Source organism: Aphis gossypii, chromosome 3, assembly GCF_020184175.1.
Source record: "Aphis gossypii isolate Hap1 chromosome 3, ASM2018417v2, whole genome shotgun sequence".
NCBI lineage: Eukaryota > Metazoa > Arthropoda > Insecta > Hemiptera > Aphididae > Aphis > Aphis gossypii.
In genome coordinates, this window is record NC_065532.1 from 37,688,604 (window position 1) to 37,740,206 (window position 51,603).

The 51,603-nt window shown below is 32.9% G+C and overlaps 1 protein-coding gene across 1 annotated transcript; it reads right to left on the reverse strand.

Annotated features, from left to right (window-relative positions):
* Window positions 1-209: 209 nt before the first annotated feature.
* LOC114132403 (zinc finger protein ZIC 4-like) lies at window positions 210-40,191 on the reverse strand. Its single transcript, XM_050203183.1, has 4 exons — window positions 38,757-40,191; window positions 2,924-3,093; window positions 2,549-2,757; window positions 210-1,521 (listed from the first exon to the last, which is right to left on the reverse strand). The coding sequence occupies exons 1-4, from the start codon at window positions 39,583-39,585 to the stop codon at window positions 1,362-1,364; spliced, it is 1,368 nt and encodes a 455-aa protein (XP_050059140.1). The 5' UTR covers window positions 39,586-40,191; the 3' UTR covers window positions 210-1,361.
* Window positions 40,192-51,603: the final 11,412 nt, after the last annotated feature.

Consider the following 51,603-nt stretch of genomic DNA (forward strand, 5'->3'; position numbering starts at 1 on the left):
CAGTTACCTACTAAACATTTTACAAGACTAAGGAATTAATAATATATTATTATTACCTCACGCGGATGTGCGTTTGATTCAAAAGGAACATTATTGTACGTGCCATAGGTAGAATGACTGGAGGTAGAATGCAGCTGACGTGAGTAAAGCAGAACATTGTACATAATAATATACACTGCACAAATGATTGTTAAACAATAAACGGTCGATTTTTAAAACACAAATAAAATTTATTTTCATATCACTTACAATTTTTATTTGTATAATATATACGTATATATAATATGTATAAATATTTTTTTTTACAATATAGGCCTTCGATACACTAATATAATACAATTTACTACATTAAACCGAAAACGTATGTTGGCCTAACATACTCTTCGGGAGTTAAATTCTTTAGTTATACAAGATTGTACAAATATAGTGTACCTGTAAATGAATGGAAGTTTATTCTTTTTGATTGAATAGATACAATTTAATATTACACATACATTTTATGCAATAACACCATATTATACACGTTTTAGTGTTGGTATTTAAAAATAATTAATTTTTTAAATTTTTTTACTTTTAAAAATTCATAATTTTTATGTATTCGATTTAAAGGCACAGTAACAGAGGGGTTCAGTTGTACCTATACGATACTTAAATGAAATTAAATAAAAAAAAAAAAAACATCAGATCTGTATAGTATCGGTAACATTATCATCAATACACATGAATCTTTGAATTGAAAATAATAATAATAATAATAATAAAATAACCCGTCGATAATAATTAAGCTAAATAATTAAAACACAATTAATATTAGAATCACATGTGGCCCCCACTTCATATTATCGTAATGGAAAACGATAGAGAGATGTTAAAATCAGTAACGATACATTACATATTATTATTGTTATTAACATAATATAATAATATAATAAAAAACGATAATATTATACGCCCACACGAGCTGCGCGTAATGATTGAATGGCGTTATCAAAATATTATCACGATGACCGGTAGTCGGACAGATACACAAAAAAAAAAAAAAAAACCGAAACGCTCATTTTTCCGCGAACATAGTATCATAATAATAATATCGCTGTTATTATTATCATTTCACTATATTTTTTATACATTATATATTATTTATATAGGTTATGCCATGTCGCCGAGGCGAGATGAATGTACTCGGGCGAGTGTGCACTAGCCGTTGCCGATCTCCGCCCGTTATCATCGTCATCGTCACAATCGTCGTCGTCATCGTCGTCGGTATCGATGACGACGGAAGCGGCGTGCTACCTCCATTCCGGTGTAGCGGCGGTGGCAGCAGCGGCGGCGGTGTCGTAATACGAAGCGGGGGATTTGTTTCAATAAGCCGCGGTGCCGTGATGGTGATGAGCCATCAGTGACGTGTGATGGTGCGGGTGATGGTGATGGTGATGATGATTTAGGTCGGTCAGATAATGGTGACCGTGGTCGACGGACGACGGTTGAATGGACGGCGCTCCAGGTCCGGTGTTCATGTACCTGAGGATTAAAAGATCACTGTGTTAGACAATCGATTTATTATAATAATATGCAACTCTCGATCCCTCCCGAGTGATAAGAAATCGATAAAGAATGATCATTTCATTTTAATAAAAAATAAAAACTATTATTATTTTTGACTTATGAAAACCTTAGGCTATGTCGATATACGGTCACAAGTTTAGTCTCAAACTCGCCGAGTGAATAAATCAATAAACAGAGAGAGAAAAAAAAAATATTAGTTTTTGTAAAATTTTCCACTAAATATAACCTTTTGTTGTTTTGAACGTAGGTAGACAATGTATCGTATAAAATCGCTTTAGCAGTACGAAATGTAGTCATTTCAATGATCGACTAGATTTCATTATATCATGAGGTTTATGACGTTTATATTATGATGTTTATCATATATTTATCGTTTTAATATCTATCGCGTTTTCACATCGGCGTCTCAATTTTGAATACATATCGATATTATTAATAATCAAATATATTTCAATTATATGAATACGTGGAAATGAATAATAATTGTTATTATAATATAGACGGCTGAAATAACGTGCTACATTATAACACATAATACACCTTCTTATTTTTCACGCCACGAATTATTTTCAGACCATCGACTTTCGTGCAATCGCTTACGTTTTTATGGTCGATTAATACTTATATTGTTGTTATGCCTTTTACAATGTACCTACATATATTTTACAGTAGAATGTACAAAAATACAAAATATATTGTGTTTCATTTCATGTTGTCACATTTTGTGTACTGGCCATTGGGACATGTAAGCGATGTACGGATTTTATTATATTACGACAAGGTATAATAAATTCTACTATAAATTATAAGTGATAAAATATTTTGAACATAGCTTAGGCTTCCTATCTATTAATTCTTATTTATTTATCGATTTGGTAAATATTAAGTTGGATATTTGCTAATGTGATCTGATGGGTAGTACCAATAATTTCCAAATTTCGTTCATATTATATATTAATGTAAACGTTCAAGACGTGCTTACCAATCGGACGTGGGCGGTGTGGGCAGTGGCAGTGCCGTCGGGTGTAGGACGGACGGAGTCTGTGCTCCGTGATGATGATCCACGGGCGACACGATGCTGGGCGTCGCAGTCGTGCAACTATCGGTCACCCTGATCGAACCGCCGGACGAACAGTTGGAGTCTTCCGAGTCGTAGTTACCATCGCTGTCCATTTTGCCGTTACCGTGCACCTATAAACCGTAAGATGATAATTAAAGTCTAATCAAATGAATTTATAATGCTAAATCAATAAGCTTTTAGACATTGTCATAATGAGTATGTTATTTGACGAGTTTGTCCCTGTAGACTGTAAAAGACATATAATATAATATTATGTACGTAAAATCGAATGCTTACCTTCATGTGCTTCCTGAGGGAACTGGGATGAGTGTACGACTTGTCGCAGCCAGATATCCTACAGTTGTACGGCTTGTCCGAAGTGTGTACGTGCGAGTGCTTTTTCCTGTCTGAACTGTTGGCGAACCTTCGATCGCATCCTTCGTATTCGCATTTGAATGGCTTCTCGCCTGTAAAAACACAAATAATGTTATTATTATTATTGTTATTATTATCATCATCATCATCGTTATTATTACAACGATCGGTATTCGTGCATCACGTGGCCCATAAACAAAATCACAAAATAATACAAGCGTTTCCAGTGTTACTGCGCAGGAGGTTAGGAAACTGTCAAATGCACACAATATGCCCTAACAATAATTTACAGCAAAAATTCGATGATGTTCATTTTATCGTTTTCGTTTCGATAGTTGTAGTATATTGTGTAATGGAATTTTTCGGAACAAAGACACCCAGTAAATTACTTATTCAATACCTATATTATATTGAATATGTAGAGAAAAAAAAAAAGGTCTTTTAAAAACCTTGAAGATTTTAGGTCCGAGACCCTTTTTTTTGTTGTGCGTGGTGTGGTCAATATCGTTACTTCTGGACTTAAGGTTTACTTGTGTTACTCGGATGCTCATAAATCCTGATCTAAGTGGGATGGGAGTATACAAAAGGCCTTTATACGTAACCCGTGTCGAATCGTCGATTTCTCCAAAAAAAAAAAAAAAAGAAAGAAAGACTGTTCTGTTTTTATTGTGAGACCAAATTTTGTGTAACATTGACACTAAGATTGACGAATATGTCCTTGGTCATGATAGCGTATTATCTTTTAGCGTGTAAATTGAGTTTGCATCCGTTGCATTGGTATGGTATTTATTTAGAGATAAAATTTCCATTCAAAAGATATTTGATGGTGGGTACTAGGGTACTTACATTTTATTCTTGTTCAAAGTGTATACAAAAAATAATAACACGTTTAGTATTACGCGTTCTAAACATATTGACTACAGGAGGTGAACCATAATGTTTTCCATCCCACCTATTATCTTCACAGTATCTATTTTGACGGATGTAATTTATTCCGATATTTTTATTAACGTGCAATTACACGATTCAGACACGATTGGAGTTTATGCGGTTGGTCACACGGTAGGTTAGATGCCTATGACCTCTTTTACGATAACTCGCGTAGACCGATATTGTTATTCATTGCAAATATTTTTCATTTTCCCTCCCGTCATCTACCGACTCGCAGTAAGGTCAGACAGTTGAAAAGGAGTTGAAAGCTTGTTATCGACAATCTGATTATGGCAATCAACAAGGTAACGTTCTAGACGGATTCACACCTCCATATGTGAACCGGACTACCGGTCGTGATGACGTATTCATTGTTTTATTCTTCTTGTATAATAATATAATATGAAAGGCCCCACACAATACACGTCTTTGATATGGAGTCGTTAAAAAAGTATACCGTAGAAAAATACTTTTTAAGGGTAGGACTAGGGCGATAATAAAGTACTATAGGTACGCGACGGTCATCATTTAACAATCTATTAAAAAGTATACGGGGAAAAAAAATGTGTAATATTTTCGGACACGAAGTAATAATAATATATCAAACGATAAAACAAAAATAATATGACCAGATTATATTATTATATTATATAGTGGGAGACGACGTATTGCGTTCCTACATATAATTTAACCGCCAACGCACGACGGCTAAAAAAAAATATATTACTATCGAACGGTCTCAATATCAATATACGACGTGGTCAGTGGAAGCGAATATTCCCCCGGCGCCTAAGTCGCGGGTCAGTTTCTTATCGGTAATAAACGATTAGCGACACGTAACGGCGATGTTTTCGTTTTTTAACGACCCCGGAACGCCTGCATAAAGGTATACCTTATACAAACGAGCTGAAGATGAGTGTTTTAACGATTTACATATGTTATGGTATACAATGGACTGGAATGCAATAAAAATACATATACATATATGTGTATGCGTGTACACATATATGCTTACATCGTCAAAAGATAAGTGTAATAAAAAAATCTTCGTTTCCACGTCCCCCCGCTCCTACATATCCTATTCTTCTTTCATAAATTGGGTGGCATTTCCAAGGACTCTTAATTTTTAATGAGTTATTTAAAAAAAGTACAACTAAACGGGTTTATGACTTATGGGTTTGAGATGCGTATAATGAAAACAACGTGGAAGTATTATATTTCGTCGTAGATGATATATACTCGTCTCCAGAATATTGTGCCCACTCACCGCTGGTATATACAGCTGCAGATAATATGTTGTCTACTCTACCGGAGATTTCAATCGCAAATGGTTTGAAAAAAAAATGTTTTTTATTTTACACATCGGAAAACGGTCTAGCGTAGGAATAGGGAAATATAGCTGTACTTATTAAATACAAAAACAAAAACAATAAAAAATTCCAACGCGAAAAGGTAACATATTATGTGTAATTGACGTGTGTTTCTATACAGTAATAATATATTATTATAAATCTATGAACAAATATTTGACTCCCACAAGTGATGATTCTCAGATTAAACTTTTTTCCCCGATAAGCCTTATGAAATATTCGTGTGTAACACATTGTGTAAAGGGAAAATGAATAATATTATACATGTAAAGTGGAGAAGTATATTACGCAATGTCAATCGATGTCGATTGTTCGTCACGAGTTTATTTTATTGAATATTAATGTACCTGAAGTAGTAGTATACGTTTACTATATATATATAATTTATGTACACAAATCGAAACCAATATACTATCGTAGATCTAAAACGATTATTTATTTATTTTATTATTGTATTTTTATTTTTTTATTTTGTTCAACTCTCTATTGTCATCTTTTACACGTATCGTCCATGTCGTATCTAACATACACCGGACGCGATTTATTTCACTTAGAACGCATTAACTTGTAAACCCCGTGACGGCTCAAGAACTTAGTTGTTCAGTGCACTAGAAAATTCGAGGGTTACATCGAAAGGGAACAATAGAGTTTAGATGTAGATATCTTAGATTTGTGTTCTGAAATATGAATTCGGCGTGTATGCCGACGGCCATCGACCTTACAAATAGTCCTATTGTTTTATCATGTCAGAATTAGCGACGAGTGAGCGCGATGAAAATCGACTAGTCGCAGTTTTAACAATATTATTATTGAAGTTCCAGTTTCCACCACCGTTCATCGCCGTGACCACCAAATATAAACACGTCTTTAAATAATATTGAAAACGAATAAAATATCATCGGCAAAGTCAATCCATATCTGTCAGATCTATATATATATATATATATATATTTATCGTGGGTGCACATAACGTACGGGTGTGCGTGCGTGGGTCCACCACGAGCAGCTGGACAATGGGGTACACATCTGCCGGACGGAAGCGTCGATGACCAATGACTCCAGAGAAGAGGACCATTACAAAAGATCGCTACTTAATAAAATCTCTATTGAATATCTATACGGTATATATGGGTCTCGAAAGGACTTTAAGGTGCTGAACGAATCGACAGAAAAGAAATACCCACCCGGTGTTAAATTGTAACGGGGGCCAGCACCTTCGCGACGGGACGTCCATTGTGACCCAACGCGCGTGTATGTACGTCTGATCATAAATATTGCACGCAGGACACATTTTTCGCCTTCTTTTCTTCTTCAATTTTCGGGTTTCTAGAATAAACTTTTTCTAAAATGCTAGCGCTTACGTATACATACACCAGTTGCGTCATTTTTCCTTTTAGAAAACATGGACATTTAGACCACACGCAACAGACACGAAATGTACTTATACATAGATAGAGAAGATAATACTATATTATAATACGTAGTCGACCATTAAATACGATATTGAATAACTCCTACCGTTACAGTTGCTACTATACCTACGTCGTCATAAATTATTATTAGTACATACACTATACCCGCCTCTTTACACAATATACTACTGTTATATTTTGATAAAACTAAAATCGATGAATTAGAATAAAAACTGCCCCACATAAAAGGGTTATGCGTAAATCTATCTCACGCACTGGTTTCGATTCTCAATACAACGACTTCTTATACCGCTCACATGTTATACAATACATATAAGTACCTAAATTTATAATGCGACCGCGTTGTCAGCCAGTCGGAATGCGTACGCGCAACACCTCTATTGTTTTGGATGCGTACGAATAAACGCAAATCATTTCGTCGGTTCGAGTATCGTCTACCGTACGGAGTATCAATAATAATAATAACAACAACAATAAAAAATAAAAACAATAATAACAATAATTACTGATTGATGACTCGATTCTGTTTAAACAATGTTATATGCCTTAAATATTATTATTACGCCGAGTTTTCTCTATTGTTTTGGTTTCGAAGTGTAGCCGCGGGCGACCCCGAGCGCTCGACTTCGGCAACATCACAACAGCACGCGTGTTAATGAACAACGAAATTAAATAATTTTCCAACGTCTCGGCGGCACGTGTAGCACGTATTGTTAATAATATCGTATTAAAACATTATATATAGTAATACTACCTTATAATTATAATACATTATTGTATAATATATAATACGCGAGTAGTATACGACATTTAAAGCACGCAACAATCATTGGGTATCATCGTATACCTTATGTGCGAATATGGTCATAATATTATATGGTCACCTAATCACGCGATGATAAAATAACCGTAAAGTATATAATAATAAACCTATACGAGGCTACAATATGCGACGATTATAATGGTATACGCGCGTGTAATGTGAATAAAGAAAACAAATGAAATAAATATAAACACTGGATCACTTTTTTTTTCCTCCCGTCAACCACTTTATATATAATACGTCCACGTGTATTACAGTGATATTGTATAAATAGTATAAGTTGACACAGGACTATATATGTATATAATATATAATATTATGCGTATAATACATACATAATAATTTATAGCCATCTCGATTCCGGTGGTCCGGCAACAAACGACACTACAAATCAAATTACAAGTCCACTTGCAGTTTTAATTATACGCGGACAATTAAAAGATCGTACAACTGCCGTAATGAATTTACAATATAAAATGGCTTATTATATATATATGAATTAAACAACGTCTGGTCGTTTTTTACTCGTATGAATATAATGAGTGGGTAACTCCTGAGAACCGTCTTCGGTTTATTATTATTATTATTTATTTATTTTTTCATATGCATCTTTTATTTTTCAATCATCCAGCAGCAGCAGCACTTATCTCAGGATATCATTATCATATTATATATATTATACGAGTTGGTATATACTATATAATACCTATATATGCTTGTGATTCGTAAACGCGAGGGGCGGGAGATAGAACATGACAGGCGCAAGAACGTAATATAAAGAGACGTAATAATAATAAGGGTTATAAACACAGAATTTGTCAGCTTCACAAAAGGGTTGTACAACATAAAGGAAATCATAACAGCCTTGAGGAACGTTACCGGTTTACATGTATTTTCGTAAGGATTTATGGTTTTGTTCTACACAGGACATTATTTTATTGTTTCGCGCGTTCGGCCAGCACATTTTATTATATTATACCATTGTAATTATTCAGAAACGTAATATGCGAATATCGTATTATTTAACCACAACTATAATATCCGATGTACATGTGATTGCAATGTTTTATTTATATATATTTTTTTTATGGCACACTAAACTTGTTTTCACCAACATTAAATCAGACGAAGTTCATTAACAATAGTGACGATTTAAATGTGCATAGTAGTCACTATTATAGTCAGTAGATTCTTATTTTTTAAAAAATCGTTTAAGAACCTGTTTTATTACGTTTGATACAGTTTTTTATGCCTCGGTGAATTTTTCTTAGTAACTATAGGTTTGTACAATTGTATACACGCGTTTCTCTCGAAATTCAGATTTTGCGAATCTAACACTATTATAGTCGATCAATTTGACTCCAATTGGTCGAACAGTTTTGATAATAGATAATTGTAAATATTTAAATAAAAAAATATCACAATATTATACACATTATTATATTCTCAGTATAACTGTGCGTTGGCTTAGGGGAATATGTTTTAGGGACCATTTGTCTTGTATTGTGGCGGCCAATTCTGCAGCTGCTCTCTTCGTGGAAAAATGGATATCGTCCATGCACACACATACACACACACATTTACACATAAATACATACATATAAGAACCGATGACAATTTATCACATTGGGCGTGATAAAAACTTAGAATGCATACTCGAAAATCCCCTAAACGGTTAGGGGCGCTGCAGCAAACAATACTGCAAAAGTGATTCAAATACGTATATCGTATATATATTTAATGCGGTGTCCAAACATTTGCATACGAAATAGATTGGACAAATAATTCGTTTCACTTAGGGGCTAAGGGGATTATGTTGTTTTTACGGATGTCTAGGAAGTCGTACGAACTGTACGAGTATACGAATCATGTTTTATTACCTTTATAATTGCATTAGCACACGCGGACGCGGTATAATAGGTATGATATTGCACCTGCAGTCTTATTATGATACGGCAAAAGTGACTAGATAAAATAAATATTGGTTTATGGTGAACCAATTAACTGTATAGGTATATCGTATATGTACGTGCTATAAACTTTGCGTATTTTTTTTGTAACCTATCAGTTTAAAAAAAAAATACCTAAATCGATTTATCGTTGAAAAATACCCTGAATCACTTTGCGTTCATCCATTATACACACCTTTTGTCGGTGTATAATCCCCCCAAATCTTGATATGTCATTAATATTTTTTTCTATCCCGCAGTATCGTTATACGAAAATCCCCTTAGCATCGAAAAACCAAAACGATCACGCATATAATACGCATTCGAAACAATATAATATTATTATATTCTAAAACCGAATATATATATATATATATATACCATGTGGCAATCGACGTTTAACATTTTATCATATTAGTTATGCAAATTTGATCACTCATTACATCGACTCTGGCATTAGTTGATATATATGTATACATATAATATATATGCATATAATATAGTGTAATATATTATATATATTTGATATTTAAACCTCCCAAAAGTTAATCGGACAGACCATCCGGACAACATTGATTGATGATGTTGTTATTACTGTCATAACACGATAGGGATATCGATTTAAGCCGATGATAATATGTCATGTTAATTAAACGGTTGACGTCCCGTCTGTCTGTCTGTCGGATTATTTTTAATAACAATATGTTACACGTATGGGAGCGATATCGAGAGCTGTAAAGCGCGTGTGCTTCGAAATTTATTCGGCGACGTACGCGAGGCCTGGGAGAGACTTTAACGAACGTACAAGAAGCTATACTCTCCGGCCGTTTTTTTTATACTTTTTATTACATTACATATACAAAAGGACATAAGCGTTTGTGATTGACTCATACGCTCGTATTATGTGTGAGCTGTATTGAGAGAATTTGAAAATGAAAAAAAAAAAAGTTTTTTTTCTTCTGTCCACACACACACACACACATACACACGAATTTATATATAACATAAAGACGTTCGGGCAGAAAAACGACAAATATTGCGGATCGATAAACATCTCGGCGTTCAACAATGGATCCTTGGTATCAATAATCATAATCTGATTGTACCGTGTTTCCCCTCGTATATAATATTATATTTTTACACCGAAAAAATAAATGATTATCATACAACAAACACAATAATGCTATATATATTGCAGTGAAATCTAGCTAACATTCCAGGATTCATTACACCCTTGTCATACTGACAGCGAATCTGATCGAAAAATCCGGTCAATTATCCCCGTGATCGTTTTCAGTACCTTTTGACCACCGAGATCGTCAATCACCTCGTGACAACGGCAAAAGGCAAGATTGCGTTTCTTCGTATTGTTACTATTACTCGAATACCAGTTGACGATCGTCGAGTATATAATAATAATATTATATTATATTGCATTGTATAGTGGTATTATACCATTATGTATACGTACCCGTAATGCGTAAAAACTTGTACAATACGAATGATATGTCGTTTGCGTTTTTGTCAAATTATGATACAAGAGGAGCGGCGATGGCGGGTAAGATCGAACCGAATCAAGTGTGGTCGGAAATAAACGTCGACAAGAAAAAAAATAGCTATACCACATCTGATTGACAGAACAATGACGGTGTTTCGGTTTCTTACTATATACCTATTTCATCATTTTTATTTCTCATAATAAATAACTGGTGTTAATAATAATCGTTGAAATGTATATATATTATATTATACAAAGGTAAGTGCAGATTCGCGTGTCCATTCCGTAGTGAAAGGATTGAAAGATTAATATATATATGCACACAGGGCTATATTAAATAAGGGCTGAAGAGGAAAACTGTTCACGAATAAAATATTAAATTATATAATAAATGTAAAATGTTACCATTTTATCTGTATAAAATATACATTTATATTAATAATAACTTGTTTGAACTAAAATAATATATTTTATTAGCAATACTAAACGTTTTGGAACCACTAATATACTATGATAATAATAATTATTAAACATGTTATTATAGAATATATAGAATATTATATTATAATTATTTTGAAATAAAATTTCAGGTCTTTTATGTATAATATACAATATTCATGGTACATGGATTTGTGTAAGTATAATAATAACACGATATTGGCAAGACGTTCTATGGAGACGCGATATTATGTTAACATTATACATACCTATAAATATATCTAGACAATTAATACTGTGGAACTATATTACGTGTATGCATTTTACAACCGAAATGGAAAGATCCGTGGGAAAAATGACGGTATTAGTAGTAGGTATTATAATATATTAGACCACGACAGGTTTTGATTCATTTTTTTTTTTTTCATAACCACGTCGTTTATCCGAAATAAATAATATATTAGTCGATCCGCAAAACTCGTTTAAACGCGTGTGTTGTAGTCGCAGTATAATTCAAATTTTACGATGTTCTATAATAACGTTTATATTAGATTATTATTATTATCGAACACGTAGAATTTGTCGAGGGGACACGTTCCGCGCAATCGGTGTCGGTAATCCGATACGCGAATTAGACGTAGGTTTCGCACGCCTGTATTTTCCGCGGGCGGTGCGCCGACGTTTTCCCTCTCGTTTAAATCATATAATAACATCTACGCCGCTTGCAGAATCTCGCCATTCATGGGTAAAATGCACTACTGTGATTATTATATATTTACATAAAAATATATCATTCACTCAATGCTACAATATCTCGGGCTCTGGCGGTTCATGAATAATTGCGTACAACTCTATGTAGGTACCTAGGTATTTTCATAATATAAATAATATTACACGGCACGCGCGCTTGTACACACCGCGTATTATTGGTATGTAAACAACTAAACGATTGAATAATAAAACGTGAAGCACTCTTGACAACGCATATAATATGTCATATGTGTATAGACGCATACTCGTGCAGTAGGTGGCAGCGCTACCGACGAAGAATATTATTATAATAATATCGATGTATATACGGGGTTCTCGCGTCATTCGCCGGTTTTGATGTATGTAATATAATAATTATATCCGATGGACGAACGGCAATCATCGCTGCGGAAAAACTACCGCCCACCCTTCCATCAGTTACCCACCCGGAACTGCACACACGCACAAACACACACACACACACACACACATAACGCGTGTGTTTATCCCGCACGATTAGAGTTTGGTTTTTAATTATGTGTGTGTGTACATAATAATATACTGTAGGGCCTTTGAAAGGGCTCGGCTCGATCGCGGTACACACACACAACGGCTCCGCCGTCGGATGCGAATATTGTTATTATTACATGTGACAAGAACAGACGACGTGCGTCCCGCGAAAATACTTTTTTCTTCGGAATAACGTTCGCGTGGCGATGACGTCATAAAGGTTGTTGGGAAAGAAAAAAAATAACGAAACAATATAAAATAATAATAATAATAATAATAAAAAGATAATCGGAAAAAAAATAATACAAATGTATATTATAATATTATATGTTTAATATTTTCAGAAACTGAATGGATATTGCACGCGCGCTCGAGTAAATAAATACTACACATATACGTATGATATTTATGTATACTGCGTACTGCCGGGCATATCCATATAGACTCGCGTAGGCGTTCGTACGACGGATGTTGTTAACGACGATATTCGCCAACACGACGTGTCCGTGTTAGTGTGCGTTCTGGTCTCGTAAAATAAATAAAACACGGTCAGGAGAACCTGTGTGCGAGGAGGACGCGCAAACTGAAAAAAAAAATGCGCTTCAGGTGAAAACGAGCGCTCGCACGCACGCTCACATACACACAGACGAGGGGTTATTTACGACTGGTCCATTGTGCGAATCCTCCGGCGGCGGAGTGGGCACGATAAAATTGTCAATGTCTACCGGGCAGATAGCTACTATACTATAATATATAATATACTGTATTATATACCTACTACTACTATACTACTACTATACACATAATATTATTATACTTCAACTATACCTACTAATATACTTCTGCTACACTACACGGTCGGTATTTATAGGTACATATTATATACCTATGTGTATATATATTATACAACAGTTACAGTATAAATATAATATTATATTTTATATACACGAAGCATGTGTATTGAAAATTTCGAAACGCCCATAAATTACCACGCCTGTTGCCTCACAGTGTAAATATTATAATCGTAAAAAAAAGAATGAAAAGTCTCGCAGATTCTCATATCCGCTATTATATATTATGGTAAACGATAGGGTTAAGGGCCCTATTTCCTTCCCCCCCCCAAAATGTCTTCGTCACAAAATAATTTTATTTACTATAATATTAAATGCATACAGAAGATTATTTATTATCAATCATTTTTAATAGGCACTGTATAAAATAAATTATAAAATCGAGAATCTTTGTTTCAGTTTTTTTGGCCGATAAAAGAAAACATTCGTATGAGATAATTGATTTATTAATTATTTCCACGCATTTTACTATTTGAAGAGAATTTACTAAGTAGTAAGTCCGAGTATAGTATATAATAACAAAAAAAAAAAAAAAATACTTACAATTTACAGATAAATTATAAGACCTATGCCAATTTCTTTTTATTCTATTTGGTTTTATTGTATATTTTATGATAATTTCGTTGTAATATAAAAAGCTCATTTACGGTAAAATTAAGTATTAATCAATAATAATCGTTATTATTTATTAAATATAATCAATTGGCGGTGGCTGTATTATTACGTATGATGAGCGGGTGAAAGCCGCTTATCTAAGTACTGAAATTTGCAATGGTTACTGAACATCATTAATAACTGTCTGCAATATTATTTTTGCTGTCCAAAGTCCATACGTTTTATTTGTAATAGGTAATTACAAAAAGGATTGATAATCATTAAATAGTATATAAGTTAATATCTTTATATTGTTAATTTATGATGATTACTTATATATAATAAAAAAAAAAAATTAGGGCTCAGATTTTAAAGAATATGCTTCCTTTTTATATATACATGTATGAGATAGAAATATTTATTTTTATATGTTTATTATGCTACTATAGTAATTATAAAAAATTGAATTAATAAGAAACGTAAAAACCCAGAATGTGGATTATTCGATTATTATTGTTTTCGTTATCAGCTTGATTATTAAATATATAGATTTACATAATATAGACATCAGTACCTAAACGGTCAGTGTACCTACAACATCGACATCGACCATTTCAAAATTTAAGATTTAGTATTGTAATTTGAAACCTTCTGTATGAAGTATGCACCGATCATTTCAGTGGATGTAGAGTGTTCGTTTTCTATGTTAAATTTTAAATATTCTATATCGGACAATAGAGTCAGTTTGAGTACTTCAAATCAAGAGAAATACAAGTTAGTTAACTTTTTTTATTCATTTATATAACTATAGTTCCTGTAATTTTTGGTCATGCTTTTTTTGCTTTTTTAAAACAATCGTGTGCTATTTTTAGTTGTTTATTATGCTTTAAAATCCGAGCCTTAGTAATAATTAATAAAATTATACTACCTAATATAATACACTATTAGTATACAGTTATTAATATTATTTTTTTCATGTGCAGTTTTTAATATATCATTGGTGTCTGATATTATAATCGTTTGTAAAACAATAGTATATTTTCTAGAAGATTTAAGGATTATTATGAACTTAATGTGACTTAACAATTAAATATAATAGAATAGGTATATAACAATAAAATAATTTGTATACATTTTACCGGGTTTTGATTTTTATAAAACCCATAAACAAATTAAGTCATCTTAAGTATTATATTAATATACAACGTCAAAATTCGGCCAGCATTACGCCAAAGCTAGGTATATATATTTATTTCCAAACCTTTCTTTCGCCATATCCTTTGGTTTGTGTTCCGGACCCGTAGTCCCTACACACCTATATTATATTTAGTCCAGGGTTTTTGTTGTACATTAATAAGGTGCAAAATATTCCTGCGGTCTAGTCATTGTTCGTCACTACCGCTCCCCTTCCAATCGCCAACCACCCTATCTATGTAATATACGGACACGCCTAATTGTTCATAATTATACACAACAACGATGTATATAATATAATATTATTATTTATGTTTTAGCGGACAGCCTTTTCGGCCGAATGTTATTTTTCTGTTCAGTCATGGTACTTCCTTTTTGGAATGCTAATTAACTTAAAACGCAACCCCCGTGCTTTCCCGCTGTACAACTATTGTTTTCAGCATGGCCACATAGTGACTCCGGAAACTTTTAACCCACCGTGTTCAACACCGTTTCATATAATTGTGCCGCATAATTAACTTATAAAATACCATAATATTTGCAATTAAATAAATCCGAGAAAAAGTAATTTAATATATAATAACGGTGCTAATAGTTTTACGCAGATACTATAAGATATTAAATCAAGTTTTAATTAAGAAAAAAATTATTTTAAATTAATAAAATATAATAATAATAATAATAAAAAAAAATTATTCATATTTGTTTTTAATGAGGCAGTCGAAATTATGTTAGTATTTAGTTTCGGAAATAGCAACGTAATAACTAGGTAATGTAAAAAGAATTACTATTTTGAAGAGTACAATAATATTATGTTCTATCTATGTATCCTGTTTATATAAAAATAATTTTGTTTTTAGGTAAAGAGTTCATCAATTTATATATTGTAAAATATTATAGCTTTGAAAATTAAAATAAATATTTTTGTTTAGAGAGTAGGTATAATATATTATGTTAAAAAATTGCATATTTTCTTATCCACATCCATATAGTTCAATAACACGGCTTGGCCGCTTTTTACGTCAGGTACAGTCGCTCAATAGTTAAGAACAATTCCGTCACGCAACACTGGGTATACCGCGAATCTAGGGAATGCGCGTTTTGGAAAGAAATACTCGAAACGATGACGCGTCTTAAATGAATTTATTATATTAATATGAACTCATAATAATATTATATAAAAATTATATCGAATAGTCAAATTTCACTTATGATCAAATGTCTATTATTTTTTTTTTGTAACCGTATAATCTTATTCTACCATGTATTATATTATTTAAAAATTGTAGACCTCAAATTCAAACTGTAGTAGAAAAAAATCAACGCTAGTATAAACCACAAACTATGATATACTGCGTCACTATTACTTTCGATTTTAAAAATATGCACTGGTACTTTAAGATGTACACGGGTTATATTTTTCACACGATAATAATTTATATCAGAATCAATTTGTATACATGATATAGTAATTACTTATACACTATACATTATACATGCATATGTTTCAGTTAGATATAGAAATTCACCGTAATGATTACTATATAATATTGAATACATTTAACATTATATTATTTAGGTACAACGACAGTGATGAAGCGTGATCGATGGATAGAATGTAAGTACCTACAGCACATATTTTATTATATAACGTAATATTATTTATTATTTATACATACGTATACCACTATGTTCCTATAAAACGTATTATTATTAATATTTTTTTTTTTTTTTTGAACTCGTCCACTATATCATAGTAATAATAATTTAATAACGTAACATGTGTGACGATTTTAATATACAAAATATATCATAATATATAGGTTTCGGTATACACGAGGACCGTTTATAAGTATTTAAATTAATGCAGTTTAATCGAAACAAAATGTGATATGCTGTCATTCGTTTGATCAAAAACTGGGTGACGGGCGCATTAAATACGGTACGTAAAACTATTTCTATTAATTTGGTAATGTTTTTCTGACACAGTTTTACTTTGAAGAGACGAGGGAAAAAATCATTGCCGTTTAATTTATTTTAAACCAAACCGGTCTCCCGACGAATATGCGCCGGCTACGATGTATTTTTTTCTTACATAGAAATTATAAATAATTTTTTTCATCACTCAACATTTATTTAATATTATTACTTTTTTTACCTAATGAAATATTCCGGGCAATCGAAACTCGTAATTCGAAAGAAAAAAAAAATGAAAATATTACATACATATTTTATAAAATGTGTACTGAGCAGTTGTTGTATTGTTGTTATTATTTTTTATATAATATTATTATATACTGCAGATACGAGCTTTATTTTAAACCTTCTCGCAGCGCTACTCGTATATGCGGACCGATGCAGCAGAACACGCATTACGCTTTCGGAATGAGTTTCAGCCACCGCTCGCGTACACGATATCATACCGTCAGAGACGTGAGTTACTGGCATCGGACGACTTAAATAAATATGGCCGACCGAGGACGGGGAAAAACTGTTCGAAAAGACGACGACGATAATAATAATAATAATAGTAATAATAATAGCAATAAAAACTGAATAAAACGCGACACGCAACGACAATAATGTCCGGCCATTACGTTGTCACCATTGAACCGTAACAACAAGTGCAGCGCCGTGTAAAATTATATAATATGGAAAACTCTTCGTCGTGTACACATATATAATAATAATATACATTATATTATTATATACGTACCACGCCAATGCTGCAGTTGGTATATCATTTTCGAGATCTCGTTTTGGCTCCTGTTACACCGTGAAATATGTTAATGCGCTGCCGGTTGACACGCGCATAATTAATATCCACTATACGTACACGCCGGACGACGACGAATGCGACAACGACGACGGCAGAGAGAAGAAAATGGTATTATTTTCCAAACGAATAGTAGGTAGGTATTATCATTAATAATATCGTTATTATAATATTGTGTTTTATGGGGACAACACGCATCGCCGAAGCGTTCGTGAGGAATTTCATGACCGGAACCAGCTGGGACCGCGCTACCGAAGCGCCGACGTTCCATCGCTTATTTTCTTTACATTATTTAATCGCCCGGACAATAGTAATTTTTACTATCAGCAATATCTTTATCATCGTCCTAAATTTCAAAATGTCAAATAATATACAAAATCAGACGCGTTTTCATTTAGTTAACGCTGATTTTTAAACGTTTGGTCGAGGACGAGAGACTATATTATTATACTGAATGAAATTGAAAATAGAATATATATGTTATATGCTCAACATACTTTTACGATAGTAGGCATGTATTAATATCATAATTTATTATACGTCTGGAGACTTCGGGTTCACAGGTCAGCTCGCATACGCGGTGATGACATTTCTTGGACTGCGGTGAATGAAAATCGTTTCACACGCTTGTGTCGTCGTTGCGGTAAGCGAAGGCATGCGTCGTATAATAGTAATCCTAGCAATATCATTCTGTTTATATTTTATAGGTACTGTTATTTTATATTTTTACATGATTATGCCATACCTGGTATCGCGCAGACGGTTCACATTTTACGTTTTTTACTTTAAATTTCAATAACTCAATGTACATTTACCGAACGGCACCAGTACACGACCTATCGAAAATATTATTATTGTCCCGCAATTAAAATTTACGTTTTCATATAAAGCGATACGCTATGTTATCAAAAAAAAATAGTGCCAACGACCTCGCGCGATTACGACGGAAGGTTGTTCGGATATTGACGCGGAAATCGCTATCCAGGTGACGTATATTAGTAGACGGTCGAAAATATCGCAACGAACTCGATATTATTATAATGTAATCATATGTATACGAAAACAAAGGGCAATAAAAACTAGTAACGTTTATATTTCATATACAATCCACAGAATCGTCTGCGCTCGCTTGCGTATGTGTGTGTGTGTGTGTGTGTGAGCACATACCGTAAAGTCATGATCGGTCGTATATATATACTTACATACAGTTTTATTTTCGTTTTTATTTTTTTCCTCCGATAATTAATTACGTATAGCCATCCCCCCACGCCCCACCCGCGTCAAAATTCTATCGCTCGTACTTATATATATATATATGTGCACATAATATACATATATATACACGTGTGTATTATTATTATTATTATTGTATGCGCGAGCGGTGTCCGCGTATAAATCATCGTCGTGAACAGAGCCGGACTCGATATAGTGGTGAACTGCTGCAGCAGCCCGTGTATCTGCCCATATATACACGAAACACGCACGCGGTGTACACATAATATTATATTATTTATTGCGTTCGCGGTCATTTCTCATATATATATCTCACACGTGTACCCCTCGCCTCTCTCCCACCATGCCGTGTACACCGTCGCCTATGTGACTACGCGTATATAATATAATCACGCTATACGATCGTTTCCGTAATAGGATTTCAAATTTTGGAGAAAAAAAAAAATCGAAAATAAATAATTACGACCTGCCCATCGCATTCGGGCATGTGTACGCTCTATTATAATATAAATCGACTAATTTGGATAATCTGAACGCGAAAGAAACATATCAGCTCTTATAGCTGCAGAGAAACCGCGTTGTACAATAATATTCATTAACTCCAATCTTTCGTTGTACCAATGATGGTATGTATTGTTGTATTACTACGCATCACACCGGTACTATCGTTCCTCGACGGAGCTGTTTAACAGAAAAAAAGGCGATTAAGCCGCTCAACTCGAATTTCGTGTTTCTTTGTGCTCAACAATATTTTGCCCGGAAAAAGAATGAGTAGACTGAATAGAGTGGTTTTTCAATGAAATCCTGCAGCGGGAATTCGCGATCCGATCCTCGAGAAAGGATGTGGTGACGAGACGTCTCGCGGGCGTAGCGGTGTCCCCGTCAAGTGTTTTCAAACATAGTTATATATTATACAATACAATAAAAACACAACACCCACTACAACAGTACAAAATTCTTTAGTTGGCCGTATCTATATATGAATTTTTTTCGTTTTTGGAAATACGACCGCTGCCGAATAGTATAATATTCGTATGAATACTGCGATAATAGAAATATACCGTCACCGAAGTTACACCGGACGAACAATATAAATATACGAAATCTCGTGCACGAGTTGCATCCCTACAGTTGCTACTGCTCCGGTCTCTCGGGGCGTTTTTGCGGGTAAATCGTTGGGCGTAGGTAAACGTATATATGTATATATTTAGATGTTTCAATAGCCGCGTGTAACATAAGCTGTATAATCTACATTGTGTGAGCGCGAGTGTATACGTTTACTATATGTGTGTGTATTGATAGAGGGGTATGAAAAAAAAAATGTGTAAAGAATGAGAAAAAATAAGAAAGATTTCGAGCAAAAAAAATAAAGAGTATTTTTTTCGTGAATTACTCCGGTTTGATTTATTTACCTACAGCCATTGTGTTACCCCGCAGCAATGCACTGCAGTTTATACGCGCGTGTATATATATAAATGTACGCTCGTTATTGTACTCTTTGCGCCGCCGACTTCCGTCGTACACAACAGAAACGTTTTCTTCTGTTGCTATTTATTATTTTTTTTTCCACCGCACGAGGGTGAAATCACAAGCCTCCCCACTAGTCATAATATTTCCGTCTGCTGAGATCCGAATCATACGCTAATTTTGCGGTAGAAGCAGAAAAGTCTTCACGAGTGTACCGACCGCGCATTAATTCGCCACGACGTTCAATACTATTACGTAACTTGTATAATAGTTATATTATAATATATTATATTGTTTAGGTCGGGCACAAGTGCGCGAAAATCTGTTTATCCAAGTACACCGGTTTTTTCTTAGTCGTAAATATAATACAAAATACAATAGGTGCAAAATGAAATTAGAAAATTGCTAAAATTATGGCAAATGTTGCATTGTGGGACGGTTTTTTCAAACTATTTAAATATACGAGTTAAATGGTAGGTATTTAGTATTTAGTATATTTAGTACAGGGAGTCGGGTCGGAAGATTTACGACTTCATACCTCTATGTCGTTGTTTATTTAATTCGGTGTAGAATGTTTTATTACCGCTACGTTATCAAATCTAGTTAGTTATCAGATCTTTTCTGTCTTTCTAAGTGTAGTAAGTTTATATGACTACTTTTATTTTATTTTTTAAGTTATTCGCAAAATACCCGTCTAATAAGTGTATTAATAATAATTAAAAACGCGTTTGAAGTTTATTATCGGTGTGGTGTTTAACATTATTGGCAAGGTTTACAGAATTAATTATGTATAAATATAAATATTTATTACGCGGGGAAAGAAATTGAATAAAAGATAATGCTATGAAACGCAACGACTACTGTCTAATATGCATAATCTGATAATGATAATTATCAACTATATTATATTATAAGAAGTTATATAGATAAACAACTTTATTATATGATTAAAATACCTATATTTTAATTTTATAATTAGAAATGACAAACAGGATTGAAAATCTGATTTAAAATGTATGTGTTTTACAAAATAATAATATTTATGGGTTAAGAAATAAAAATCGTTCACCGCGTATGACGACTTACAATATTTTAATTTATTGAGGTGCATTTAGGCACAGATAACGCATATTAAAATAAAAAACAATAATTTATGTATCTTAATTTTTTTTCACGTTTTACCTATATAGTTTTTCTATAAGATCACATTAACCATAATATTAAAAGTTTGTTATATCGTCAAAAAGCATCTGTTTCTAATAAAAGTATTTTAAACTATATAATAAAATATTATCTTTCCCTCGGTAATATAATAATTATATGTTTATTTAAAAAATTAAATAATTCAGTTTTAATGCACAAATAATCTCTACGTAGGAGGGACCCCTTTTTATTTACAAACGAATTCAGGCAGTGCAGTGAAAATTACTGAGAATGACATTACTATTGTAGCCATAAAAACGATTTTATGATGTAATAAATATAAATTTCCAACATTTACCATTAAATGTACGTTTTGTACTTGAAATCGGCAACCCTTATACCCTAGTTGATTAATATATTATATATAATATATATTTAGTTTTAATGTAGTGTTTGAGTGTTATATGTAAACATATTATCACGAATAAAGACATCGGAACAGATTGTTTATTAGAGATTGATCGATTTTGTTTCCCTCGAAAATCCTATAAACGAGCCAATAATAACCGTGTAGACCGTGTTTTCAAACTACGATTTAAATAATATGGTGTTCTGACCCTGTATCGAAGAGTTGATCGATAACAAGGGGACCGCAATGAACCACCCGCGAACTATCGAGTTCGTGTAAAGCCAAACAACAAACATCTGCTGCGACACGTCCAAAAACAGTCAACGGTTTCGAGACGAGACACGAATGTTTGTTTATCTGTGGCTCGTGCCACCTTCAAGAACGGCAAGCTAAAATAACATGTACACGCTATGTTTCGAATTACACAAAGAAAAATATAGGAATAAGTCATTTTGGATGAGTAAACTCTAAATATTTCGATTCAACTCCGTTTTGAAAATTGTTTTTGGTCATCGAGGAGAACAGTGCAATTATTTATAAAAGGAAGTACCTACTGCTTAACGTGTATTTTTAAATTTTTTGTTGAGTAGTTATTGCTATAATAGTAAACCGATTTACATGCATATTATCAATGGAATATTGACGTGTATTAAAACTAATAATGGATCATTTTTAAACTAATTTTCCTATAATACTGCAGGAACGCACATCATAACGTACGGTGTAAGTTTGGCAATAACTGTACGATTCTTACAGAGTTCATAAATAATAATATTGCAATAATAAAAAATTACTACTAATAATAGAAAAATATCTATACATAAAATAATATGTTCGGTAACAGGAGAATGAATGAATGAAAAAAAAAACGCGATAAAAATTTAATTAACACGTACACAAATTTATTAGTCAGATTTACCGCGGTTAAAATCAAACGCCCATCGCCTCGGGTGCATTCGCCAGCACCCAGGGAAGCAGAAAAGTGAAAAAAAAATATTAAAAAATGAAGAAGCCTTATCGGGAGCACATACGTACAGTATAATAAACAAGTGTCGGGTGCTGTTTATAAATACCCTTAGGCCGTTATACGATCATCGCATAACCCCTCCGTGGCCCGTGCACACAACGCGCGTATAATAATATAATATTATACCTACAGTAATATGTATACATTTTTATGTTATGTACGCCTTCTTATTCACGTTTCGTTGTTTTCTCACAAATTAGCCTAATTGCCCTGTGATGTATCGTTTGTTCTGGGCCGCGGCAGTACACTTATTGGCCCCTAAGGGTGGACCGGTGGTGCGTTATACGTACGTTAAGTATATATAGCGAGTCGTGTCGGCGCGCGCGCGCGTACAAATTATATTATTATACGATATACCTATTACCGACGCTGTTGCTGCAGACCTCTAAACGAGAAACGCCTACGGGCGGAGCTGCTGGATGAAGCGGTTTAAAAATCAATTATCACGCGCGGACATTTATAATAATATATATTAAATAACGATAATCATGGTATACGATTCAATTTCGAAACACGCACTTAAAAGACGGAAATCTCTTGCCGCGAACGCATCCGGAAACGCGTATCTCGCCGAAATCAGCGGCGCGAACAATACTCTCACACAGATTCGTCGTAGAACGCGCTGCAGCGTTCACATAATACTATAACAAAGTAAAATCACATACTGCAGAGACGTCGAAGATTATTGAAAATAATGAATAATAAGAAACGGCATGAGAGTGTGACACTGCAGTCTTTCGGCCGTTTGACGATTATATATTATTATATGCATATATGTAGCATAATAACGATTATGATTATATGTCGACAACAATAATATTACAATATAATATTTACTGTATGTTTTTGATGTCCGCACAATGTTTGGTTCCCGGAAAGCGGCAGCGAAAGGGTTTTCGCATGCCGATAAGCCGTCTGAAACGTACACACGCCGCGACTCGATTGTCAACTCTTTCACTAGCGGCGACCGAACGTCTGCCGAGACGAATAACCACCGACCCGCGGGTACCGCCAACTCGGGGCGCGGCTGACGGACGAACCTTTCTTTATATACTGTTGGCATTATATTATTATTATTTTTTTAAACGCACCCGGCTCCGGTCCACGCTGTCCGCGCACCCAAATGCCACAAAGAAGCCGCAGCCGCACAACAATATAATGATAACAATAATACATATTATAGTGATGGTGGTGGAGGCGGAGGCGGTGGCGGCGGTGCTGCTGCTGCTGTATATATTTTGTAATACGCGAATAATATAAATATTCACTGGAATGGAAAGAAATACACTGCGGAATCGGTCACTTGGCACTTCATTGTGACTGTATATATAGGTATTACCTGAGTGCGTGCTCGTGAAGGCTCTCTTGACTGGTCGCGAGTGTGTATTTTCCTCGACAAAAGACGGATTTACCACTACTACCTACTAACACACGCACATGTAGGTATGTGTTCGCGCATTGGTGTCGGGTGAAACACTCGGGAGCTCTGTAAATATTTACAGGAAACCCCTCGACTCGATTTTTCTCCCTTCGAGGTGGTACGTCACACGGCTAATGACGGTGAATTGGTCCGGAAAGAGGTGTGTGTTTGTGTATATGGTTGGTGGGGGTGACGAAGGGGGAGGGGGGCTTGTCGCATTATATACCTTTGCAGTCGCCGCCTTTCGGTATGATGTTCTGTAGGATGTAGATCCGTTTACAACTTTATAATAATAATATTTATTGTACCCGTTCGGAGTGGGTGCGAAGTTCTGCGGCGCGAGACTCGAGTGTTTTCGTTTTAGTTTTTTGTTTTCCTCCCCCTTTTGCTCTTTTCATTTTATTTATTGTGCTTTTCCGTAATTTCGAGTGCTTTTGAAAAAAAAACAAATAATCTCACAACGGTGGTTTTATTTCAAAGCGCTGGTATTATTAAGATATTAAATTACTATGCTATAGTGTAGTGGAATTATAGTTAGGTACTTGTCGACCAGAACTTCTTCACTAATTTTATTGTTATGTCGTCTTTCACGTAAAAGATCGTCGTTTGAATTTTAATTTACAACAATTATATACATATACCTACATATATATATATATTAAATGTTTGTAGAAATTTATGTCGCATTAATAAAATCTAAAAATCACATGAACGCTTTTACACAACTCGAACGCTACTTAGCTAATTTACGTGTAATAAAAATGGTTTTGTTTTGTGATAACCACGGTTTTCTTCGAGATTTTATAATATCTTGAATATAATAATAGCTCACAACGACATGTTATTTTAGATGTAGAATTTAATAATACATATATATAATATATTGTATTATAATATTATGTATTTCAGCTTACAATTAAATTAATACTCGAATTTCAAGTTAAGAGTTAACAGGGGACTTGTCAATTGAAATTCAGCTCAGAGGTACTATTAATTGAAACGAACAATACAACGCTCTTAATATTTGTTAGACGTTTTCAAAACAGTACTTGAGGACGTAAATATGTGAAATATAAAAGAGAGAATATTATGTATACGTATTAAGTAATATAAAGCAAGTGTTAAGCAAACACTTGCTATTATTTCAATAATATTAATGAAGGAGGAACGTATAATAGTTTATTTCCGCGCACGTGACGAAGTTGTTCATGTTTAGCCTGGAAACACTTTTAAATCAAAATAATAAATATTATCGCTTGGATATTATAACAACGCGGATGAATCATAAGACGTAATCTATGTTATCTTATATTCAAGATACCTAACGTAATAATGCATAAATCGTGAGTCAAACAAAATTCAAAACTTTTGCTTCTTTAAATAGTAAAATAATGTTTCAATAAAAGTTTAATATAGGGGAAAGTTTATATGACTACTTAATTAACTTAAATAGAGATAATAATGAATACTTCACTAGTTTTATAATTTCAACTACTTAGGATTTACGTTCATTCCAAAAAATATTAGTAAATTGTGTTAGAGTTTTTGTATTATAATTATTTATTTTAACGTGATAATAAATTATGAAAATTTAAATTGCACAATTTCCCAAAGACTCTACAGGTGTTGCATTTTTCATTATACACTTATTTTTATTAATTATATCAGATATAATATTGTTAAATTTATTTTCCATTTCATACCTAATTGTATTAATAATACAATTTAAAGAAAATTAACATGATACCTTACAAATATTTTAATTTTTAACATATAACAAAAATACAATGATGTCGATCCTATATGCGAACGAATAACAACAATATTATCTACAATTAAGTACTAAACACCACTAAGCTTATTTACAAACATAACTAATTGTGGTCATAGTTAGACAAGACTAACCTATAGTAGATATTAGATATATCAGTTCGTGGTTCCGTCTATAGCGGCTGTAATACTATCTGGTATAGTTATTAAGATAATAAGATAACATTATGAGAACATTTTCGATAATCAAACCCAAAAAATAATAAACCACGATAAGTACTATAGGTTGATAGCTAACTATTTTTATTTACTAGAAAATAACGTTATATTTTTACTGTAACATAATATATATTATATATGTATAAATATTGGTTCCACGGCGATCTTGCGATTCAGTTTTTGTGAGTCTAACGACCGTAAAATCATGGTTCATTATTATTATCACCGTCGTCACTGCTATGCGTAGGTACATAATATTATATTGTCGTTCCACTGGAAGCCTTGCAGTATTATATTATGTGTTCTGTTGCAGAACACATAATATTATACATAGGATACAGACACAGAGGCAAGAACGGTGGTGTTGTGACGTATGTTTGTGCACGCATGTGTGTATGTGTGTGTGTGTATCTACTTCAGGGTATAAGCCCGATTTAATATTGAAAACTGGGATTTAAAGGCTTTTATACGGGATCAGTGAAGCTGACAAAACGCCAAGGGTGAAAAGAAAATCCATGTTACACGGTGTACCGCGTGTATACAGTAGTACGCCCCCTAATTATCACGCGGATCACGTTGTTATATTATCATCATCTCTACGCTCCGGCGGATTTACCAGCGACCGAAAACATACATTATTATTTATCGTAGTAATTATTATACGTCGATATAATATCGGGGAATCAGAAAAATCGAAATCACCAATATTGATGGAAGACATCGGTACCAGCTATATCCTATACCCATCGCTGTGAGTTATATTGTATTTAACATCCTACAAATTTTCAAATTTGGGTAAATACATTTTCGAAGTAATAATAGTATCGTAAAAAATCGCATAAAGTTCGATGTTTGCAGAGTACCTATATATGTTACACATTATAAGCTCTGAATCGCAGTAAATTATTTAACATAATATTATTATATAAAGCAAAACTTTATATACCTAATGCATCTACGTATTATATTCTGTATCTTTTGAATATTATATTATATACGACGACGTCGAGAGGAGGACCTGATTAAGTTTTAAACTGTCGTCATACGCGTATTCCTAGTATATACATTGTGTGTACTCGAGTGGGGATGTTGTATATATTATGGCTGCAGACGCGTATATACCTATATTCGGATTATCGGAGGGTCCTTTGTCCTATGCGTGTTTTTTCTCTCTCCATACACACACACACACACACACACGAGTATACAATTTTTTCCCTCATCGCGATTATTATTACACAGTCGTCCGTATATATACGTATAGTGTATATATACATACGGAAACGGCGATGAGTTTGTCGTCGGGTGAGCGCGGTAGGGGAAGACACAAAAACACACTCATATATATCCGCATACGAAGAGGGGAACTCGCGAGAAGATCGATAAAGGGGTGGTCGCGGGGAAACAGTTACAGTGTGCAGTACAGCCAATGGATGATCTCTGCGCTAACATGGCTGCTATAATATACCATCTGTCACGGGGAATATATTAGATCAGACAAATTATCGTTGTCTGAATGAAAATACTATTTTTTTTTTTAAACACGAGTACCTCCCACTGGTAAACGCCGCCGCCGCTTAAGGGTGGCACCGCAGCCATAATAATAATATATAACATTGACCCACATTATATCGTATTTTATACTGTTATATATTATATATTATATGTGAAATATGATAATTATTTATACATAGGCCACGAACTCTGTAACTGTACCTATTAGCGAGACGTCCGTTCACTGCAGTATAAGGTATATATTATATAAATAATAAATTAATATTATATTGCGCGATTGTTATTTCGATCAGACCATGTACCGTGTATAGACATACCATTATTATTTGATAAGTAAAATAAAATTAATATGCTTGTTTATGTACGATGATGTAATAGAGTACCCATCGATTACGCAAGCGTATATTTAATAATATTAATAATATTGGATGTGCACGAACGGACTCGCACGGTTAAATCGATCGGAACTAAAGGTTAGGAAGTAAATTCTGTCTAAAATGTATTTCGCGGTCTATTGATTTCACCCGGTCACGTATATATTATTGACGTAAATCTAACGCTAAACTGCGGTTAATATTTTGTGACCACGCGCGTATTTTATCATCGATAATCGTTGAAAATCTATGAAATATGCCGGTTTGCGCTTTTTTGACGCGCCAAATACACAGCATATATCATTATAATACCAAGTGACTATACAGTGGTAGCTGTTGAAAAAAAAATCGAAGGCGCCGTAAACGTATATTATTATTGTTTTTATCTTGTATACATTATATAATAATATAGAGACGGAATGTCGTTCATATTCCGATTTGTCAAATAAAAAAAAAATAAAAATATATACACGTATAGAAGAACACGAGTATCGTTTCAAAACACAATACCTATACGTATAATGCGATGGTGGCTCGTTAAATCTTTTAGATTTCATTTAGATTAGACTTTAAACGTTTCTCGTGACAAATACGCGTGTGTGCGGTCGCACGCGTCCAGTCGGATATAATGTACCTACGCGCGTGTACCTATATCGTTTTTTTAACCACTACGCGCGCAAGTATAACCGCGCATATATTATAAATATATATATATATACAATAAAATGATACGTCTACCTAAAATAATAATATACATACATATACACAAAATATTATTATATACGCGTTATATATACATATATATCCATCGGGTCCATTCGTCCGGCCCAGCCGTCCAGTTTCAGGAGATCAGAAGTCATCAACTGTGGAATGCGGTTTTCGGGGTGGTGGCGGCGGCGGCGGCGGCGGCCGTGGTATATCTCGTTTTTTAATCTACACAACGCACTCGCGGGATTGTCTCGTATGCAAATGACGACGACGACGACGACGATGACGACGATACTCGCGATGTATATATAATATAGGTATATATATATATTATAAACGGTATATGATCTCGACTCACGGGCGTCTCCTGCACGTTATAATATATAGTGTATGTATATAGATATATACATCGTGTTATCCCAGGTCGATACCGGGTATACGGTATTTAATTTACATCGTGTATGGGTACGCGGGCGCGTGCTATATAATAAACCGAGTCTGTCAGATCGTCATGTGCTGCTGCTGCTGCTCCACCGCGTCCGGGCGGCGCGCGGTCCGCTGACGAGCTGTAATCGACGCGATCGCGACAAATTATACACGACGATTAAACCGAGGCCGTTAATCGTTATGTATATTATTATACGCGTACTACACGAGAGCGTATAGAGACCGACACCAGTTTTAAACCCCTTCCGGGCGCCGCTACCGACGGTTATTATTATTATTATTATTATTTTTTTTTTTTGTAATTGAGACGCATCTCGACGGTGGTCGCTGACCGCTGTTTTAATTTTACACGCAATTTCGTGTATGGGTTTTATGCGAGTCTATCAAATCCTATCCATTATCAATTAATTATAAATTTACAGGGATTTGTTTTGCAGTTTCTGTTTAAGAAGTAGTAAAACAAAAGTATATTAACACTAATGTTCTACAGGTATATAAAATATGTACTTATGTTATGTAAATTAAATTATTAATTGCGATTTCCGGTTATCGAGTTGAAAGGATGACAGATACGTATTTAAAATAAGTCGTACAGTTTTATACTTTAATAGGTATACGTAAAGATATATAATATTCTAACTTATACCTACACGCACCAATGATCATAAATTATAAACAATGAATTAGTTTTTCCTTTTTTTTTTAGCTTTTATAGTTTTATCTACCTATATTTTTAGTTAATATAAAAATATAAGATCAATTTCATTTCTTAAGACTTATTATGAAGACAACTCGACATTTGTATAAAACATTTGATTGCTTATAAAATTATAATTGTATTTAATTTGTATGTCTCGGGTCTCGACTTTATTACGTTATAATGGGTTTAACACAGTACATTATAAAATTAACTGTTTCGTGCCGGAGCAATAATTTAAAAAACATAAAATCAAAACCAGTTTCAAATTTGATACGTTTGAGAATAGCATAATTTTACATGATCGAGAATGCGAGCACATATTATATTATATACCCGCGCGTATGGTAGGCATACATATATATTACAATTTAAAAAATGAATAAACATAAGAACATATACAGCTATTAAATTATGATGTTTTATCTGTTATAAATTTGTGTACACCTAAACGTAAATATAAAAAAAATAATAATAATAATAATAATAATAATAAAATCATATTATATTTTGCTGTACAAATAATAATAATAACATAATACCTATATAATATTTCATTAATCGTTATGTACATAGCTTGGGTTAATACATACCACATAGCTCATAAAATGTCTCGACCTAACATTATATATATATATATATATTATACTTATATATTGGTATACCGTATATACGACGCGACACTATTACACATTTATCTTACAGAAATGCTTCGTACGTTTAGGTCCGAGCGGAATATATATTGTCGGTCGTCCCTATTCTCTCTCGCGATAATATTATAATATACACGACCTGCGCTGGACGAAACGGTCCGTATACATGTATAAGCCCATAGACTTATCGTGGGGAAGATATCCTATGTATATTATATATATATATTATACTTATATATTGGTATACCGTATATACGACGCGACACTATTACACATTTATCTTACAGAAATGCTTCGTACGTTTAGGTCCGAGCGGAATATATATTGTCGGTCGTCCCTATTCTCTCTCGCGATAATATTATAATATACACGACCTGCGCTGGACGAAACGGTCCGTATACATGTATAAGCCCATAGACTTATCGTGGGGAAGATATCCTATGTATATATATATATATATGCGTAGTATGCGGTTATCGAAATGTAATAATAATGTTCGACCGTTAATAAACACTGCGACGGTCGAGGTATAGTGAGAGACCGAGTGAGAGAGGGTGCGGAAGAGGGGAGAGAGACCAAAAGTGAACGCATTTATATTATATACATGTATATCAATAGTTGTGTGTGTGTGTGTGTGTGTGTGTCGAAAGGACACAAACGAAAGCGTCGGTGGGCATTTTGCGCCATGGGGTAGTATAAGTACGATATTTGGTAGTATATATAGAGTTTGGTGGGTGCAAGACGTGTATATTATTATTATATTATGAATGCGCGTATAATATAACCTATATATACATGTATAGACGTATACCGAGGGTCCTGCAGGCTTCAGGGGCGTAATTCGCGGTTGTTATACTCTGGTATACGTCGGTTTAAACCGTGCATACCCACTATATGTATTATATACCTATGTATATAATATTATGTAGGACAAACCCTCGGCGTGCAGCCGCCGCCTCGCCGCCGCCGTTTCCGTCTCATTAGTAATTCTTAATGCCCGCGCCGCCGCCGGCCTTTTGCTGCCGCGCGCTCTGGACTTGGCCGTATACATATATATATATATTCACCCCGTCACTATAAACGATATTGTTATGTATGTATATTATACACATTGTCACATGCGCGCACGCATTTAATATAATAATAATAATATATATATTGTCATTGTCTGTTCAACCCGTTCGCGGAACACGTACGCGTTCGTGGATGGGGTGAACCGCGCATAATATTATATAGGATTTATCTGGTCTATGATGTATTATATTGTCGTTGCATTTTTTTAATACGTTCAAAAAATTATCGGCCATGTTTTTTTCAAGGACTTCCCCGGTAGATTATTATTAAAAAAAAAAGTTTGCATCCAATATATACCATCATCATCACGATTGGGTTTCAGCTGTGGTGGGGCGGACGGAACGCACGCTTTGGGGGTGCAAATAAAACCGAAAATATAACAATATGTATTTTGCTGCGCACACTTGGCCTCGACTTTTTTTTCTCATTCGTTTTTATATACCTAATCGCAACCGCAACGGTTAACAATAAAATATGTAATGCGCCGACCACAACACTGTACATATATTAAATATATTAATATATATATATATATGAGTACCTATCTATATTATAATAGTACCTGAGTATCTAAGGTCGAGTAACGTGTGTTATAGCCTATGAAGATTATATAGAGTGGCTTACGTCAAAACCGCAGTACGCAAACCATACATACAAATGTAACTTGACGAATATTATAACCGTATATTTTAATTGAGCCGTGCTCCTTCGTAATAAAATCACCGTAAGCGCCATATATATTGGCGTATGTATTTAATATTTATACTTACTGTTGCAGGGTCGTCTAAATTTTGATACGCAGATATTTTATTCCACACTGTACTTTTTAAAGCAATAAAGTCTAACGTCCTTTCAACGTTTTCTATACAAACACATCACGCTAATAATGTAAGTACGATACTATAGTAGATATCGGGTACGGGTATTTATAATATAACGTCTGAACTTTGTCATCATATCCTTAAAAGGGCCGCAATGAATGAAACGCGATGACGTTTTATATTTGCCGAGTACTCCATAATGCCGTTACTTATACATTATATACACGCATTAAACGGATGAAATGGTCGTTTATATATTAGTATATAAAATTGAAATATATTTTCCGAAGGAGAAAAAATTTAATGTACAACATACTTAAACGTTTACAAGTACGACGGACGGCGGTGACTATACTACATTATTATAATATAATAATGTATATATTAAAAAATAATAACGATATAAACTGTTTTTTACAACCACAAAAATGTCAAATGATAATATTTCCAACACGCCACAAAAAATAATCATATTTACGTATACACGCGCGTAAATCTCGTATGCACACCATCTACATATTAATATTTTATTATATTTATATATACCGTCGATGTACATAATATATCATACGACTGTATCGGACATTTAAAATGTAAAAACATTTTCAACGCTTAACAGGTAAATGCCTACGTGCGTATTATTCGTATTTGTTCGTGAATATTATATAGGTACACCCCGCGAAACATAGAACTCGAATTTTGATAAGATCTCATGTATGGTATATTATTTACAAAAATAAAAATCGTTCAGTGCTCATAGTTATACTTGTGTACAAACAGGCTATACTTGTTCCAAGCACTTGCGAGCATATTATGTTTTGGTTTTATTTATTTTTTATCCGGACACGCCACGACGACGACGACACTATTACGTGTGATATGACGTCTGTATTGCACTTTTTCTTATAAATTTTTAGAATTATTATCGAACTCGGGAATGTTTTTATTAATTAGTCAAGTCTGCACACCGTAATAATATATATATATATGACGGCTAAAAAGAACGTCGCCCTACGTGTGGACGTCTTGATCGTCGGACATCATCATTTAGTATGATTATTATTATTATCATCATCGTCGTCGTATACACATAGGTACCTATATATAATATAATGATTGAGTGTATTAATATATATATATAGTGTTGCGGTTGTATGTGTTAAAACGGGCTGGAAACTTTCTGAGGCACATAAAAACACGAAATTTATGGCTACACAGTACGGGTTATTATAATATCGGGCCATTATAATATTTTTCTACCAATCTCGGAGTAGGAGAACGGTTTTCGAAATTTATGCTTGGCGAGAACCAGTTTTTTTCCATCTCTTTTTTTTCCGTACCATTCATAATGCGCGAACGTGTAATTTATTTTGTTTATAGAACAACCTAAAAAAATAAAAAAAAAAAAACCTGTTCCAGATGTCCTCGTTCGATAAAATATTAAAATAATGACATCCCTCCCCGACACCCCCTCACCGTTTGTTTATACATTTCCTATCTGTGCGCACGTAATAACAACAATTAAGCACGCCTATGTAAATATATATATATAGGTACCTACTCGCCGAAGACGCGAATCCTGCCCCGAAATATTTATTGCCGCCCCGAAATCAAAATCATAATATTGTATAATCTCGTCCAGTCATCCAGATCTCTGCGTTTGAATTCAATTATATATCATTTTAATGTGTTTGAGATGGGATTTACAGTTCAGCTACTAAGCTCACATTATTATACTTCATTATGGGTAATACGATACGTACAATGTTGCAAATATTAATATAATGCCCCCGCGTGTTTATTTTATGGCTGCAATTCCGTCGTTGTGTTGTTTGCGAGTTTATATATTATTCTTATTTTATTTTTTTTTTGTTTATGACGACCGATGAACGATGACGGTTCTGTGCGTACGTTTTATTTTTGAACATACATGTGTGATATAATAGATATTACAACTATAAATAATATAATGTTTATGCTTAAAACATTCAAACAACCTCCCTTTCCAAATCTCCATCAAATAATTTATTTTAGATAATATTCTCATTAAAACGACATTAAGTCCAGCACACTCGAACACTATATAAATGTTATTATGATTGAAATATACGTTTTAGTGTTGATATACTTTACGAACAATCTTTTTATTATAGTTCAAATATCATACTCATTTATTTTTCTTTAGAAACGGAAAACACATTTATAATAAATATTATACAATAAGATTTAGTAATGCCGATGCTTTTTTAATTATATATATATATGCATTTCTCATTGCAGTAGATTAATAAAATGATTTTTGGCGTAATTCCAATAGGCGTTGTAAATAAATAATATTTTATGATGAGAAAATATATACGTATACGACTTCTATAATAGAGCCAAGTATAATTTAGGGTTTTTTTTAAATAACTATTATTAGTAAAATTCGAATTTTTCAACCAAACCCGTTGAAACAGTTATTAGGTATTGATTATTTTTTTGCGCTTATTTACCACTGAGCCAAATAATTTTAGACAAGGTGAAAACGTTAATACATATCATTTTTAAAATGTTCTAACATAAATAAATAAGCGTAACAAAGACAGTTAAATTTTGGTATAACATTATAAATGATATACCAACCGAATTAATATTTATTATATAAAGAATGATAAGTATATTAAATGCAAGTAAAAAACTAAATTTACGTTTACTAGCCATAATATATAGTGCATACATTTTTAGTTATTAATAAGAATACTGTGCTTAATATGTAAATATATTTTTGACAACAATGAATTATGTTTCAATATGATATATTTTTTAAATTCATTGTTGCGACGATGTACACATAAAAAATATAAACATCTAATTTATGCGTTTACTTTTTACGGTATTAAATCACGATAGTATTATATATTCGTGAAATAAAAAATTATAATAAAAACAATATTCTAAATTTTGATGATAGTAAAATTATGGGGAAGTAGGTACGATGTTAATTATAAAAATACGTTTATCGTAGTGGATTAAAAAAAAGCTGAGGGGGAAAACACCGCGTAGTATAGTGACGTTTAGAGGTTTTAGAGCTTATTCGAGTCAGATACGGGCCCGGAAGGCATCACGGTACAGGCTCTACACGTAGGAATACATACGAACACGACCTATGATCTTTCGGTAGCATATTATAACAACACTGGTGTACAACGACGTGTACAACTTTCATACGCGAATAGACGTAAAACCGCAGCTATAAATAAATCGATTAATAATAATATACGTTTCTCAACCAGATCTGAAATCATACGTTAACCGTACGCGCCATTTTGAAACCATGCATATTTATAGCTGGCAACTAACCTACCTACCCGAGTGCATTGTAATAATATGTATACCTATAATATTAATATATACATTATAATAAATAATAATGAAAAAAAAATAATAATAATAAAGGCAGTTTATTTGAATGTATTTTTTTTCCGCTGAGGATAAACGCGTTTGATAATATAATAATATTATGCAGGAGGTTTCCCGAGTCTGCAGCAGTGGCAATTCATTTAGCCCCAAGAGTCGGCTGGTTAATAGGTGGTAAGGTAGTTTATATGGTACAGGGTTTAATCGTCAAGAATTATTGATCAATGAACGGTTGGCACTTGTCGGAATTACAAAAATGTCCATCCAAATAACATAAAATAACGATTTATATGTATAAAATAATAATGAACGCGTACCGCCAGAAAAAGATAGTGAAAATGAATAGTCGTAGTCGGATCGTCGCCGACGCCGTCCAAAAAAAGAAAAAGGGTGGTTCACAATAGAGGTGCTTGAGATGAAACCACCCTAACCAGTCGGTTATTATATTTTATTTACCCGTATATGCGCATTAGACAATAAAAAATGAACATTGGATTTCGTTTGTATTTTTTTTATTATTATTCCGAGAGGCGTTTATGAAATATTGTCGTGTTATTACTTTGTTTCATTATGGTTTCGTAACATATACATGTCTGTTTCGGATATTTTAGAAAATGGCAATAATTTATACAAAAAGAAAAAAAAACAGTAAACCAAATTTATTATAAGACATAAGTAGTGAGTATCATAAATCATTAATTGTACGATGTTAATGTGTTATTATGTTTTTAATATTCAAAATTGATTTAATACTGTATACTACCTATAGAGTTTAAATTGTTTTAATTGTTAACTGATATAATTAAGTATGATTTCAAATTAATTAAACAGAAACAACTTAATTATATACATTATACAATATAGATAATAATTGGTAATTTTAATTCATAATATTTATGTTCTTTCATAAGTCAGTCGCTAATCACAATTAACAATTCATATTCAATAAAACACTGCACATAAAACAGGGACGAGCTTAAAGAGGAATAATGACATCCCTCTCGGGACTAAGTTAGGTATTTATATTTTATATTTTAGTTATTACGCTTCAATTTTAATGAAGTAAAAGTAAAATAACGACAACGGATCGTCATCTAAGAAATTAAATTGGATTGAATTTTTGGATTGTTTTTTTAGCCATTAGCATTTTTCAATAATACCTAGTACATTATAAAAATTAAAAATATTTCAGATATGCATATAATAATATGTATAAGTAAATGTTATAAACTATTTAACTTGTGGTTATGGTTGTCATTAAATATTCTTTTATTATTAGATTTGGTAGTTACATATAGAATTTGGTTATAAAATACAATTGATCAATTTTATTGAATTTCAATTTCCAAATTTCCCCTGATGAGTTGTAAAATTGCCAATAAGATGAACCAATAATACTGAGTTTTACAAAATAGGTACATTTCTTCTCGTTAAATATATTGATCATTATGAATGAATCAACTATGAATATAATTAAAATATATTATATTATAGATTTGGTATATTTAAAATATTCATGCAACCATTAGCTAATACGAATTTATTTTACCCATTAATATAAATTAAGACGATTAACTTTCAAAGATATGTTATTAATTCTTAAATCACGCGTCACACTTTATAGCAGCAGCGTACCTACTACATTGCAATTAAACACTTTTTTTTCAACGAACGACGCAATAATTTAATCATGCGTAGAACGGCAATATCTCAGGTACATCTATTCTTATCTAAATGTAATTTTTATGATATCAAACGGATATTATGTTTAGCTGAGTGGAATGCGAAATAGACCATATAGTTTTTTTAGCGTTACACTAAAAAGTGATATAATTAAAACAAAACGTAGACTTTCATAATAAAATAGATCATTTTTCTAAACTTTAAAAACGACGGAGACGCATAATATTATACGAGTGTACGAGTCTATGGCAGATCTAATACGCGCGCTCTTATAATTTTAGGGGTGGTCGAAGCGTGGGAAAAAGATCCAGGAAATAATAATAATCTACGAATCGTATAAGACGAAGACTGCGACACTGACCAGCCGTACACGTGAAACTGATAAATAAGTCGATATAGCTGATAAACAGCAGATGACCAATATTGTTGTTATCAATATTATTGTTTATTATATAATATTGTTGTTATACTGTTAAAAGCGTGGGACAAGGAAAGCTGCAATACTATTGCGGTTACTATAATTTATTGTAAATCGCTTAGAATATACTTAACTATATTATAATATCGTATTGCGCCTTACCTGTGTGAGTGCGTTTGTGTATTTTCAGGTTCTCCGAGCGGGCAAACACCTTGCCACACCCCTGGAACGGGCACGGGAACGGTTTTTCGCCGGTGTGCACCCTGATGTGGTTGACCAGCTTGTACTTGGCCTTGAACGGACGGCCCTTGCGCTCGCAACCGTGCCAAAAGCACGCGTGCGTCGTGCACTCGGGCCCGCCGACATGCTCGACGGTGATGTGCGACACAATGTCCTGCATCGAACCGAACATCTTGCCGCACGTGCGCATCGGCGGACCGGGCTTGTCGATCCACAGGCACGACATGTCCTTGAGCGCGGCGGCCGCCACCGGGCCGTGTCGCATGTACCGGTAAAACGCGCCGCCCGGGTGACCGGCGCCGCCGCCGTACGGGTCCTGGCCGCCGTAATCGTTGTGCCGGTGCACGGACGCGGACGTCTGAAGCGGCGGCGGCGGCTGCGCCTGATGCGGCGGCGGCGGCGGCGGATACGCCTGTCCGTGGTGCAGCTGCAGGTCGTGGTGCACGGCCGCCGGGTACAGACCGCTCATGTGATGGTCGCCGCCGTGCTGGTGATGGTGATGGTGGTGGTGATGGCCGTGGTGGTGGTAGTCGGCCACGTCCCGGCGGATGTGCAAAAAGTCCCTGGGCCCCGGATAGCCCGGATGGTGCGGCGGCGGCGGCGGCGGTGGCGGCGGTTGTGCCGCCGACGCCTGCTGCTGTCCGTAGTGCATCTGATGATAGTGGTCCTGGGAAGCGGCCATATAGTCTTCCTCGACCTTGACGCCCATGCCGTTGACCAGAGGCGCGTTGTCCATAAACGGGTTTAACATAACGCGGTAGTCATTTACGCGCGTCCACACCCTCGGATGTTATGTATTATGTTAAAATAACGATGTGATATCACGATGATAGAACGCGTCTCGTATGTATATACGAGTATTTAATGATAAGATATTATTATAAAGTACGATAATACGTCTGTACCGGTGTCGCGGCGTCTTTTGCAGGCGAAAGTCGCGAGGGACGAGGAATGATATACGGCGAAAAGACACAACGGCGAATGTAACTATGCGATATATATTATAACGTCATAACTGCGGCGGGCGCGCGCGGACGGATCGCATGTCGACGCGACGACGAGAGATGAAATTTTTTTTAAATTTTTGCGACGTCGGTCGAAGCGGCACTATTTAGCTGATATCACTCGCGAAAATTCGGATGCACCGGAAATAGAAAAATTTGAAACGAACGAAAATTTAAAATAAAAAAACGAAATAAAAACCAAAAAAATCGCACACTATAATCGTCGTTATTGTAATATATAATATTATTATTTCACTCGAGAACGGGCGCGAGCGTCCACGGTCGGTCGGTCGGGGTATTCGCAGCGGGTTGTTGAACGCCGAGTGGCTCCACGGCGTGACTGACGCAGCGGGTAAACAGACCGGGTCGTGCGCGCCTCGCGGCCACCGGGGCTCCACCCACCTAACGCGGGCCCGGCCAATGGGTGGACGTGCGGGGCCGGCGGTCCGAGGCGCGCGCGCGTCGCTCCGGTAGTCGTCGACGGGCCGCGGTGGCGACCGAGTTTTCACTCTCTCCAGCTCGCTCGCTCCCACTCGTTACGCGCAGGATGCCTACAACAACAACTCACTGCCCATACCTACCCGACTACCGCCGATGGCGCGTATACCGCGGTCGCGGTATATAATAATAATAATAATAATGATATATAAAATGATGAGATAATGCGCGCGCGCTCGACCGACGACGGCCTCCTACCGCATAATTAAATATATATATATATATTTATATATAATATATATATATATAATATAATATTAATATAAATGTAAAAAACAGCACCACCTCGCAATCGCAGCTCGATTATCGTCGTTTTCGCGCAAATAAAAAATTATATACGACATAATATTATTATTAAATTACCTGTATATCATTATTTGTAATGCTCCCACTGTGCACGTTGCAAATACCTACCAATCTACGTGTGGATATAAAAATATATTTATATCACGTCACAGTTGTATATTATAAGCGTATAATGTCTTATCATACATATTATAATATAGAACAAGTCATTGCGATACACGCGGAAATAGACGAACTTAAAGTGTAACGAGTGGAAAAGGTATATGCTTGGATTTTTGAAAACGAACACCACTAGCTGTTGCTAATTATATGTCTAATTATTTTTTTATTACCTACGCTAAAATTTGTCATACTGCGCGTCACGCGTGATTGTTTTAGAAAAATTTTCCTCTGATTTTCCAAAACTTTCTATGTCACGCGATACCAGAACTAGATAAACCAGCCTATCATAATAATATTAATGTACTATAACTATACTATATAAATCTATACCTACAATAAATTATGATTTCTAAAATTCGGGTGTAGTGGCGAATGAAATCGTATCTACTCGAAAAACCTGCAATATAAGTTATTTCGTATACATAGATATATATGTATCTTGTATAGGTGCAATTCGCATAAATCTATACCTTAGGCTAACCAACCAACCATACCCGTTGCGCGATAATTCTCTGGAATCCTCGAGCGACACGTGACGTCAGGCCGGAGGTGATTAAGACTAGTTTCGCTACCACACAACACTTCGTGTGTGTACATTATATTATATCATGTTGTTATACCTATGTCCTACTTGCGTACGAAGGTTGTGAATAAACTGTTGTTTATATAGTTCGATATTGGTGGTTGGAACTTTGTCGCACTTCACAACACTATAAATATGCTCCACGTCGGGTTCTTGCAGTTTGTCGTGTACCCCCCGACTTCCGCGAATTATACTGCTTATAAGCCAAAACACACATAATTAAAAGTATAAGCACTTTATTGACATCAGGGCCAAGTTAATTCATCCCCGCGAGCGTTACGTAGTAGGTATACCTACCGATTAAAGAAATTGGCTATCTTCCATATAGGCACCTATAGTAAAAAAAGTGTATTGAGTTTTTATAAGTTTGACTAATAATTTGATATATAAACAATAAATTATTAGATATACCATATACTTGCAGACCGGATTAAAAATACAATATATATAATATCGATAAATCATAATATTTCCTTTTCTAATGCTTAACGATAAAATAATTAAATATTTACGTGATTGCAACTTCGCAAATGTAATAAGTTATTATACTATACACTTTAACTATGAATAGTGGCGTAGCAAGGAATTTCGTATGGAGGGGTGGATTGACATCCCATATTGCCGGTGTGTATGGTAAAAAAATTGACTTAAAGTGTCCTTTGACTTTAAATATAATAATATGTATCGTAGATATTATGCCAATAATTATTATACAACACGTTTATCTGTAAATAGGTACTAATTTTTATATGAACACTACACTTTTAGCTCCTCTTCTTTTATGTCTTATATATAGATTAAACTATAGTTTCTTATATATTGATTTAAATACTACCTATACAATAATATTATGATGGTTTTTATACGATCAACTGCAACACGTTTTTAACTATTTTTAAATGAGTATAATATTATATCTATCGTTTGTACGATGCTGCCTGTCGGCCGTTATAGCGGCCGTCGGTTAACGTACCTATATAATAAAAATTCGGGATGGTTTACAATGTCATAAATACACGGTACGTATATGCCGTCGGTGAATCGATTGGCCGCGTTGAACGGGAAAATGTATTGACAAACGTCGGTTTCGAACGATAAAAAACGCACGGCCTCAAACTCATGTCAAGCGCATACGCTTCGTGCATAGTGACGATTTCCGTAATTCGAATAATATGATATTATGGTATGTACGTAAAATATTATTTCTTTCGTGTGTGGCACTTTGTCTGGCAAGGATTTCACGATTTTGGGAACCTGTGAATCGTATCTTGAACTGCGTATAACATATTATAATATAATAATTACAATGTCAATGCTGAACACAAATTATATAACAACATATTATACTATATTTCCTATCGATTCATCATCGTTTGTGCCATTTATGTTGTGGTTGATGCGCCGTAAGCACCCCGCGGAAATGTTACCGGAAATGTCACGATTGTATATTATGAAATGATAAACGTATCGGTACGATAATCGCAATAATTTAAAATTAGATGTCCAAAAATATGTTTTACAACTACGCGGCTACTATATTATACAGTACACACTACACTCATATCATTGTGTTTGTTGTAGTTATATGCATAATAAACAGTAGCTGATTGATAATCTTTACGTATGATTTTGGGCGTGTGCTTTAAAATATCGTGTGGACCATAAGCGCCACAATGGAAAATTTGTAAAAATAAATTTTCTTACTGGTATAAACTATAATTAATATAGTATAAGGTAATGATACTTAAAACTAATTTGTATCAAACTTATATTCATTCTTCGGAGTTGCAAAAGTAAATAATAATCTCACACAAAGTTTTAACCCCGTTGATAAAGTCTTTCGTCCACAAGCACGATACATTTGTTTATGTTTATGTAATTTATCTTTAATATACTTATAACTACCATTATGCACTGTAGTTTTATTTTGTATGTTATATATGTATGTAAAAAAAAAATATATTAATATTAATAATTTTGATTATAGACGGTGTCCAAACGAACTTTTCTATCATAATAAAATTGCCGATATGTCATTTAAAAGGAGGCGATATATCCCGTTAAAGGGGGTGGTGATATTATGTGCAGCGAGAAAAAGGTGTGGGTTATGAGTATGAGACGATTTTAATTCACTAATATAATCGAATTAACTGCGAATACGATTATGTAAACACTTGCAATTCTTTTACCTATAAAATAATAATAATTTAATACTTAGGAATAAAAATATTTACAAAATAAATTTTTATTAGAATATATATAGGTATATATTATAATAATTAATAAACTATACATATATTTAGATACAAATTCTACTGAACGACTTTAATAAATACATTAATTAATATTAGGTATTGGTATAATATTTGTATTATTATGTATATATGATGTGATATAAAATTAAAATTAAAAATATATTATTTTATATAAGTAGGCATTTTAGGAAAATTGTCTCCACCTGCTGTAGCCAAAGCAAAACGATGCAATATTATATATTTTATTTATAGACTATACCTATATATATCTGTATAAACTTATATATATGATGTGATATTCACATATTCACCACATATAGATATAATTTTTTATATAGATATAATATTGTTACGTGACATATAACTAATAACTAAATAAAACGTTATATATATATATTCAAATACGGTGTACTTACCTACTACCTATTAGTGACATAGATAACTTCAATGTTAAATTAAACAAGACAGTAAGTTATAATATTATACCAAGTACAATATAACGTAAATATAAAATAATACTTTGATTAATCGATTACCCTTTACAATATTAGCAATAATACATTTATTATACGGAGTTAACGATGAAACGTGACTATAGTTTGGAATGTGAGTATATGACACCAGCATACCTATTTGCAAAGCGCCAAAATATTTTTATTATAAATTTAGTACCAATAATTTAAAATAATTATATATGTGGTGGGATTTCGAAATAATACAGAATGAATGCTTATAAGATAAATCGCGCGAGTTTTACAGGTAGATGGGTATCTTATAATAACATACCTATAAATATTTTAATAGTGGTTAACATCCATTGCAATATATTATGTATGATGTAGCTGCAGTAGCCCTTAGAATTTCCATCTGTTTAAAATTTTAAATATAAAGGAGGAATACCCATGAGACACGGTAATAATATTATAATATTCAAATACACAACAGGTGGAACGTCGATGATGCAGCGTATCGCAAGACTATTATAATGTATATAGAATATTACGCAGCTCTAAATAAACGTATAACTATTTTAGAGAGACCCTAAGGAATAAAATTAGGTACATTTACGGTATTGATAGAATACGTGATAAAATAATGATTGTTTTTGTTTCATCTAGATCATTAAAAGTTTAGATAATGATTTAAATCACGGGCATCCCAGCTCGCTATTGTACCATGTCCACATAAATATTTGATACATTACAGTATTACACACTTACATCATGTGCTAAATATATATTTTATAAATGAATATAATTCTGAGGATACCTAGAGTGATTTTTTAATGAGATGACTGCGACAATGAAAGTATGTCAATATGAAAATATAAAATATTGTTTATTATTATAAATTATTAAATTTGTATCAACTGCATTAGCGTGTCCTATAATTTTATTATTAAATGTATAACATATTATTTCCTATTATATAATGACCAGCCAATAACCTTATAAATAATAAAACACTATCACTCTTGAACATCGATTGGCGTATCTTTTAGTTTAAAAAAAATGGTAATATATTATTATAATATTGTTTAATCATATTATTTAACATTGTGAAATAAATTCATATATCTTATAAAAACGGTTTTTACGATTTACATAATTGCATGTATTACGATATATTTCCTAAATCTGGTTCCAACAATTCCGTAGCCTGTAGGTCTGATAATTAGGTACCTTTATATACTCGTCTTATAATAGCACGACGTACCTATTATATAGTTAAAGATTTAAAGTATTACATTTTTTGTTACAATAAATAATCAAAAATTAACATATTACATAATGTGAGGTACCGTGCGTTAAGAGAAAAAAAAAACGTCTATATAAAACTGAGTTTATACTGAGTACCTTCCACTACGTATCTGTATAATATTATATGTGCGAGGATATAAAAGAAAAACAGTTAAATAAACAAACGTAACTTTTCATAAATAATATATTAATGTTCCGAACGACTTGTTGTGTATAATATATATTATACCTATATAATATGTTTGTGTGTGTATAGCTGTAGACTTAATTCAAAATAATTTTGATAAGACTATCGAAATAGGAAAACGGGAAATAAATCAATGACGTTTATATTATTATAATGTGAGCATACGTTATAAAAATGTTAATGAGTCTCCGTCGAATATTAATTTTTGAGTAACTTTATGAGGAAATTTATTTATCGTCTAATTTGAAATCGAATAATATATTATAAATATTATAGATACATCGTTTTACATTTATTTATTATATTACAATGACTTATGGGTATTATTATAATAAGATGGTATACCTATAGGTATACACTGCAGTACCTACACACGCGTGTTGTATAAACGTATAATCATTATATATATATTTAGTTATATTGGCATACACTATTATGAATAGTTTATTTGAGACCAGCAAAGCGTTTATGGTATATTATAATATAGTATCGCACGTAGGCGGTATTCATCGAAAAGACACAGCAGCGCAACGTTTTTAATATTTTCAATGTTCTATATTGATGGATTTAATACTTTGATGCAATAATCAATAAAATCAAAATAATAGTTTATTTTATACGTTATACTTATGAGCATAATATTTTGGTAATATTTTAACTTGTGACTTTCAACAGTTATTAATACTTAATGGAAATGTCGTCAAATTGCTATGCAAGCTACACAAAAATGTATCATACGAATGATTTACAAATATATATTTGAATAAAACTTAAATTATTAAAGAGACATCAGCGTGCAGTTCTCTGACATACGTTCAACACAGCGAATTTGCGAACAACAAAACCAAGTTCCAATCTTGTATTGCTGTTAAAGTAAGTTTATCTGTTATAAAACTAAAAGATTTTTGTTTTTATTATTTATAAAAGAAATTTACAATCTGCTTTCACAAAATAATATGAAAAGTAAATAAGTTAACGATTTTTACTAGACTAGAAAACTCTAGGGAAGGGAGTTTCCATTGACACTATTTCTAAAAAAAGTTAAGAAAATTATCTATGCTTGCATGTTAGATTTAAATTAGATATTTTTAAATGAAAAATCATGAAAATGACATCGTACAAACATATTTAATGTTCTTAACTTTAAGTTTTATTATTGTTCAATTTATGTTTATTAAACTTAACAGCACTGCACCTAGGATTGGCTCTGCTGAACGTATATTGCCTAGGTATATGCTTAGAAATAAAACAAGGCCGGTCTGACATCCTCATGAGACAGTATCAATAAATTTACGTAGTTCTATGATAAAATATGTCCTATGATACATCAACGAATTAAAAAAATAAAAATAAATTATTCAATAATATATTAAATTCTTTGACAGTGAACATAAAGCTTAAACATTCGTGATCGGACGCTATAGAATGTGTATTGGCATTGGGAATATTAGTGTTCGTAAACGAATATTTCGAACGATTTTCTGTGCCAAAAATTGTTAGTTTCTTACATATATAGTTATGCAATATAATATATATTATTATTATGATGTAAAATAAATTTAAATTTTGTATTCGGATCGCATACACAGGTACATAATATACATTCTAAAGTATTATACATGTGTCAAATATCTGTTGCGCGTGTATATTATGGTGCCGAACAATAACACCATACCCTCGGCATGCATCGGACGATATATGCGGTAATATCATGGCAATGACTACGACAACATTTTTGTGTGCCACAGGTAGTAAAAGGTCGTGTATATATGTATTATATGTATATTATATATATGCAATTTGCGACACGCAGCGATCCCATAAAATCGGACCATATCTGGCTGTTGTGTTAACTGTGTCGCGGCTAAAACGTGTCGATATAATAATATATATAATATTATTATGTACACGATCAGCATGCATCCATTGAACAGGACCTTTGTGTACGTCCTTACGATATTCGAAAATGTACGTACTATATTGATTTCTTTTTTTTTGTAATAAATTCAAACGGGTACATTGTATACGGCGGGTGCATATTGTGCGTTCTATATAATAATAAGTAAATAGGTTTATCATAATGTTGCGTATTGTTGCAATCGTCTCGACCAGCGTCTTACCAACGTCATGTATACACGATATACAGTGTATTATTTAAACCTATATATTATCACATATTATATACCTAAGCTTAAACCGTACATTATATTATATAGGTATAGGTTTACTTACCTGCGTAACACATCCGAAACGAAAATGCGACTTGTGTCGGCCAATAATTTATCATATTATGTGTATATGTCATACGGATGTAACGCTTTAGGTATTATGATGTAAGGTCAGTATATCCCATATAATCTATATATTATATGTGGCATAAAGGGACGATAATAATATAATGCTTTTCTACGATTCTAACGATCTTCCTCGTGTGCAAACAATATGTATAGAAGAATTTTATGACTTTTTGTGCGGCTCACGTTTAGTCGCAAAAAAAAAACGGATTTGGCAACAAAGACGTTATGAATGGCTGCGTGTTCGTACAATTCGGCGCCAGTATGCTACATAGAAGTTGGGAAAATTTCAAAGAATTTTGATTGTGTTTGCATTGTAATAATCGTACCCGTACATTATACATTTTTTTAATAACATCAGTTATTAATCTCTATGGTCAAGACAAGTATTGTACTTATATTGACCGGAAGTCACGCTTACTGGCGCCCTTTTCAATAATACTGTTTAGGCACACAAACGATTTATTTTATTTACTTTTGGTAAAAAATTTCAACATGACTGTTATCCTGTTATACACGCTTATATTTAACTACGGACACGCATAGAGGTAGGTACTTACTGTAAATGGGATTAAAAAATAATAATATACTGTGATGTTTATGGAATGTGTGATATTTTAAAATGTTCTAAATAATATATATAGGTATAACCGTATTTTGGTTTTTGTATCAGACATAAAACCAATATAGGTACCTATATTACAATATAAGACATTGTTAACATTTTTTCGTTATTGTTGATTTCTATACTTTCGCACTTACTACCTATTATCAATTTAATGTTACGGTTTAAATATAAAATCTTATTTTAAACTACATTTAGGGTAACTGTAGTTCAAATATTTTTTGCGCATCCGGCTTAAGCTCTCTCGGATCGGTCAGATGTCTAGAGAAATTCTATAAATAAGTTAACTATTTCATGGATGTGAATGATGTGATGAGGATGTTTAAAATATTCATCCTGTAAAGCCGCTATTATAATAATTTATCACAATAACAACAAAATCGATTTTATTATTATTTTTTTTTTTTTATATAAATTTAATTATTATTGTATCATAATCCCTAACATGAGAATAGTTGCTCACGTAGAACACAACATAAAAAATAAAATGGTTTTTTAATGTCATAATGTATCAACGTGTAGATTTTCAAAAATTTTTATTATAAAATACCAGAAATTTTTATAAGTATAAAAGTATTTATATTTACGTATTTATACAATATTTTATTGTGGTAAGTGTTTCCGCTTTAGTACCGACAGTTTATTTTGACTTACGGTCATGTTATTGAATATTATTAAACAGCAGCGTTGGTAGTACGAAAAACCATATAGGTATCGTGTTTAAAATATAAAAAATATAAAATTTCTTTAGAAAAGTATTTTAAATTTACGACGTCATTTCTGCGAAAGTAATCATTGGTTATACAGTTAGGTACTGTATATTGAATAATTATAAGGAGCCATATAGTTTTTATAATATAATATATAAGCTATAAAATGTCGATACTTAACAAAACGTGTTAATTCTTATTCGTTTAAATAAAATATCTCCGATTAACGGCGTACAATTTATCATTTCCAACTTATTCTTGAGAAAAATAAAAAATAAAAAAATTTATCGGATGTAATAATTTTCCCTGAAAGTATTAGCTGTATTTCAAGAAAACGTAAAATTTATAAATAATGCTTATTGGTATAATAAATATAAAATTTGTGGTACAAATTATTTAATTTCTTTTTTACTATTATTTAGTTTTTTGATTTTTATAATTATTGTGATGTGACTTAATCTACACATAGTAATTTATTATATTGACAGTCGTAAAAAGTGGTGTATATTTATTTAATATTTTATTGTTATCAACTCATCTCTGATAATAAAGAATTTTTCTAGACTACAATAATATAATTTACCTACTCCATCATTATACGTGTGGCATAATATAATAGGTGGCGAGTCAACAGCATATTTCATTTATTATGTAATGTGTATTTCTCAAATGCAACAATATTTTTATAATATTTATGTTGTTGAAAAACCGCGCGGTACCCGCATAACGCACACAAAATTTAAATAATATATTCAACGTTAAAATAATTGTTAAAATAAAAACACCTGTTTAAGCTTGTCGTTTTGATAGATTGGTACATAATAAATTATATATTATATTATATGATTTTAATAACAAAGAAATAAAATTGTAATACCAATTTTATAGTATGAATGAGTATTTTGTTTATAAGGCTATAATGTAATCAAGTCCACCTGACTATGTAGAATTTATGTGCGATAACATTATAATATAATAACTACAGTAATGATATTATACGATCACTCAAAAGCATTTACTACTAAGTACATTTTTTAAACTGCTAAAGGTATTTTACATATTATTATATATTTTTGCATAATTAGAATAAAATATAAAATATACATATAAACATGTAAAATATAATAATATAATGTATTATACTATAATATGTAACATATTTATTACAGTGATCGAAATAATAAAATTTTAGAATAAAAATCCTGCAGAATGTTTTACAGTATTCATAAGCGATATAAAATGATGGTATTATAGATTTGAAAACTAATATAAGTTACGTGTCAACTTTTTACCCGATTCCAAACCACGTGTTTTATAACAACGATGTTACGACCATTACATACATATAAATAATAAAGTATACTTACTGCAAACACATACTCTCTTACATTTATCTATGTATATATATATATATATTATATTATGTTTAGGATTACGTGTTTGGAAATTTCCAAACGATCGTCGGCGCCTCCCGCCGGGAGCTTTGTGATGGTTTTCGCATGTTCGCAAACATTTATATAGGGTGGAGCGCTTATACTTTCTTTTCCCATTAACGCCCTCATAATATATAATACAATATAATACGGGTGCGATTCGTATAATATTATATTATATGGTACCCCGGACAAGACGTCAAGACCCATGTCCGCAGCACTTAACGCACACTTAACTCGGTTTGCACATTTTATTTACACCTTTGTTAGTATATGCTATATAATATTATTATTATTTATAATAATAAGCAATAATATTAAATAAATAATAATATGTAACATGATACAATGTAATACATTATTGTTTTTTATTTGATGTGCATAATAATTATTAGGTCTCGGATTTAAAGCGTATGCTTCTTTTTTTATATGAGATAGAAGTATTTTTTTTTTTTTTTTTTATGGAAATATTTTTTTTTTTTTTAACTTTTTCGGTTATTCCAGCTGTAGAATTTTTATATGTTTATTTTGCTACTATTAAAGTAATAATAAAAAATTGAACTAATAAGAAACGTAAAAACCCAGAATGCAGAATAATCGATTATTATTATATTCGTTATCGACTTATTGTTTATTAAATGTATTAAATGTATATATTATCGATCCAAATACGGTCAGTATGCTTATAACATCGATATCGACCACTTCCAAATTAAAAATTTAGTATTGTAATTTAAAACATTTTGTATGAAGTATACATCGAACAATTCAGTGGATGTAAAATATTCGTTTTCTATATCAAAATATAAATATTTTGTCTGACACTAGAGTCAGTTTCACTATCTACTGCAAATCTAGGAAAGTACAAAATACTAAGTTATTATTTTTTTTTAATTTAAATTAATTTTTGACTTAAGATATATTACAACTATTATTATTAAAATAAATTTGA

Coding starts and splice junctions, on each gene's coding strand:
- LOC114132403 (XM_050203183.1), bottom strand. CDS start 39,585: ATGTTAAACCCGTTTATGGACAACGCGCCTCTGGTCAACGGCATGGGC. Junction 3,094..38,756: donor ACACAAACGCACTCACACAG/GTAAGGCGCAAT, acceptor GTGTTTTTACAG/GCGAGAAGCCATTCAAATGC. Junction 1,522..2,548: donor ACACCGCCCACGTCCGATTG/GTAAGCACGTCT, acceptor TTTAATCCTCAG/GTACATGAACACCGGACCTG.